This window comes from Nicotiana sylvestris, chromosome 3 (assembly GCF_000393655.2).
Source record: "Nicotiana sylvestris chromosome 3, ASM39365v2, whole genome shotgun sequence".
In the NCBI taxonomy this organism is placed as follows: Eukaryota; Viridiplantae; Streptophyta; class Magnoliopsida; order Solanales; family Solanaceae; genus Nicotiana; species Nicotiana sylvestris.
The window spans coordinates 129,791,513-129,863,601 of NC_091059.1; the positions used below are offsets into that span (position 1 = coordinate 129,791,513).

Sequence of the window (72,089 nt, forward strand, 5' to 3'; positions counted from 1 at the left end):
CTACCTTCGAAAAGTCTTTGATAAATCTCCGGTAGAACCCCGCATGCCCAAGAAAACTTCGAACTCCCTTGACAGATGTAGGGGGAGGGAGTCTTGAAATCACTTCGATCTTTGCTTTATCCACCTCAATGTCATGTTTCGAAATTTTACGCCCAAGAACAATTCCTTCTTCCACCATAAAGTGGCATTTCTCCCAATTGCGGACAAGATTGGTTTCTTCACAACGAGCTAAAACTCTATCAAGATTCTTCAAGTACCCATCAAATGAATCCCCCACAATACTAAAGTCGTCCATGAACACCTCCAAAATGTCTTCCACCATATCGGTAAAAATGGCCATCATACACCGCTGAAATGTAGCCGGTGTATTACACAACCCAAACAGCATCCTAGAGAAGGCAAAAGTGCCATATGGACAAGTGAATGTGGTCTTATCCTGATATTCCAAAGCAATCAAAATTTGGTTGTACCCAGAATACCCATCCAAGAAATAGTAGAAGGCACGCCCAGCAAGTCGATCTAACATCTAATCAAAAAGAGGCAAAGGAAAGTGATCATTACGGGTCACTTTATTCAACTTGCGGTAATCCATGCATACCCTCCAATCGGTAACAGTTCGTGTAGGAATCAACTCATTTTGTGAATTTATAACCACGGTCAGGCCACCCTTCTTCGGTACACATTGCACTGGTGAAGTCTAAGAGCTATTAGAGATAGGGTACACAACCCCGACATCCAACCACTTGATCACCTCCTTTTTCATAACTTTTTGCATTGCCTCGTTCAACCTCCTTTGATTCTCTAAGGAAAGATTTGCATAATCTTCCAAAATAATCTTGTGCATACAGAATGCGATGCTTATCCCCCGAATATGAGCTAAAGTACATCCAATTGCCTTTTTCTGCTTTTGAAGCACCGCCAATGTGGTATCAACCTGTAGGTTAGTAAGACAAGAAGAAAGAATAACTGACAAAGTAGAATTTCAGCCTAAGAACTTATACCTGAGGTGTGGAGGCAGTGGTTTCAACTTCAACGCCGGAGGCTCCTCAATTGAAGGTTTTGTTGGTGGAGTCTTTCTATTCTCGAGGTCCAAAGATAATTTCCTAGGCTCATAAGAATAAGAGCCCATTCTATGTAAAACATTCACGCACTCCACCCGGCTTGCATCCTCATTGACATAAAGATTCAATAGTACGACCTCCAATGGGTCCTCCACATTGATCATTGCACTGGTGTCATCAATTATCACTACTGTGATGAGGTCAACAAAAGAGCACACCTCGGTACTGTTGGGCTGCTTCATTGATTTGCACACATGAAAGACCACCTTTTCATCACCCACCCGGAAGGTGAGTTCCTATGCTTCCACATCAACCAATTTCTTCCCCGTAGAAAGGAAAGTTCTTTCCAATATGATAGGAACTTCGTAGTCCACCTCGCAGTCCAAGATCACAAAGTCAGCTGGCAACATAAATTTGTCCACCCGGACAAGCACATCATCAATAATACCCAATGGTCTCTTCATTGTTCTATCTGCCATTTGTAATCTCATAAAAGTCGGCCTCAGCTGCCCGATACCCAAAGTCTTGAAAATATAATAGGGCATCAAATTGATACTAGCCCCCAAATCACATAGAGCTTTAGAAAAATACGCACTCCCAATGGTGCAAGGAATGGTGAAAGCACTGGGATATTCAAGCTTCGGGGCCATTGAATGCACTAAAGCACAAACTTGGTGAGTTATCTTTATAGTTTCACAATCCATAGAACACTTCTTTGTGACCAAATCTTTCATGAATTTTGCATAGCCCGACATTTGTTCAATAGCCTCCACAAAAGGCACATTAATGGACAAGCTCTTCATCATATCAATGAACTTTTTAAACTGATTCTCACTTTTCTACTTCGCGAGGCTTTGAGGATAAGGTGGAGGTGGCCTTGGTAAAGGAGCCTTGGCTTTTGGTACAACCGGCTCCGACATGTCTATTATGTGTTCCCTAAACGGGTTCACATCATTTTGAGTTTCCACCTCGATATCTTGAATATCAATCCTCACTTCTTTGTTCACCTTTTCATCAACCGCATCTTCAACTACCAAAAGGATTTCATCTTCTTGCAACTCAACATCATCATCCAAGATTTGCTTTTGTTTGGAGGCATTCACATCACCGCCTCTCCCACTTATTGTTGTAATCGCCATAACATGGTTCTTCCCACCCTTCGGTTTCACTACCGTATCACTTGGTAGAGCACCCTTAGGGCGAGTATTTAAAGACTGTGAGATTTGGCCTAACTACACCTCCAAGTTTCTGATAGAGGTATTGTGGGAAGCCAACTGAGCATCTAATTCCGCATTCTTCTTCATCATCTGTTCGAACATCATTTCAATTATACCCATATCATTGCTAGAAGAACTAAGACCTTGGAATGGAAATGGGGGTGGATTGTTCGGTTGTTGGTACATTGGGGGCCTTTGAAAGCCTTGCCCCCGGTTTCCTTGGTTTCCGTTGTTCCATCCACCTTGATTGTTATTGCCACCCCAATTGTTGTTATTACCATTCCAATTCCCTTGGTTGCTCTGATTGTTATTCTGATTGCCCCAGTTGTTGTTCCCCCAATTACCATTATTTTGTTGTTGATTGCCTTAATTGCCTTGAGGTCTCCATTGTTGTTGGTCGGAAGAGTTGCCCCGTTGGCCTTGATAATTATTCACATATTGAACCTCTTCACTTTGTTCATCATAACCATCATTTTGAAATCCATCACAGTCATCATCAAATTGCTCAGAATTCTCTTGGTTTTGTTGCCTTCTTTGCCTTCTTTTGTTGACAAGCATATTGACACCCTTCATGGCATTCACTTGGTGAGGATTTTGGACTTGTTCAACTGTGCCTTTGCCATTTGGTTCATAGTAGTTGTTAGCTCAGCTATAGCTTGCCCGTGATCATGTAATTCCTTGTGCAAATTAGTGACCGTGGGGTCATCTTGAGACACATTGGCTCTACTTTGCCATGCAGAAGAAGTGTCAGCCATCTCGTCAAGTATATCACATGCTTTATCATATGACAGCTTCATAAAGTTATCCCCGACAAGTTGGTTCACTATGCATTGGTTTGTGGTGTTAATGCCTCGATAGAAAGTTTGTTGGATCATAGCCTCAGTCATATCATTGTTGGTGCATTCTTTCACCATTGTTCTATAACGCACCCAAATCTCATGCAAAGGTTATGTAGGCTCTTGCTTGAAGGCCAATATCTCATCTTGCAATGCCGCCATATGCCCGATGAGAAAATTTAGCAATGAACTTATCCGCCAACTCATCCCAAGTAGTGATGGAATAGTTGGGAAGTCGCTCGAGCCAATCCAATGCCTTCCCTCTAAGTGATAATGGGAAGAGTCTTAATCGGAGAGCATCCTCAGACACATTAGTTTGCTTGCTCCCCCAATATGTCTCCACGAACCCCTTGAGATGTTTGTAAGCATTTTGATTTGCAGTTCCCGTGAAGTACCCACGCTGCTCTAGTAAAGTCAACATCACATTGGTTATTTGAAAATTGCCCGCCCGAATTCGGGGTGGGATAATAGCACTTGCATTGCCTTGGTTTGGAAGCACTCTAGGAGCCACTCTTGGAAGTGGCGGAGGAGAGTCTGGAATATTGTTATTATCATTCGCATTATCCTGGCGGCCTTTACGTTGTCCTTGAGGTACAAGAGGCACCTCATCATCTCCGACATCATCTACCTCCTCCCCCGCAATCACATTTCCAAGAGGGTCATTAGCGTTGTTTGCTTCCATTTGGTACCTGAGTTATGACACAAGCAAGTTAGTAACAAAGAAGGAAAGAAGAACAATACACAAAACTTACTAAATAGATAGCCAAAATCGTTAGCTCCCCGGCAACGGCGCCAAAAAGTTTATCGAAGCCTACCCTGCACTACTATTGAGTAGCGAGAGAGGATCGAAGTAGATTTTACCCAATTTAGGGTCGGGATCGATTTTCACAAAGAGCTAGATGTTGGAGTCGAGTATCTATCTAGTTTAGAGTTGGGTATGTGTTCCAATTTACACTTCTAAACATTTCTGGATTTTTGTTTTACTTCTACTTTTATCAAACTACAATGGTAAATTAAACTTGAATAAGCTAAGAGTAAAATGTTGCAGGTTGCAAATGGTTTAAAATGCACTAGGGCAGTGACTTCCACCTAGGTGGTCAGTTAATGGGTACTTGATTCTAAGACATGATTGACATATTTGGGGAGTATGATATAACCGTTGCACGATTTTATCCACTCTACACTTCTCGGTGGTTTGAGTGATTTTGCCTGAATTGACTTTCTCAAGACCAATTGGGTATGCAAATTTGCGAAAGTAATCAAGGTTCAAGTCGGGTATTACTCTCTCGAGGTTTAACCCTTTAATTGGAGCTATCAATCTCTTGAGTACGCCCCAATTCCTTGTTGGACCAATTTCAGAGACTCAAGCTCTCTTTATCAAGAAGAGCTCAAGTCAACTAAAGACAAACTAGTGTTTGCAACCACTAATTCAACAATTAGACATGAAATTAGCCCAAATATCAAACACCCATAGTCAATCTAGCCCTAAAACACAAGACCCATCAATTACCTACACTAGGGTTGAGCTACAACCCTAGCTTATGAGTTTAGCTACTCATAATTAAAGAAGAAAAATAAGAAATAGATGAAGAACAACTCATATTAATTAATTACTAAGATAAACAATAAGATTCAATGTTGAAATGTAGATAAAATTGCCCAAAATAGTTAAAGACTTCGAACCCACGTGTGCAGCTACAACTAAAAACTATCTGAAACCCTAAAAATGGGAAAAAAAGCTATTAATACTAAGCTAAAAATCTGGAAAAAATACCCCTGTGGGTCTAGAGTGGACCGCACAAAATGGTGTGCGTCCGCACTAAGGCTCTGCACTTGAAAACACATCTCTCTGAACTCAGGAACTGCGGACCACAGAGAATGGACTGTGGCCCCGGAGGCTTCTAGTGCCGTCCGCATGAAATGGAGCGTGGACCGCATTGGCTTGAACTCGGAAGTTGGCAACACTCTGATCCTTCATATTGCGGACCGCACTAAATTGAGTGCGGCCGCATTGATCCTAGTGCGGACCGCACAAAACATAGTGCGGCCGCATTACCCTTTTTGCATGAATGCCACCTCTCTGAACCTTTTTGTGCTGACCACACAGAATGGTGTGCGGCCACATTGGGCCGGTTTTTCCTAAGCTTTGTCTTGTCGTGGTACTTGTGCAAGTTTCACTCCTTTTGAGCTGATCTTTGACATATTATCACTTTGTTGATCAAACCTGCAATCAAGCACAACTTGTGATCCTTTTGGGACTATTTTGTACGAATTTCTAATCAAAACATAAGCAAGAAGGAGTATAAAATGTATCAAATTCTATAGTTATCAGTGCACGACCCCACGCTCGTCATCTAGCGTGTGTGTCACCTAACCCTCAGGACAACATTTACAATCATTACTTACCTCTATCTGGTCCAAACTCTAGCCCGCGATGCCTTTGCCTCTTGAATCAATCTCCAATTGCTCCGAATCTAACCAAAATCAGTTCCACATCATTAATACACGCTAAAGGAACAAAGCCCTAGCAAAAATAATCAAATTAACTCAAAAATCCCAAAATTGGCCAAACCCGACCCCGGAGCCCAGGTCTCGGAATCCGATAAAAATCACTTCAATGGAATGCTCATCCTCCCACGAGTCTATACATATCAACAACGTCAAAATCGAACCTCAAATGGCCCCTTAAATCCCCACTCAAAGGTCTCCAAATCATAAGCCCTAATTCCCTAATTTTGGGTTTAAATCACACTACTGGATGTTTAATTACTTAGAAATCAACATAGAATCGAGTATTGAGTCCAAAAATCGTACCTCCAAGTGTTTCCCATTTGATTCCCTCTTTAATCTCTCTCAAAGCTTCAAATCCATCCAAAAATGGTGAAAAAATGGCTAAAAGTCGCGAAGATGGCTTTTTAAACTTTCTACCCAAATCATTAATACACTACGATCGCGGGACCACCCACGCGATCGCGAAGAACAAACTCACAGCCTCCAAATTTTACTCACTGCGCACACTTGCCCATGCGATTGAGAAGCTGCAACCCACTGACCTATGCGATCGCATACTCCCTCACGCGGTCGTGAAGAACAGCTGCTCCACCTCACGCACCCCTCTATTCTACTACGTGATCGCAAGAAGACCCACACGATTGCACTACGCAAGACTGCCCAACCTATGCGATCGAAAACCTTCTTACACGATCGCATAGAACAAATATGCCTGCCTCAATCCTTAATCTACGCGATCGCAACAATTACCCTGCGATCGCGATTAAGGGAAATTTGCTACTAAAACACCACAAAACCAGCAGCTCCCCAAAGACCAAAATTGCACGTTTAAGCATCCGAAATACACCCGAGGCCCCTGGGACCTCAACCAAACATACCAATGCATCCCATATCCTCATTCAAACTTGATCCAACCTTCGGAATGCTCAAAACAACATTAAAACAGCAAATCATCACCTAATTCAAGCCGTAGAATTCCAAAAACTTCCAAATTTCACTTTCGATCAAAAAGTCTATCAAACCTCGTCCGAATGGCCTAAAAGTTTGCACACATGTCACAAATGATACAACAGACCTACTCAATCTTCCGGAATTCCATTCCGATCTTTATATCAAAATTTTACCTATCAACCGAAAAACGTCAAAATTCCAATTTTGCCAATTCGAGCCCAAACCTTCCATGGACCTCCAAAATACATTCCAATCATGCTCCTAACTCCCAAATCACCTAACGGAGCTAAACAAATAATAAAAATTTTAATCCGAGATCATATACTAATAAGTCAAAACTTGGTCAAATCTTTCAAATTTTAAGCTTCAAACTGAGAACTATTCTTCCAAATTCATTCTGATTTCCCTGAGAACCAAAACCAATAATTTACATAAGTCATAATGCATTACGCGAGGCTAGTCATTCCCGAGAACTAGCGAGAGAAGTGCAAAAGCTCAAAACGACCAGTCGGGTCGTTACAACACTGCAAACCACGCTACATGAAATGCAACATTGATTTGCGATATATTTATTTTATTATTATTCGAAGTTATTATGGTCGGGTCACATAAAATACACACCAATTTTTGGAATTAGTTATCATAACTATGTCATGGGAACCGTACCCATAGCCACGATGATTTATTAATCATGCCTAAAGCAACTAACGCATTTGAATTATTTATCTTGCTTTGAGATTATTATTCAAGAAAGCCCATTGAGAAAACAGAAAGATCTATCAAATTTCCTTTCAAAGGGATTCAAGCAAATCAGATTTCACAGAACCAAAGAATCCATTCAAATTACGAAGACGGGTTGCAAGAACTTAATCAAAATTCATGTAAATCATATGGAGAAATGGAGATACACACATAAATGTAACTTACAAATCAATTTTACCAGAGAAATAAGAAGCTAGGAGTTTGCTAGAGGAAAGATGCAGGTAGGTTAAACTATATGCTAAGCTTAAATTTTCATAATTTGAATATCAAATAACTTGTTAAAAAAATAAAAAAATAATTATTAATCCTACTAATAGATCCAAACTTGCAGGGACCTTGAACTATATTCACAGCACAACAACATTTATTAAACTATGTTCAAAACATTCAAAGGTTCACAAATTGGTTAAATCTTCATTTTTACTAGATGTGTGGACTAACAATCTTGTCCAGATTTTCCTAAAGAAAGCAACAACACCAACATAGTTACTTATATAGGCAAGGAGATCAATCTTAATTTAATCCGAGCTAATAAACTGATCACTCATCTTTTCAAGTTCACAAACTTAGATTCACACAGAGTTATTAAGGCAAGCAAATATTAGTGAGTTTCTTTTTATTTCATAAGTAACATCAGATATTCTATATTTCAAATTCAATGATATTAATCTATCCGGATTCAATTTCCTCTTTACGAGATGATACAATTTTAAAGGGAATGGTATAACTGCTCAAACATAAGTCTCTTCACAAGAAGGGGCAAACAGGAGGTTCATGAATCAGAATACCTGTTATGACTTCAAAATCATGACTTAGCATTTTTAGCTCTTAAACACCACAACATAAATAAACAGAAATATGACGAGTTCAAGTTAAATAAGCGAGGTGTCAACGGTTGTCAATATACTACAATGACTTCAAATAGGAGATGGGAATTCATTCACTCAATAAATATGACAAAATACAAAAAAGGGATCTCTTGAATTTACCTCTTAAGCAAACAAATGATAAGGCTTAGCTAAACAATTTCCAAATAGGACAGCAACACTCGACAGTGGCAAAACCAACAAAACTCGCCCAAATAGAGCTTAAGAAACTTGAGAATGGAGCCCAACAACTTATCACGACAGAAATAGGAAAATCACAGCTTACTCAAGCTTTGAATACTGAAAAATGAGTGAGACAAATCCTTGAATCCGCAGAAATCATCTAATACTATACTTTGAGTTGATTTTTGGATCTCCACAAATCTGAAAACTCTAATTTTATAACACCTATCTAAATCTCCAAGACTTCAAACTACAGTTTCTGAAGAGCTGGTTTAAGATGAAATTAGGGATTTTAGAATGGATTTTCTATGATGATTTTTGGTGTAAAGGACTGATTGAATGTTCTAGATTCTCGTTTTGGACCAAAATGGGAGATGAGGTCTAGGCTGAATAAGCCTGAAAATGAGATATAGTCGGCGTTCTGGCTTTGCTCGATGAAATATGGATCTATAATCTCCCTTTGCTCGATGAGAACATGGTCGACATTGTGCCTTTTTCGATGGGAGGGTTTCTCTGATGCATTTTAGAAGTAGAAGGAACAGAGGAGCAAAGGGGAAAGATGCGCCATTTGGTAGCTAAAGGAGAAGGTCTGATATCCTTGTGATTAGGTCTAGGTTTGTATATAGAATTAGGGAATGGGTTGGACCAGGTCGGTTCGGGTCAAGAGGGTTTGGGGCTGATGGGTTTAAGCATTTGGGCCGTCTCTTTTGGCCCAATTTCATACAACCATTCTTCGTTTTTCTTCTTTATTATAATTTTGCAAACTCTAGCCATTTAAAACTCAAACCTTAATTAAATCTAATTTTTATATGGCTAACCTATTTATTTATTTTGCCTAATGATGGATTAATGCAACTAATTAATTAATTAACCTAAGAAAGCAATTTTTTTTGATTTTTAGTTATTTAAAAAATACATATAGCAATATAATTAATTCCTAAATGAAAAATAAATCTAAGATAACATGAAATTAAAACGTGATAAATTTTATGATTTTTCTATGATTTTAAAATATTAAAAATGCATGAAATGCAACTAAATAAAGAAAAACTCCTTAAAATCAATTAAAATTATTTTGGTCTATTTTTAGGAGTTATTTTCATGTAGGACAAAATTAGGTGCTCACAAGGACCTTTCTGAAATTTCTGAAATCTGTTGTTTGAGACGTGCTAATTGTCTGTTTATTTGTGGAGGTAAACATGAGCCCCTTAATTGTTTGTTACTTGACATCCTATTTGTTCTTTGTTGTCTCTTAGATTTTCCCTTTTAAATACCTTAGGAGAGTCTAGAACTGCCTAAAATTAGAGGCCCTAAACACCTCCGGGACCACAAGGAAGGGACGGGTAATGCACGCATAGAGTTCGTCTAATTAAAACCGCTTATATAACCGCTAAGGGGAGGGTAATTGGATAGTAAGGGGATATGATGACCTTTGTGCTAATGCCACGTGTAACCCCTCTAGTTGAGGAAGGTTTATCGGGTATTGTACAAATGTGATCCTGTAGGTTAAAAAACCTAGGACCCCTTTTACCCCTTTGTTTTAAATGTAATACCAATTTGTGTAAATTGTTTTATCTGTTTATAAGACTAATTCACATAATTTGAGTTCGGTCAGGACCCACCGTTGTGGACCGTGAAGGGTTCCTAACACCTTCTCCTCAAGGTTATTTTGAGCCCTTACCCAATCTCTGGTAATGCAAACCGGTTTATGAGTTACTTGCTTTAGGTGCCCTAATGCACCTTAATCTGTTAGATGGCAACTCTTCAAATTCAAATACCCAATTCCCGAAAGGAAATGAGTTGTTCCATAAATGTCGAAACCTGGACTCCATGAGGAAAAAGGGGGCGCGACAGTGAATATGATAGTAAACAAAAAAAAGACCAAGGGTCGACAAGTGCAAAATCGAGTGGATAATTATGTGCAATAGGATAGTGGTTTTGATCAAGATGATTCTTATAATGAACAAGAAGAGTAGGTGCAATATGTGAACAACTTTCAAGGGAAAACAAACAAATTCCAAGGCCTGAACCAACAACAATGGTGACCTCAAAACAATCAAGACAATTGAAATTCTAACAATAAAGGTAATTGAGTGGTGGAAACAATCAAGGAAATTGGAGTAGTGGAACAATCAAGGGAATTGGCCCCTGATGTATCAACCGAACAACCTGCCTCCTTATCCTTCTTATGGTTCAAGTTCTTCAAATAATAACATGGGCCATATTTAAAATATGTTCAAGAAAATGATGGAAAATAATGCCGATTCGGATGCCTAATTTTCCTCAAAAAACACATCAATCCGCAACTTAGAAGTTCAAATTGGGCGACTCTCTCAAGCTCTTAATTCTCGTCCTAAGGAGGAACTACCAAGTGACACGGTATTAATCCAAAGGGTAGAAACAACACGGGCATGCCATGGACGTTACTACAAGAAGTAGACGAGGTGGGAATGCACCCACATCAAGTCAAAGGCAACTTCTGGATGATGAGCAAGTGGTACAAGAAGAAGGGATTCCGAACAATATGGTGCAACCAAATGATAAATTTCGGATTGATATTAATGATAATGTGTAAGAGACTCAAGAGGAGGTGAACTCGCCTAGGGATCACATTATTGACATACCAGAGCCGGTAGTACCAAAGGATAAGTAACCATTGCCTAAGCCTCCACCTCCATACCCTCAAAGACTTGCCAAGAAAAATGGTGGTAATCAATTCAAAAAGTTCTTCAAATAATGAAGAATCTCTCAATCAATGTGTCATTAGTTGAAGCTTTAGAGCAAATGCCTAGTTATGTAAAGTTTATGAAGGATCTTGTGACAAAGAAGCGGTAAATGAATTTTGAAACCATCAAAGTCACTCATCAAGAAAGTGAAATTGTGTATTCAATTGTTCCTAAGTTGGATGATCCTGGTGCTTTCACGATTTCTTGTATAATTGGAAGTTCTGATGTTGCTAAAGCTCATTGTGATCTTGGGGCAAGTATCAATTTGATGCCCTATTCAGTTTTCAAGACTTTGGGAAGTAGGAAACCAAGACCTACCTCTATGAGATTGCAAATGGTCGATCGTACTATTAAAAGACCCTTGGGAGTGATTGAAGATGCCTTGATTCGTGCTGATAAATACATTTTTCCGACGGATTTTGTCATTTTACATTGTGAAATTGATTATGAGGTGTTGATTATTCTTGTGAGACGTTTCTTTTCTATAGGGAAGGCTCAGTATCATGTTGAAGCTGCAGAACTTACTTTTCGGGTTGATGATGAAAATATGGTTTTCCATGTATGTAAAATCTATGAGGCAACCAAATAGCAATGAGGTGTGCTCATTGTGGACTTGGTGATCGATGTTATTGTTGATAAAATAAGTGGTATGATCAATGTTGGTGATATGTTGGAGGCCGTCTTGCTCAACTTTGATGATGACGACATGGATGGCTTCATGGAATGTGTGAACTCTTTGCAAGGACTCGGGTCGTACACCTGTGCACCCCATAAATTCTCCTTGGATATTAAGAATAGGACAACTCCTCCTACAAAGCCTTCTATTGAAGAGCCTCCTGCCTTCAAGTTGAAGCCATTGCCTCCACATCTTCTATATGAATTTCTTGGTCCTTGTTCTACTTTACCGGTTATTCTTTCCTATTGTTTGACTAACGTGCAGGCGGATTTCACTTTGGCGGTGCTACAAAAGAGGAAGAAGGCTATTGGGTGGACCTTGGCGGATATTTGGGGGATAAGCCCCATATTTTGCATGCATAATATCAACTTGGAGGATGGCGCCAAACCATCTATTGAACATCAAAGGAGACTCAATGAGGCTAAACAAAAAGTTGTCAAAAAGGAGATTATAAAGTGGTGATGTTGGGGTTGTCTATCCCATCTCCTATAGTTCGTGGACTTCTCCAGTTCAATGTGTCCCAAAGAAGGGGGCATGACGATGGTCACCAATGACAAGAATGAGTTGATTTGTACAAGAATGGTGAGCGATTGGAGAGTGTGTTTGCACTATCGCAAGCTAAACAAAGTCACAAGGAAGATCACTTTCCACTTCCTTTCTTAGATCAAATACTCGATAGATTTGCCGGCCATGCTTTATATTGCTTTCTTGATGAGTATTCGGGCTACAACCAAATTCTTATTGCTCCGGAAGATCAAGAGAAAATAACCATTACATGTCCTTGTGGTAGTTTTGCTTTTAAGCGGATGCCATTTGGTTTGTGCAATGCATTGACGACTTTTCTAAGGTGTATGACGGCTATTTTCACGGACATGGTGGAGGACTACCTTGAAGTTTTCATGGATGACTTCTCGGTGATTGGAGATTCTTTTGATGATTGTCCTGAAAATTTGGATAAAGTGTTGACAATATGTGAAGAAACAAAATTAGTGCTCAATTGGGAGAAGTGTCATTTCATAGTTGAGGAAGACATTGTCCTTGGCCACAAAATTTCAAAGAATGGAATTGAAGTTAACAAGACAGAGATTGAGGTGATTTCTAAACTTCCATATCCAACTTTGGTTAAGGGTGTGCGGAGTTTCTTAGGCCACGCATGGTTTTACCGGTGTTTCATCAAAAAAATTTCTAAGGTGGTGAACTCGTTGTGCAATCTTTATGAGAAGGATGCTAACTTTAACTTCAGTGATGGTTGCATGAGAGCTTTTGAATTGTTAAAGTTCAAGTTAAGAACTACTCTCATCATCACCGCTCCATATTGGAGTGTCCCTTTTGAACTGATGTGCGATTTAAGTGACGTAGCGTTGGGGATGTTTTGGGGCAACGCATCTACAAAAATTTTTATCAGGTCTACTATGCTAGTAGGACCATGAATAGTGCCCAAGTACACTATACCATTACGGAGAAAGAGCTCTTTGTCATTGTGTTTGCAATTGAGAAGTTCCGCCTGTACTTTATGTGTGCAAAAGTCATTGTCCACACAAATCATGTGGCACTTTGGTATCTTATGAGCAAGAAATAGTCCAAAGCTCGGTTGACAATATTGGTGCTTTTGTTACAAGAGTTTGATATTGACATCTAAGATAGAAATGTAGTGAAAATCAAGTGGCGGACCACTTGTCTCGCATTGAGGAGGATGGGAGGCTGCATGATTACTGAGAAATCAATGACTCTTTCCCCGATGAGCAACTCTTGGCTATTTCAATGAATGAGGTTCCATGGTTCACGAATCTAGCAAATTTTCTTGTGTTTGGAAGAAGATCAAATAGGATTGCCAAGATTATTATTGGGATGAGCCATACCTCTTCTTGATTTGTATGGATGGGGTGATTAGAAGATGTGTACAGGAATAAGAGCAAAGTGAAATTCTTGGGGCTTGTAATGGTGGTTATCATGGTGGAGCGAGAATGACAACCAAAGTGGTTAGTTGTGGTTTATATAGGCCCACTATTTACAAGGATGCAGATGAGTTAGTGAAAATATGTGATGAATGTCAACAGGCTAGTGGAATCTCAAAGAAAAATGAAATGCCTCTCACTACCATTTTGGAGATTGATATTTTCGATTAGTAAGGTATTGATTTTGTCACGACCCAATTTCTCCTTTAGGCCGTGATGGGCCTAACGTTGCCGCTAGGCAAGCCAACGGTGAACTAGCTGTGTATTTATTCCTTTTATTAATTTCAAAGTAGTTCATTATTGGTTATTAAGTAAATGAGAATGGAACAATTTAATAAGGTTAAGTGTAAACTACTGAAAGTGCAAATATGGTGAAATAAATATCCAAAAGCCATAAAGTGTCTACTAGCATGTTTCCAAGACATGGTGTCACAAATGTATGAGAAATTAGTAGAATATACAAAACACTAAGCTACTGTCTGAAATAGGGTAGACAGAAAGTAAATACAAAAGAGAGAGATTACAGGTGTTGTAGAACGACCTCAGAGAGCAGCTCACCACTAAGCCTCGGGATAACGGGGTGCGCGTCAAAATGACTGCCAGATGCACCTGACTCAAATCCGGCACAATTAGTGTAGAAGTGTAGCGTGAGTACATAAAGAACATGTACCCAGTAAGTATCCAGTCTAACTTCGAAGAAGTTATGACGATGGGTCAACATCGACACTTACTATGGGACAACAAATAAAATACAGAAATTCTAAATAAGCATGGAATATGTAAGCTATAATAATAACACAATAGCAAGAAATGAATAAATGATTCTTTAACTGATAGTATTCTAAAATCTCCAACCAACACCTACTAACTACAAATCAATTTCTGTCACTAAACAAATTGTAATCTTTCAAGCCATAAAATAATATCAAGTGTAATGGGATTACCGAACGGATTGGTCCAAGAAGCTTGATAATACATTATGGGCTTATCGGACCTCTTACAAAACACCTGTCAGAATGTCACCATACGGGTCGGTGTTTGGAAAATCTTGTCACCTTCCATTGGAACTTGAGCACAAGTCCATGTGGGCTCTAAAAAAGTTGAATCATGATTGGGATGTAGCCGCTAACTTGAGGGTTGCGTATTTGAATGAATTTGATAAGTTCTGATACCATGCTTATGCAAGTTCGTCCTTGTACAAAGAAAATATGAAATATCTTCATGACAAATACATTTGGAACAAAGAGTTCAAGGTTGCCGATCTTGTATTGTTGATTAACTCAAGGTTGAGGATGTGTCACGGGAAGCTAAAGTCTAAATGGAGTGGACCTTTTGAAATTATGGTTGTGACATTTTTTGGTGCATTGGACTTGAAGAACAAAAACAATGAAGCATTCCGAGTCAATGGTCACCGGGTGAAGCACTATTTGGGAAAAGTTGGAGATAGCCACGTCGTGATAGTCATTCATTTCAATTGATAGCATTCTTCGTCATACCGCGACGTTAAATCAGGCGCTTATTGGGAGGTAACCCATGTTTCTTTTCATTATTTTTTTTCTTTCTTTTCTTTGGCAGTTAGGTATTATTTTTGTTCTAACTTAATTTTTGAAGTGTACTACAGGGCTGAGTGTGATTTACAAGAATTTTGGACAAAACTCTAGCTAAGTGTTGCAAGAATTGTGGACCGCAGTTGATTTGTGCCAACCGCACAATTATGGGTGTTGTAGCATAAGAGCAATGTGGCCGCACAACTGAGAGGTTGAAAATACCAACTCTCTGAAGTTTAGCCTATCAGAGAAGAGTTCGTTTTGCGGCTGCATGGGAAATCTGCGACCGCACATGAAATTGTGCGGACCACAGATGAGATGCTGAGTTAAGGTCACTAGGTAACAGAGTGCGGACTACATATGAAATTGTGCTGCCGCACTCGCCCTTCTTTCCCTTAGCTAACCAAGTTGTATAAATAGAGGAACAGGGGCATTGGTTATGTTGTTTTTCTTTCATTCTTTGAGCGTAAAAAATAGTCCTCCGTTAAAATTTCTTGGTGATTTCATCTATCCACATGCCCAACAACTTTGATCACTCACTGCTTACACTCATTCATCTGGTATGTTTAAAATTCCTTGTTAAATATTTTTATTTTACTTTAATTCATAGTTTGTAGTTATTTTAGGCCATTTGTCATTAGAATTTAATTGTGTATCCATGTGGGGGTAAATCTGTAATGGGTTAACTAATACATGCTTTATGGGAACTGGATTAACATATTTTCGTATTTCTACGATGTTGCCATGTCGAAATATGCCCGAATTTAAAAAACCTAGAATGAAATAACTGATATGTACGTAATTTTTGAATTTTGCGGTCGCATTTGAATTTGTGCGGTTTGCAGATGTGGAATTTAAGGCAATTTTGTTAAGAACTCATTCTACAGTCGCAAGTTAAAGTGTGCGGACCGCAGAATTCTCATCGCGGCTTCATAACAACCCATTTACTGTCATCAGAGAGTCCATACTTTTTGACTCCAATATGAGGCCGCAGGTCTAATTGCGCGGACTGCAGAAATCATGTTGCAGCCGCACATAAGACAATTCTCTGTCATTAGAGAGTTGGCATTTTTGGTCTCAAAGGTGCGACCACAAGTGAATTGTGCGAACCGCGCTTAACTTTTGCGGCTGCAGATAAAAAATGTGTGGCCTGCTAATAAGTGGGGATTCAGACTGCTTATTAGCGCCTTTTAGATTTCGTTTTAGTCTAAAAGCATTGAATTGTGTTCCTGAAACTAATCAAATTGCGCAAAATTGCAGGAATGATGGAAGTTGAGACCCTGAGATAAAATCTGACTCATAAAGGAGTTTCCAAAGCACAAGGCAATGAAAGGCACAGAAACATAAAAGTGAGGTCCGCATAAGGAATTCTGCGGCCACAGAAGAATTTGCAGACTGCAGAATACCTTCTACGGTTGCAAGACAAGAAGACAACTTTAGAAGAGAATTGTGAAAATTGCATACCGCACATGAATTGTGCGGCTGCAAAGAGGAGCTAGAAGTTGAAGATCAGAAAGTGTGCAAAAAGACCAATTCCAGAGCCTTTGAAAATTGTGGAACACACAAGAATTGTGCAGTCACAGAAGAATGCTTTGCGGCTGTAGTTCTAAATTTGCGGACGTAGAAGAAGTGCCTCGCGGCCGCAGTTCAGAATTCTATGGCCGCAGAGCTCCAAATCCTATTAGATGAAGATATCTGCGGACCGTACATGGAATTGTGTGGCCTCAAACCTCCCGAGGGGCATTTTTGCCCGAAATTTCAAGCTTTGTATAAATAGTCTGTGTTTCATGAAATTAGGTCAAATTTGGAATATTTTAAGTAATGTATCTATTTCTCTTTGCTTCTTCAGGAAACTTTAGCTTATTTTGGTGTTTTAACATTAGATTTATCTATTTTAATCTTCCAATATGAGTTTCATTATCTTTTCTTTTTTGTTTTCTTCTACACCTACTATGAGTAGCTAGATTTTAACTAGGGTTGTGACCCAACCCTAGTGTTTAAACCTTATGTGTGATTAATATTATGCTTGTTTCTGAATGAGTGTTTATTATTTAGCTTAGTTCATGCTTCAATTATACAATTAATGATTGTAAACATATATTCATGCCAATTTGACTTAGTCTCTTCTCAAGAAAGAGGGACCTAGTCTAGGTTAACTTTGCTAACAAGGAATTGGGTCAATTGAGAGATTGATTAACCCAATTAAAGGGTTCAACCTAGAGATAGTAACAACCCGACTTGAGCTCTTATCAACCATTTTGGTATATACCCATTTGGTCTTGAGAAAGCCAAATTGGGCAAAACCACTCTCTGACTGAGAGGTATTGAGTGGGCAACGTAGTGTTGTGAGCTATAATACACCACAGTCAATAAAACAAGCATAAATATCTTTATCCCATTAGGCAAACACCTAGGTTGTGGTCACAACCCTAGGCCTTCTATATATTTGGAAAACACTGAAAAATAATTAACTCTAGTTTTATATCTTTAAATTTGCAATCATTAGCTTAATTGTAGAAGTAGAAACAAATACCTATTTGTGGAAGTGCAATCTAGATACTTCACTTACTCATTCCGAATATATACTCCTAACTCCCATCTTAGCTCCATGTGGATTCGACCCCGACATTTTGTTGGGTTTTATTATTGCAAACGACCATTTTTATACCTCCTTAGAGGCGTGCATTTGGACGTGATAAATTTTTGATGCCGTTACCGGGAAGTTAAAAATGGTGTTAGCTATATATTTGGGTTTGTGTGTGGATTGTCTTCTTTTCCTTCCGTGTTACTTATTTGTGTGAATCAATTGTAGGTGCAATTATGGAGGCGAACAATAATGAAATCAGAAACATGCCCTTAGAAGCCTGGTGCCTCATGACAATGTCCCAGTTCCATACCTACCTCTACTACGAGCGGCTCCACATAGGGTGTTACCGAATGAAGGGTATGCAAGTGCAATAGTCTCTCCCCGTATCAGGGGGGAAACTTTCAAATCACCAATGTGATGCTCACTTTGCTAGAGCAACAACGTTTCTTCCCTGAGGCTCCAAGTCAAAATGCATACAAATACTTGAAGGGGTTTGTGGACACTTGTTGGGGGAGTAAACAAACAAACATCTCCGAGGATGCTTTAAGGCTAAGGCTTTTTCCCTTCTCTCTACAGGGGAAAGCCTAAGTATTGTTGGAATGATTGCCGAACCATTCCATTCGTACTTGGTATGAGTTGGCGGAGAAATTTATTCCTATGTTCTTACCACTCGGGCATATGGCTTCTCTTAGAGATGAGATATTAGCATTCAAGTAGGAGCCCAATGAACCGCTACACGAGATATGGGAGCGGTATTGAATAGTGGTCAAAGAATGTCCAACAACGATATGATGGAGAATGTGATTCAACAAACTTTCTATCATGGGATTAACACGACCAACCAATTTGTGGTGAATCAACTTTCTAGTGGAAATTTTATGACAATGCCTTATGCGGAGGCTTGTGAGATTTTGGATGAAATGGCGGATACATCATCGGCATGGCAATCCTGGGCTAATGTTCAACAAGGTGATTTAAATGTGATTCACCACCATAAAGAGTTGCATAACCATGGTCAAGCCATTGCCAAATTGACCACTACCATGAATCAACTACCAAAGGCTCAACTTCAATAAGTGAAAAGTCCTAAGCAAGTCAATGCCATGGAGGGAGTAAAAATGTTGGTGAACAGAAGAAGGACCCAGGGTTCGCAAGTGCAAAATCGAGTGGAGAATTATGTGCAAGAGGATAGTGGGTTTGATCAAGATGAATCTTAAAATGAACAAGAGGAGGAGTTGCAATATGTGAACAACTTTCAAGGGCAAAGAAACATCTTTCAAGGCCCGAACCAACAACAATGGTGACCTCAAAATAATGAAGGTAATTAGAACTCAAGCAATCAAGGTAATTGGAGTGGTAGAAACAATCAAGGTACTTGGAGTGGTGGCAATAATCAAGGGAATTGGCATAACAACAACCATCAAGGAAATTAGAGTGGTAATAATCAAGGAAATATGGGGGAGGGATAACAACCAAGGCGGTTGGAACAATAATAAAGGCAACTGGGGGTCGGGTTTTCAAAGGCCCCCAATGTATCAACAACCAAGCAACCCGCCTCCTTATCCTTCCCATAGTCCAAGTTCTTCCAATAATGAAATGGGGTGTATTGAGAATATGTTCAAGAAAATAATGTAGAAGAATGCCGATTTCGATGCCCAACTTGCCTCACACAATACCTCATTCCGCAACTTAGAAGTTCAAATGGGGAAAATCTCTCAAGCTCTAAATATTCATCCTAATGGGGCACTACCAAGTGACACAGTGGTGAACCCAAAGTGTGGTAACAACACGGGGCATGGCATGGTCATTACTACAAGAAGTGGAAAAGGTGGGAATGCACCACCTCAAGCCAAAGGCAACTTGTGGATAAAGAGTAAGTGGTGCAAGAAAAAGAGATCCCGAACAATGTTGAGCAATCTAATGATGAGGTTCGGATTAATATTGATGATATTGTGGAAAAGACTCAAGAGGAGGTGAACCCGTGTAGGGATCACATTATTAACATGCCGGAATCGCTAGCGCAAAAGGTTATGGCACCATACCTAAGCTCTACCTCTACACCCTCAAAGAATTGCAAAGCAAAATGGTGAAAACATATTTATGATGTTTATCCAAATGATGAAGAGTCTCTCAATCAATGTTCCATTAGTTAAAGCCTTGGAACAAATACCCGGTTATGCAAAGTTCATGAAGGATCTTGTAACAAAGAGGAGGTCAATGAATTTTGAAACTATCGAAGTCACTCATCAAGTGAATGCAGTTATGCATTCAATGGCTCCAAAGTTGGAGGATCCCGGTGCTTTCACAATTTCTTGTACAATTGGAAGTGCCAAGTTTGCTAAAGCTCTTTGTGATCTTGGAGAAAGTATAAATTTGATGCCCTATTTGGTTTTTAAGACATTGGGAATCGGGCAACCAAGGCCCACCTCTATGAGATTGCAAATGTCCGATCATACTATGAAAAGACTTATGAGACTGATTGAAGATGTTTTGGTTCGTGTTAATAAATTCATTCTTCCGGCGGATTTTGTCATTCTAGATTGCGAGGTTGATTATGAGGTGCCGATTATTCTTGGGAGTTCTTTCCTTGCTATGGGGAAGACTCTTTGTGATATTGAAGCCGTAGAACTTCCTTTCCGGGTTGGTGATGAAAAAGTGGATTTCCATGTGTGTAAGTCCATGAGGCAACCCATAGCAATGAGGTGTACTCTTTTGTGGACTTGGTGACCGATGTGATTGTGGATGAAACAAGTGCAATGATCAATGTTGGTGATATGTTGAAGGCCCTCTTGCTCAACTTTGATGATGACGAGCTGGATTGCTTCGTGGAATGTGTGAACTCTTTGCAAGGAATGGGGTCGTACACCTATGAACCCCAAAAATTGTCTTTGGATCTTTAAAATGGGACAACTCTACAAAGTCTTCAATTGAAGAGCCTCCTACCTTAGAGTTGAAGCCCTTGCCTCCACATCTTCAGTATGAGTTTCTTAGCCCATATTCTACTTTACTGGTTATTCTTTAATCTTGTTTGACTAACATGTAGGTAGATTCTGCATTGGCGGTGCTACAAAAGAAGAAGAAAGCTATTGGATGGACATTGGCAGATATTCGGGGGATAAGCCTCACATTTTACATTCATAAGATTAACATAGAGGAAGGTGCCAAACCATCTATTGAACATCAAAGGAGACTCAATGAGGCCATGTAAGAGGTTGTCAAAAAGGAGATCATCAAATGGTTGGATTCCGGGGTTGTCTACCCCATTTTTGATAGTTCATGGACTCTCCAGTTCAATGTGTCCTAATGAAGGGGGCATAACGGTGGTCACCAATGACAAGAATGAGTTGATTCCTACAAGAACGGTGACCAGGTGGACAGTATGTATGGACTAACGTAAGCTCAACAAAGTCACAAAGAAGGATCAATTTCCACTTCCTTTCCTAGATCAAATGCTTGATAAATTAGTCGGCTATGATTTCTATTGTTTTCTTGATGGGTATTCGGGCAACAACAAAATTCTTATTGCTCCTGAGGATCAAGAGAAAACAACCAACACATCTCCCTAAGGTACTTTTGCCTGGATGCCATTTGGTTAGGCAATGCACCGACACTTTTTGAAAGGTGTATGATGGCTACCTTCACGGACATGGTGGAGGATTACATTGAAGTGTTCATGGATGACTTCTCGATGGTTGGAAATTCTTTTAACGATTGTCTCACCAACTTGGATAAAGTATTGGTAATATGTGAAAAAATATATTTGGTGCTAGATTGGGAAAAATGTCATTTCATGGTCGAGGAAGGAGTTGTCCTTGGCCACAAGATCTCAAAGAATGGAATTGAAGTTGACAAGGAAAAAATTGAGGTGATTTCTAAACTTCCACTGCCAACTCTGGTAAAGGGCGTGTGGAGTTTCTTATGTCACGCAAAGTTTTACCGGTGCTTCTTCAACGATTTTTAGAAGGTGGCGAACCCGTTGTGAAAGCTTCTCGAGAAGGATGCTAAGTTTAACTTCAATGATGATTGCATGAGAGATTTTGAATTACTAAAGTTCAAGTTGACTACTACTCCCATCATCACAGCTCCAAATTGGAGTATCCTTTTTTAACTCATGTATGATGCTAGTGACGTAGTGGTAGGGGCTATTTTTGGGCAACGCATCAACAAGATTTTTCATCCGGTCTACTATGCTAGTAAGACCATGAATAGTGCCCAAGTCAAATACACTATTACGAAGAAAGAGATCCTTGCCATTGTGTTTGCTATTGAGAAGTGATAGGTTACAAGTACTTTGGTCATAAGTACTTCACTTTATGCTTTGATGATCTAACAAACTTACTATTCAGAACCAGATAATTAGGAACCTGTTACACATTTACAAGACCTTAAGATCACAAGGTTCCAGGTTGGGATTCAACATGGGATATGATTCAACTCTTTAGAGTGGAAGGAACAACTAAGGGAACAGGTCCCTACCAGCTCCCGAGGAGACTGTACGAAGTCAACTCTCCAATTGGAAAGTTGCTGCCTGCACAATCTATAGTACAGGAACAGTGTTGTAGACAACATTCTAGGGAAGACTTTTTACCTACCTTGCTTACATCATTGTAAGTGATGTCACATATGTATATACACAATCAAGGAAGGTAAAACACATTCACTTGAACACATAGAGATTTTAAACAAGCTCGCTCATGTGACCATCCAGCAAGCAAGTTTCTAGTGTTTCAAGAACAAAGAACAAAGCAATTATGGACCAGTTCCCATATCGAGTCATTGTATGTCCTTAGTTGAGTTGTAACTTTGCAATAGTTCTTGAATTGTAATTCCTATATAGCTTGTTTAGAAGTATTCTATAGGAAACTCTTTGTAAACCTTAAACTTGTGTGTTTGAGTCTTGGTTAGAGTTAGTCATATCTTTGTAATAGAGTTATTACAAAGTGGCTTGTAATAGAGTATTACAAGTTAGTAAGGGATTAAGAGGTTAATTGCTAGATTGTAATCTAAAAGTTGCTCAGTAGTGAAGTTGAAATCATACAAGGGTAGGTCGTGTTTTTTAATCCCCTTGAGCTGGAAATTTTCCATGTAAATTCCTCTTGTCATTTATTTACTGCCGTGTGTGTTTGTACTATTGAACCTGATAGAGAACCTGGTTCTCTATAGAGTTTGGTAGACCCTTATATTCAATCAATTAGTATCAGAGCGGGTTCTTTCTATCAGGTTAACACCTAGAAAGGATCCTCATGGCTGCTCCTCCAAACTTTGAAGAAGGCCAGTCTACTTACAGACCACCTAGGTTCAATGGACAATATTATGGATGGTGGAAAACAAGGATGCACGACTTCATCATGGCTGAAGATTCTGATCTATGGGATGTTATACGTAACAGACCCTTTGTCCTTACTAAGAACCTTGGCGAATCAGGTGTAGTCATCCCCAAGACCAGGAAGGAATTCAATTATGCTGCTAGAAAGGCCATAGAAAAGAACTTTCATGCCAAGAAAATTCTTGTTTGTGGCATTGGTCCTGATGAATATAATAGGATATCAGCATGTCAATCAGCAAAGGAGATTTGGGAGGCTCTTCAGACAACTCAAAAGGGAACAACACATGTGAAACAATCAAAAATTGATATGCTTACAACTGAATATGAGCTCTTCATAATGAAAGATGATGAATCCATCCAAGATATACATACTCGATTCACCCCCATCATCAATGAGCTTTACTCTCTTGGTGAAAGTATTTCGAAAAACAAGCTTGTCAGAAAAAAAATTAGTGTACTACCCAGTTCTTGGGAAAGCAATTTTAATGCCATTACAGAGGCTAAGGACTTACAGAAACTGACCATGGATAAACTTATTGGAAACTTGAAAACTTATGAAATGAAGAAGAAGAAGAAGGACAATGAAAGAAGAAAGCCCAAGAAGGAAAAGAATCTGGTCCCTACGACTGACAGTAATGAGTCAAGTGGTGAAGACGGGGACATGGCATACTTGACAAGAAGATTCCAGAAGATGGTTCGCAGGAATAGAGGCATTCCAAAAGGGGAAATCTAGCAAGCCAAGAAATTATAAACTTTGTCGTAAATGTGGCAAGTCAGGACACTTCATCAAGGATTGCCCCTCCAAAAGCAAGATCAGTACAATAACAACTTTTATAAAGTAGCCAAGAGGAATTAGGTTCTTGACAAACACTTCAAGAGAAAGAATGATGCTAACAATTGTGTAAAGCAAGTTCTTGATGCATGTGGAGACTCCTCCAGTGAATCAGAAGAAGAAAACGATCATAGTGGTAGTTCAATGATGGTAGTGGAAAATGAAACAACTGAGTATGATTCAATCTTTGCTTTAATGGATCAATCTGATGATGATGATGAAGATGACGATGGCGATGAAATAAACTTTCTGGACGTTCAGAGAAATCTAAAATCTTACTCTCTTAAAAAGCTCATGTCATTAGCAAATATGCTCATTGATGCATACCATAGTCCTATCAATGATAAAGATGCATTAAATATGGAACTAGGAGAAGCTGAAAAAACCAAAGATGACTTAGTAGTCATTGTATTTGATTTGAAAGAAAAAATAGAGAACCTGAAAAAAGAAAAGAATGCCTTAGAAAAGAAAATTGCTAGTGTAGAACATAAAAGAGATGATCTAATGGTGGTTGTGGTGGACTTAAAAGAAACCATCTAGTGTGCAAGTAAAGAAAAAGAAACCTTGACTGAGAGAGTTTCTATCATTGAGCAAGAAACAAATGACCTAGTAGTAGTGGTAGTAGACATAAAAGAAACAATTGAGGAATTTAAATTGGTAAATAGGTCTGGAAACTGTGAAAAGGGAAAGGAAGTTGCAAGTAAGGCACACATTATGCTTGAAAATGAGTTGAATTTGGTGAAGACTAGTCTGTGTGCTGAGCTTAAGAAAAACAAATAGCCTCAGGAAGAACTAGGGAAGGTAAAAAGTGACCTTAAAAAATCGCTTAAGTAGACCTGGTCCTCTGATGCTATCACTGCCATGTACTCCAATAGCGGGGTAAATAGGCAGGGGATTGGGTTTCAAAGGGAAAAGATTCCCTACAACCCTCATAGCAAGTACGTTACTATAACCGACAATTGGCTTTGTACCCACTATTGTAACAATGGGAACCTGAAGGAAACCTGCATGGCCAGGGTTCAGTCTGATCAAAAAAATAAAGTATTTGCTGAGAGAGTAACTACTGCTAGAGGACCTGGTCCGTAAAATAGGAAATGCATTTTTCCTGCTTTGGCTAAGAGAGCGTTCATTCGTCCCTTCTCTCTTAACAAATGACCCAAACTCATTTGGGTTCCTAAATCTAACCCTTGATTTCCTTGTGTAGTGATCAATGAAGGTGAGCAGCCAACAATAACATATGGATAGCAACTTCTCAAAGCACATGACTGAATATACGATCAATTTCCTTCACTAAAAGCCCTGCAAGGAGAGAGTGTACCCTTTTGAAAATAGCTAAAAGGGGTACACTTTAGGAGTTAGAAGATATGTGTCAAGGGAAATAAAGTGGAATTTCTATCCAGGATATGCGCAATCTCAAATCCTATGACTGGTGAGGTGATGTTGTAGCCAAAAGATATAAAAATACATATGTTGCTCGATTTGAGCCTCTGTAGAGCGGTGATATAAGTTGGTTGAGAGCTATTGAAAATAATGTTGAACTATAAGACAGAAGGCCAGGATATGTAAGTGTTTCATCACTACATAAAATGGTCCTGAAGGAACTGGTTCATGATCTGACCAAGTTGAGTATCAAGGAACACAAAGTGTGCAATACCGAAGCAAAAGGAAAGTATGTCAGATCTCCATTTAAGCTAAAAAAGGGGCAGTCAGCAACTCAAGTCCACTAGGACTCTGTTCTTCAAAATGAAGGATGAGATCTTTCAAGTAATTGTGTCTTTTGTCAAGAAGATCCAAGTATATATAGAAACAAATGTGGCTTGCATCAGATCAGATCATGAAACAGGTTTGGATAATGCCATAGTGGATGAATGTTGTATTCAAAGAAGAATTACTCAACCTTTTATCTCCAAGAACACCACAACAAATGGAGTTGTGGAAAAGAAGAGGACTCTTAAAGATTGGGCACGGTCAATATTATTTGATAGAGGGATTGCAAACATCTTGACTAAAGTTGTTGACTCATTTGAGGATATTTGGGTACAATTGTTATGCTCTCAATACTAGGAAGGATCATCTTTGAAAATCTGATGCTAAAATAGATGGAGGAATCCTCCCGATGTACTCATCTCAAGAGAGAACAGAAATACTGATCAAGGTGGAGAACGCTCAATTATTCCTGCAAGGAACCTGGTCCCACGACTATAATAACAAAAATTGAAAAAATGAGTTGTTGAAAAAGGTTTTGACATAGAAGCATAACAAGTCATCAGCACTCCCATTGCCACAACTACATGACTAGACATGGATGAACCTGGTTCTCCTCTAAATCAAACCATGCGTAGAGACATCACTGAATCACTCCTATATCTCACTTCAAGTAGACTAGACATCGTGCTCAGAGTTGGGTTCTGTCCAAGGTTTCAGTCAAATTTAAAGCAGTCTCATCTGAAGGTTGGTGTAAGAATTTTGAGATATCTTAGAGGAACACATGACCTGCTTCTCTACTATCCTTCAAGCAATGGATAGGAAAAGCTCGCCTGAAATGGGACATTCTCTAGGTTTTTGTATTATCTCATGAGGCTCAAGGAAGCAAAATTCAATGGCACTCTCAACACATGAAGTAGAATATGTGTCATCAGCCTCCTGTTGTGCTTAAATATTGTGTACCAAGTAGTAAATTGGAAGAACATGACTCCAACTCAAGAGGGCCAAATACATTGATTGATGAAGATCAAGTTGTAGACATATTCACCAAATCCTTGGAAAGAAAATATTCCGAGAAAAATCATCTTGCACCGGAGATGATAAAACCCAACTGAGGACCTGGTTCCTCATGATTGGTTATGAAAGTCATAGTCAGGTAAAAGTTAGCTAAGGTGTTTTGTGGCTAAGTCTAACTTACCTCTATACCGTTATAGGTAGATATACATGATTACTACTGAAGCAAATGCTGCAGTGCATGCTAAAAAAGGAGTTAAACTCACTTGCCAGACCTATCCGGGAACCTGGTTTTCTTGATATAGGTTAGTAGCTTCTTTGTTCTTTCATACACAATTTAAAATGAACAAAAATAATGCCACATCATCATCAGCATGACAGTCTCTTTAAGTTGTATCTTTTCATACAAAGTGTCACACCTTTTCTGAACGATACAACTCCCCAAGCAAAAGGTTGTCGCCGTTTCAAAATTGGTCCCTCATCATAAATAAATCAACATCACAACCCTTATCTTCCAAATTCAAAGCCTCCTCTTTGTCTTCTCTCTTCTAAATCCACAACCCTTCGAGTACAATCTCACCATGTCTAAAAATCAAGCAACCTCCAGTATGCCTGACAATACTGTGATTGAGTCCACATCAGTCAGCATTCCAGCAGTGAACTCCTACCCCAACACAATCACTAGTCCAAACCCTGAAGCAGCGTCTTCTCCCTACTCCACTCCCTCTCCTACCCACTCCGATTATGCTCCTTATCTGAGCAAGGTTGAAAATGTTTGTCCTCCTCCAGTCTCTCTAGTCAAACAGAGTAAACAGGGTGAACATGGTAAACAAGGGAACCTTGTTTAGAAATCATCAACTATCTCCATGATTGGGCACTCGAGTGAAAATCCAGTGATTAGTCATGAAGAGACTAATATAACCATAACAGGATGCAATTCTATAGGTATCACTCCTCTTTCTGTTGAAATTTCCATGAAACCACAAGAAAATGAGGGAATAGAAAATATGCTCTCCATTTCTTCAGAAGGAGTTGTGGTTGAGTAAGGTGGAGGAGGGTCTGAGTCTAGGGGGAAGAGCCTCAGTCCATAAAAGATTGGGGAGCAATTATTCCATTTGAACAACCAATTCAAGATGACACTACTGGGGTCCCAAGTGATGAACCTGATCCCTCCGCGAAGGATCTAGGTCAGGGGTAATCTCCCAGGTCAGTGTTGATCCTGCTCTTTATCCCACTTCTATGTTGAGCCTATGAACATGGTGGTGCCTGAGATGAATTCTGACAGTGAGGAAGACACAGATGATTTGGCATATGCTAGTTTTTTCAGGGCTATGAGTAAGCCAGTTGCAACTCCAGAGTCAACCCCTAAGCAACACATTACACGGTTGCAGCAAATGGAGGTTCTGGAATCTGCTCTCAAGAAGAGTCAAGGGAGCAAAAGAAAGAGAAGGCTGGTAAAGGATGGAAAAGTTTTGCTGAAAAGGACATCTCAGTGGTGAATGTTGATGAGGAAGCAGAAGAGGAACCTAGTTCCTTAACCCTCAAGTCCTCAAAGCATAAACACTCTCACTCTTAATCTATAAGGCACATTCTACAAATGTTGAAAGTACTTTCAAGAGTTCTGATGTTGCTTCCAGTGAAAAGTTGGTGAAGAATTTTGGTGACAAGTCAGTGAAAGAGAGTGGTGACAATCTAATGATGAAGAAGTTGAAAAATCTGGTGAACATATGTAGAAAAATTCAGTGGAGAAGGGAAAGTTTGTTTGCAATTCGGTAAAAAGAAAAATGGATGATGATGAGGAACCTGGTTCTATCAAGAAAGCAAAAGTTAGTGAGTCTCTGAGTTCTGAGAAAAGGAAGTTGAGAAATCGAAAAGTACTGTGGGGCCACACATTTTCCTCTGACATTGTAGAACTTGTTGGGATGAGACAATTGGTGGAAATTTATGATTCTCAACAATAGACAAATTTGTTTACAAATGAGGTTCCCAAAGTGTCTGAGGAGGAGGTACGGAGGTTCTATACCGACCTCTTCACAGTAGAGGGAGATCAAATTTGTGTGTTGATAAATAGGGTGGACATAGTGATGGACTCTGCCTTATTGTGGTCAATTTTGGGTGTTCCTGTCGAAGGACTATCATTTGTCTAGGGTGCCTGCACATCAAACTTCAGAATTGCCATTGTCAAGGACAAGTCAATACAACATAGGGAGCGGGTGCATAAGAAGGCACTTGTTCCAGTATATCAGTTGCTTTTTGAGATGGTTAACAAAGTATTACTTCCCTGCGCTGAGAGAAGATTTGTTGCATCCAAAGCTGACTTGTTCCTTATGGAAGCATTGGATAATTTTATCACCATCAATTTGCCTGTCATAATGATTGAGCATATGCTGAAGGTAGAAAACCTTAAGGATGGAGATCCTGGACTACCTTATGGTTTTCTTCTCATAATGGTCTTTGAGTTCTCCAAAGTACCTTCGGGACAAGCCAAAGTGGGCATTAAAAAGCAATCATTTTCAAAAACTACTATTGAGAAGTGTGAGTGTATTGACAAGGTCGGAGGAGATGGAAGAATTTCCACCATCTCTTAACTGATAAATGCTCAGAATAGTGCCATAGAGGAGATCCGAAAGTTGAAGGCTAGGAACGCAATTCTTGAGAGACAACTCAGTCACTTCCAAGAGGCACCTGGTTCTAGTAGTTCTCATAGCTCAGAAGTTGCACACCTAACAAAGGAGAATGTTGAGCTCAGGAAATAGGTGGAGGACCTGAAAGAAAGATTGTTCAATGAGAAAATGTCAGCGAATGCTCTCATGGATCTTGTCCTCCAAACCCTTGCTTCCTCTTCCAAGTCCCCTTCCTCCAGTGTCTCCTAAAGAATGTCCCCTCAGTGTCCAGTTTCCAGTGTCTATCTTATTAGTTGTTTTTTGTGATGTTTGTTTTGTTTCTAGTAATTGCTTTTGTTTGTTTTAAACTATGGATGATAATAATGATTCTACTCCCGCCTGTAAAGTCCAAATTTGGTTAGTGAAAGTGGTTTCCTTTTATTTTATGCTACTGCTCCTTTGTCTCTGTTTTCTATCACAATGTGTGCACACAAGTGGCATGAGATAACTAAGCTAGACTTATTTATGCTACTTACTTGTTCTATACTTTTTATGATTCCAAAAGGGGGAAGATTTAGTTGAATAATACAGAGTATAAATGAATAATAATATGAAGGGGGAGAAATACTGATTCGTGGGGAACTCATAGAGGTTCAAGTACTGATTAAGGGGGAATGCAACGATTCAGAGGGAAGTTTAAGGTCTTTCTGGTTCACAGTCTGGTTTTATGTGGCTCTTTCTAGGATTATCAATTATGAGTTTTCATCATCAAAAAGGAAGAAATTGATAGGTTACAAGTACTTTGGTTATAAATACTTTACTTTATATTTTGATGATCTTACAAACTTACTATCCAGAACCAGATAAGGAACCTGTTACACATCTATAAGACCTTAAGATTACAAGGTTCTAGGTTGGGATTCAGCGTGGGAATATGATTCAACTCTTCAAAGTGGAAGGAACAACTGAGGGAACAAGTCCCTACCAGCACCCGAGGAGACTGTATGAAGTTAACTCTCCAGTTGGAAAGTTGCTGCCTGTACACACTACAGTGCAGGAACAGTGTTGCAGTCAACTTTCCAGGGAAGACGTTTTACCTACCTCGCTTACATCATTGTAAGTAATGTCACACATGTATATATACATTCAAGGAAGGTAAAACATATTCACTTGAATACTTAGAGATTTTACTCAAGCTCACTCACGTGACCATCCAACAAGCAAGTTTAAAGTGCTTCAATAACAAAGAACAAAGCAAATACAGACCAGTTCCCACATCGAGTCATTGTATGTCCTTAGTTGAGTTGTAACTTTGTAATAGTTCTTCAATTGTAATTCCTACCTAGCTTGTTTAGAAGCATTCTGTAGGAAACTCTTTGTAAACCTTAAACCTGTGTGTTTGAGTCTTGGCTAGAGTTAGTCATGTTGTAAAGTCTTTGTAATAGAGTTATTACAAAGTGGCCTGTAATAGAGTATTACAAGTTAGTAAGGGATTAAGAGGTTAATTCCTAGGTTGCATAGGTTGTAATCTAAATGTTGCTCAGTAGTGAAGTTGAATTCCTATAAGGGTAAGTCGTGGTTTTTAATCCTGTTGAGCTGGAAATTTTCCACGTAAAATTCCTCTTGTCATTTATTTACTGTCGTGTGTGTGTGTGAGTACTGTTGAACCTGATAGAGAATCATGTTCTCTATAGAGTTTGGTGGACCCTTATATTTTATCAAGAAGTTCTGCCCGTACTTGATGGGTACTAATGTAATTGTCCACACGGATCATGCGACACTTCCTTATATTATGAGCAAGAAAAATTCCAAAACACGGTTGATGATACGGGTGCTTTATTTACAAGAGTTTGACATTGACCTTCAAGATAGAAAAGGAATTGAAAACCTATCGTTGGACCAGTTGTGTCGTTTGGAGGAGGACGGGAGGTAGCATGATGGCCTTGAAATCAATGACTCCTTTCCCGATAAGCAACTCTTGGCTATTTCAATGATGGAGGTGCCATGGTTCACAGATCTAGCAAATTTCCTTGTGTGTGGTATCATCCCCGATGAGTTCTCTTCAAACCAAAGGAAAAAGTTCAAATGGGATTGTCACGATTATTATTGGGATGAACCATACCTTTTCCGGATTTGTACGGATGTGTCAATTACAAGATGTCTACCAGAAGAAGAGCAAGGTGATTGTCACGACCCAAACCGAAGGGCCGCGACGGGCACCCGGTGCCTTACTCAACCGAGTACCAACGTAACATATCTTTTTTATCATATTAATAACCCTAGTCTCACCCCAAAGTACATGTTATAACATTCGAAACTTGTCGACTTTCGACAAAACTTATTTTCTTCAATTGGTTTAGCTTCTAAGATTCCTAACCCTCTTGGTACTCGTTATTCATGATCTTAAATATTTGTAACCTCCAAGGTAACATGATTAACTTACTTTATTTGCTTCCAAATATAATGTCATTTAGGAAATCAATGAAATCAAATATTTTAATGCTCATCTTTCCATCTAATCCACTGTTTTGTAAATAAATCTAAATGCTTGGGCATTCCCCCCTTTTAGGCCTCTTTGTCACGCCATGACATGTGGTTGGAATTCTTCCAACATCATAACATTTGCTATCTTATGTCATGCAGTATGTACGACTGTGTCCTTGTATGAGTGCCTAGCGAGTCGTATTCTCTTTTTCCTCCATCTTTTAGCCAATCTCTAAGCCTCACTTTATGAACATATACAGAATTATGACAAGCTGTCCCTCTAGGCATCTATAGGTGTACTGATGTCTTTCGCTTGGTACTTTATCGAACTTAAGACTATTTCTATCTCTTGTTTCATAGCCTTGTATATCTATCCTTATGGATTTACTACATCTAGGTAGGTTATACTATACCATAAAACTTACTTCGGTTTATTATTACCGAGGTTTGCTACCCAACTCCAGGTTACTCTCTCGCTGCTTATCCTATATGTATAAATCTAAGTCCTTTAGTGCTTCCTCATTATTATTCATCTAAGAATAACAAACAAATCTCATCTCGAACTTTGGAACTTGTACCCATCTATTGTTTATTCACCTTAATGTTGATCTATAATCTATCACTGATAACTTGCAACCTCTTACGTAATACACTGTCACTAGGGCTCACATCTTATCGGGGAACATATGAAGTGATTTTCCTGATCCACCTAGGGATAATACTATACTTCAATAACCGTATTTCATTGCATCCCAATTCGATTCATCTTATGGGGGTATTCTAATCCCGTGCAATTAATGAAATTCCTTTCTCGTTAAATCGTTACTCAATCAAAGACCTAAGCATCATCCTCTTATCTATCACAATTAGACCCTTATTCTACTGCCAGGGCAACATTCCATCTCTTCCAAATGCACCTAGTCTCAGACTCCTCTATGTTCATTCAGGCTGTACCGAGCTTTTTATTACATATGGAAATCATCAGCTCCCTTGTTTTGATGGGTTTAATCCAGAGGACATACATATTATCGTCACCTTCTCACTCACCTTTTCATATCCTTACTCCTATCAACCTAAAACCTTGTTGCTCTACAATACTTTACCTTAGGACCTACACCGATCTATTTATACTACTCGCAACCTTCCTTTAACTTGCTAGCACCATAAATTTCCTTTCGTGCCTTCTCAGTTGTCCTTAAATGTAAGCAATTACTTTTGCTGGTCGTTCTATCACTTGTTGCATGAATACTTGGCTTGTCTTTTTGCCCACGAATACTATAATTTCCTGTACCTCATATGATCTCAAACATCACCTTTGATGGCTTTTTTTTACCATTCATTAGCCATGATAGGTGCCACTTTCTTATGGAGTGTATACAATATTGTAGTGAGACTGTTGTTACAGGATAATTTACTCTTTAGCTCACTATGCTTAGGTGGAAACCTTCTTCCTTATTTCCTCAGCTAGTCTTTCATTGTAGTACTTAGGGAGACCTTCTGGCTCTTGTAAAGTTGCGAGCTTGATATATCGTACACCCGAAGGTAATTTTTGTTATTCTTACTCGCCTATAATAATCCTTAGTTACATAAATTTATGCCTTTGTGCTCGTAGGGTTACTTCTAAGCTCAAATTTTTATTGTCTCCTTAGTGGCACTCTCTCTTATTTTCATAAACCTTAAAAATGGTACCTTTAACTGCCTCAACTCCTATCTGAAATTTTTTTCAAATGATTGTGATCTTGTATCTGCGAGACTGAATTCACTATGCTGCGATTCACTACATTTATCTTGCATGATCTATTGATTTATCTGTGACCTCTTGTCTAACCATAACTGGGCTCTTCCTAAATCTACTACTAATTACTCGTTGGTCCATCCTCATATATATATATATATATATATATATATATATATATATATATATATATTCTGCATAATCCCTCTTGGGATATATCCTTTGTCTTAACTTATCTCTCGCCACTAGCTCCTGATGTAACAAGTGTCTATTCACACTTATTTATCAATAACATCCTGGCCGGAAACTTTTAATGCCTCTATCCGGTGTCGTGCTTGTATAATGTTCTGGAATCGCAACATATCTGCAGGGACTAAATAAATGCAACATCATCCCTTTCTCCTTTTTACAACATTCTTTCTTTACCATTCCATATTTAACTGAACCGCTTAACTCCGACTTAATATCATATCACACTATATTTTCCCCTTTAGGGGAGTACTAAGATTTAGTACTACGACGATCTACCTATAGTTGTTTTACCTTTTCATATTTGGCATCTTTTCACATTATCAATGAACCCTAATCACCTTATGGTAACCTTTTGTACTAGGGATAACTAAATTTCTTATGCACGAAGGTGACACCTACTGTAACTGGAACACTTAGTCCCTTAAGATTAACTCTGCTCAGAGTGCTTGCTTTAGGTAAGCGACTTCCTAAATGGCGTTTAAAGGTTATTCGTCTATTGTCTATTCTATTATTGTTGGAGCACGATCTTTGAAATTCTCACGATGTCGACCATTATCAAATCCTCCGGTCCCTAATTCATGTTCGGTTTTATCTTGTTCACCAGCCCATACTGATTTTTATTACTCTGGGGTCTAACCTTTCCTCCTGGTAATCACGTTGAAGTCACCAACTCATTTCTCGAAATAAAAATATGATTTTATGGCTTATACTCTTTTATTGCCTTAAGGCTTGTCACCTCTTGTATTTTCCTTCACTTTGACTATAGACTCTGTCATCGTGTCATATTTTGATTTACTGTTATCACCCCTATATCACATCTTACTCATGATGCTTCATTTATTTTCTTCTTATTCTCCGGATAATATTCTTTTTGTCTATCACTTTATTCTGAAAACTTCAACAAAAAGTTCTTTCCCTATAATCTCCCCTAGCTTCATCTCACTGGCTCTTGGGAATGCCTAACATTCTTTTTTTTTACTCGGGGCTAGAGTCATACTAAGGTAAATATTTTTCCCTTCTAGGAACCCACTGGCTATCTTCTGAAATTTCTGAATATTCTAGTATTCGTATCTGATTGTACTACTCTAAAGTTCACCATCTAGGTGTCTTAGAAGGAGATCTATTACCACATTTGCACCATTTTTCGGAAACGTTAGTTTATGATAACAACCTATCCACAATTTTTGGGTTACTCTAACTCCAACTGGATCCTGATATCCCATCTTTCTCTTAAATAATATATGTTAGCTCCCATAGAACATAACTGAGATGGGTGTGGCCAATTGTACTTACCTCTGTCATTGATGAAGGTACCAAAATGCTTATATTTCTCTGCCTGATTTGAAAATATTGATAATCTTCATTATCTGGGTGCCTTGTACCCCTCTTCACCTTACTTCTTTTACTTGTTGAAACTTGTATCTAGCTTCTGAATCCCTCATAGATTTTCACCATATTCGTGAATAGATATCCTTGCCTTAAGGCTCCTTATTAAGAAGCATACACATCTTAGTACACACACGATCTGTTGAAGACCTCATATTTACTCATCATAAGTATGATGTGAAATCGAGTTCCTCTGACTCAACTCTTTCACATCCACATGTAATCTCTTACCAACTATCTTTGTGGAAGTAGGTATCGTTGTATTATGACTAAAGTCGAATTTAGGAGTTTGAATTCTTACAACTGAGCTCTACTGCACGATCTAGAGTAAGAAGAAAGAGTGACAGACCTAAATGCCCTGTAGCCTCCTGCTTATAAGTGTGGTGCACAACACACCCATAAACAAGACTCTACTAGACACGGCTTGTAGACTCCCTAGGACAGAACTGCTCTGATACCACTTCTGTCACGACCCAAACCGAAGGGCCGCGACGGGCACCCGGTGCCTTACTCAACCGAGTACCAACGTAACATATCTTTCTTATCATGTTATCATGAGTAAATGAGCTAGAAAACTCGTCCTGAGATAACAAGAATAAAACATAAGGGAATAGTCAACATATGAAGACCCAACATGATATACAAACTAATATATGTGACATACGGGCCTATAAGGCCGACATGACCATTAGTAAACTCGAAACATAGGCCGACAAGGCCATACAATTATCCATACACCTGACATATGTCTACAAGCCTCTAAGAGTACATAAAATCATAAAGGTCGGGACAGGGCCCCGCCATATCAATCAATACATATCCAAAGCATACTGACCAAATAGGCAACTCCGGAGCAAGTGGAGTGCACCAACACCTTCGCTGAGCTGATAGCCTACTAGGAGGACTGTCAACCTATCAATCGGGACCTGCGGGCATGAAATGCAGCGTCCCCAGGCAAAAGGGACGTCAGTACGAATAAAGTACCGAGTATGTTAGGCAGGAAAGCATAACTTAAGTACAAAAAATAAATAAGCAAATAAGGGTTTCAAATATGAGGGGTTGTCACATTGTTATTGCAAATAAGTTAATGTTTGAGGAAACAAGGAAGCTGAAATTTGAGAAAAAGGAGTTTTGAAATTTTGAAAGTAATAAAATAAACAAGTAAATTGAAGGGAGTCCTAGGTTTATAAATAATATGGATCACATCAATGAAATACTCGGTAATCACTCCTCAGAAGAGGGGTTACACGTAGTATTAGCGCACCGGTCATCATATCCATATCTACGCTTTCCCACCCCGTTGAGGTATTAAACGTGGAATGGTTTCGTTTACTTATTGCATGCTAGTACCCGCCCCAATCCTATCAGTCCTGAAGGCATTTGGGACTACTAGTCATAAAGGGAAGGGAGATTTGGGATTTGTATGGTTTAAAACGATAAAATTCTAAAGCGGCAAACAAAAACACATAAGGCAGATATGGGAAACACATAACAATTTAAAAGGCTCAGACATGCCTCATCACTTAAAGACGGATTGTTTAGCATGTCTTGCAGATACTGGTTATGGTCTGAATTAAACTTAAACGTTAAGGAGACAGACTGGTCTATTACACATTTCAGATAAGAAACTGGAATCAGACCTGCCTGCTGGTTGGAATTAACAGAGTCTGATTAAATTAGCTAATTTACCTTATAGCTTGCCTAGGTGAAACCTATAGGCATGGCATCTAACAATGTAGAAGTGTACTGATTTCAGAAGCAGATTTATTAACAGCAGGAACATATGTTCTGCAAGCGTTTAAGCAATGCTATTATTGATTTTAAACTTATAAGCAAGTTGAGAGATTCAGATTAGTTGCTTATTCCTCTAGGCATGCTTTCTAAATGTGACTAATGTCTATAGGGTTGCTTATTCCTATAGGCATGGCGTCTAAAACGATGATTTTTATTATTTAAGACTATATATCGTTTGCCTAGTGATGGATATGTATGTAGTATTCAAAAACCCTATAGACATGCTTTCTATATGATAGGCAAAATGTAGAATCCTATAGTCATGTTCTCTATATGAGATGCAGAAATGCAAAAGCTATTGATGTGATATATATGCAGAACTTATGGGCAGGATTTCTAAGATGCAAAAGTGCAGAAGTTTATAGACAGGATTTCTTTATGAAAATGTAGAAGTGCAGAACCTAAAATAGGATTTCTATATGAAAATGTAGAAGTGCAGAACCTAAAATAGGATTTCAAAGATGCCGAAATGCAGAACTTGCCATGATTTGCAGAAATAAAGACCTAATGAGCATGATATCTACCCTTATGCATACATTAGTACCCCTCCCTTTTTCACTATAAGCCCTCATGAGTTATTACAAATTATTACAGCCTAGAATGAAGAAAAGAAAGTAAAAATTACATCAGAAAGCTAAAATCCCAACCAAGGAGAGCCTGATTCAGACTTCTGTCTGAAGCATGAAGTAAACTAACTACAAAGATCAAATTCCAAAGCCTTTCTCCTATTTGGGATGTGTCAGAGTTCCTTAAGAGTTTCAAGTGGACTCCGGCCAGTGCTTACACCCAAATATATTGCCGAATTGGATTATAGTGCAGTGTGGAAGGGCCAGCCCTTAAATGTCCAAATTCAGAGGGAGCTTAAAGTCCCAAAGCAAGGCTCATAGTAAGGGGGCAGAACGTAGTATCTAAGAGAGATTGCAAGTGCATAGAGGGTATTTTAGGGAAGGCCAAGACAGGCTAGTGGTCATACCCAGCAATTAGGAGTGTTGGCACACCCTTAACCAGCCTGTTAGCCACATTGTTTGGGAGTTAGGATCCATTAAAGGATCAGGTCCAGACATGAGAAGCAATTTGGATACTGCCATGCCTGAACCTTAACTCAAACACATAGAAGGGAATAAGGGTATGGGGAATTCACACAGCAATAGATGCAAAGAGAACAACATATTCAATACAAAACATAAACAACAAAGTAGACAAGATTGTTGAAACTGTAAAGCAAACACATAGGGATGAAGCCGAAAGTTAAATTAGAACATACCAATTTCAGGGAAATAAGAAGTGAAGAGCAGTAGTAAAGCCAAATTGCAAACACACAGCCAGAAGATTTCAGAAGATAGTAGAGTGTTGAATTGAGAGTGTAGGAGTATCGAAATTGAAAGTGTTCAATAAGTATTGTGTAAGTGTTGAACTCAAGGTCCTAAATAGTATTGAATTGGAAGTCCCTAAAAGTGCAGAAGGGTCGTGCCCTTTATAGTGCAGAAAGCAAGTAACAAAAGGTAAGAAAATAGTTTCGAAATCAATCACATAAGGTCTCCCTTCAATTAAGGGATTCTGATTTCAAACAAGCAAGATAATTAAGGAAATAGTTTGATCAAGATCTTTTCCAAAGTAGCACAGGAAGGGTAAATACACAGAAGTTATTTAAGGAAAGAGTTTGGTAGCAACACGGTTTGTCCAAATAAGGAAAGGCGATCAATCAACAACCAGTAAGAAAATAGAAATTGAGTTTTGGTATGAATGAATCCAACCAGAAAAGGTGAAGAAAGGTTTAATTAAAGAAAAATCAGTAACAATCAATCAATCCTTATTAAAAGGAATTCTGAATCAATCACAAATTGGAAAAACATTTTTTGAAGGAAGAATTCATCATATATAAAGTGCATAGACATGTGAATCAAGAAAGATTTGTCATGCTAATTAGAAAAGCCTAGCATAGAAAAGTTCAGAGTCAAAGAAGTTCGAGTTCAGTACAAAGACTCAAAACGAGTTTGAGAAACCTAGAGTTCCAAAATAGAACCGTAGTCTTAAACACAAGATCTAAACTCGCCAAAACCCCAAACCCTAGGGTTTTCAACTCGAGTCAGATACAGAGAAAATAAGACAAATAGCGGAAACAAGCTCAGAGGTCTTTTTTAGAGACTTATGAGAAAAAAAATAGATGTAATAGCATGTTTGAAACAATAAAGTGAGAAAGCTGATTTGAAGCATAAAGAAACGAGATAGTATAGCACTTAAGAGAACAGTAGAGGAAACATGTTTAACAAAGAACTCAAACAAAGTCCAGAAGAGGGAAACTAAAGACCTAAAAGCTTAGTAGAAAATACAGTAAAGGAACATAGGGGTAAACGAACACATAAGATAAACATATGAAAGCATGATATAGAAACCAGTAGAAGAAAGAACGGAGCACAATAGAAGAACATGCAAAATAAGGCAAACATAAAGATACAGGAGAAGAACATGATAGGTAGGAAAAGAAAACTTACAAACATAACAAAGACAGATACACACAAAGAAAAGAAGAGGAAGAGGAAAGAAAACATTTCGAAATTTTTTCAGAAACCCTAAATAGAAGAGAAACAAATTTTTGAAAGAAATTTTTTTTGGGGAAAACGTTTTAAAAATCCAATAGAGCACAAATATAGCATAGATTTAAGAAAACAACTAGATAAAAACCTCGAATGGCTAGGGTTTCAGAGAAACCCTAGAAATGAGAAAGGTTTGGAAGAAAAGTCCGATCTTGAGTCGGATGAGTTAGAACCAGGCTCAAAATGCTTTAGATGTGCCAGAGAAAGGCCGAAGAGGCTTCAAAACCATGGATATGAGAGGTCCTGAATGGACACCACTAAGGTCAGACCTCAAAGCTTCGAACCCCAGACGTTTGAGAGTGGAGGGAGGTGAGTACAGGCCATCCATGGCCTGAGAAGCCATGGATTCCAGTGAGGTTATGGTCGGATAGGATGAGAGAGGCTAGGGTTCCAGGGAACCTTCGAGAGAGTTTGAGAGAGGAGAGTATTCAAAGGCGGCTGAGAGATGGAAATGAGGGGATTAGGGTACGGTCGGTGGATTAAAAATTGTAAGGGGTGATCATGGCCGTTGATCAAAATGATCAACGGCCTGGATTGAAAGAAGGACCGAGCGGGTTAATTGGTTGGGTTGGGGGTTGGGTTAAAATTTAAATTGGACCGGTTCAATTGGGGGTCAAGATTGGGTCAATTGGAGGCTAAAATTGAAATGTAATGGGGCTACAATTGAAACGAAATGAGGCTAAAATTTACATAGCCAGTTTTCCCTTTTATTTTACAAAAATAGTAAAAAAAATTTTGAAAAAAAATTTAAAAGTACTAAATTGGTAAATAATATATAAATATTAATTTAAAAATACTGGAACCAATTTTATGATTAAAAAAAATGCTATTAAATCTTCAAGTAGGCTAGAATTGCAATTATATGCAATTTAGCTTTAACAAATACCAAATAAATTTGTAAAAATATATAAAAATTACATTAACTATATTTTGGTATAAATATGGGAATAAAATAAATTATTCACAAAAATTTATGATTTTGGGAGTAATTATTGATTTTGTGCTGCTAAAATGGACAATAAATTGGTTTTAAAAATCTTTTAAAAATTGGGAAAAATACTAAAACACTTGGGCATGCTTATATATGCGTACATATCTTATTTTAAAATTATTTTATATATATTAAAAATATACAAGGAAAAATTAGTATCAACAGCTGCCCCTCTTTACCCGGGAAAGATGAAAGAGTTGCCGGGTAAAGATATGATGGCCAATTTTGATCGAACGAAATGACTTGAAGAATTTGACCGTGCTCTGGTTCCTGAGCTGCCTACATATCCCTGGTCTTACAGGAATCAGGCCATATGTAGTTCAGCATCCATCGGTGGAATATGCTAACGGAGATTTTTTTCAAGAACGGACGAGATATTCGGTTGGGGTGGATGGTTATAGTCTAGTAGGGCTGCGGGAACTGGAGTGGGATCGCTCCTGCTGAGACGGCCATTGCTAGCCGGTTTACCTACAAATGAGCAATACAAACATATATTGTGCGTAATTTTAAACGTGATGCAAGTTCCCTTTGGACCATGAATGTTGTCTTTGGACGGTTAAGATGACGTCCTCAAACCATGGCGTCCTGGGCCATAAAGCGTATAATAAAGGATTCGCATGCCATGAAATGATGCTCTCGGGCTATGAGGATGATACCTCCGAGCTATGATGCCTTTAAATAATGATATGCAAAAGATAAAATGGGTCCTTAGTCCATGGCATGGCATTCTCGGGATATGAAAATGGTGCCTCTGCACAATGATGCTTTCGAACAATTTGGCAATCTTGCAGCCCATGAGAGAAGGAGGCGATCTTTCAGCCAATGCAAAAATGTAAATGAAGTGGCGGTATTTCAGCCGATGCAAGATGTAAATAGAAAGTGGTGATATTTCAGCAATGCAAAATGTAAACGAGGTGGCGGTATTTCAGCCGATGCAAGACGTAAATAGAAAGTGGTGATATTTTAGCCATGCGAGACATAAATAAAGTGGCGATATTTCAGCCACACGAGGAATAAATAAACTGCCGATATTTCAGCCATGAAGGTGGAGACAGGGCTTAGTCTCGAAAGGCAAAGTGGTTGCCTTATGCAATGCAAGAAATGCAGGTAGAGACAGAGCTTAGTCTCGGAAGGCAGAATGGTAGCCTTATGCAATGAAAGAAATGCAGGTGGAGATAGAGCTTAGTTTCGAAAGGCAGAATGGTAGCCTTATGCAATGCAAGAAATGCAGGTGGAGACAGAGTTTAGTCCCGGAAAGCAGAATAGTAGCCTTATGCAATGCAAGAAATGCAGATAGAGACAGAGCTTAGTGTCGGAAGACATAATGGTAGCCTTATTCAATGCAAGAAATGCAGATGGAGACAGAGCTTAGTCTCGGAAAGCAGAATGGTAGCCTTATGCAATGCAGCGAAATACTGATGGAGGTAGAGCTTAACCTCGAAAGGTAAAATGGTAGCCTTATGCAATGCAAAGAATGCAGATGGAGACAGAGCTTAGTCTCAAAAGGCAGAATGGTAGCCTTATGCAGGAAGTAGAAATGGCAAATGGCAATAGAGTTTTCTTAGTTTATAGAGGATTGCGGTATCGTGATTGCTGGGGATATTGTGCCTGCTGGGGACACTATTGTGCGGACAGCCGTTGCGAGCAAGTGCAACGGTTCGGAGAGTTGTATTCCTGAACTTTGTGAGTGAGCATATAGTACATTTGATGATTTTGCAACTCAAGTGCTTGTATACAAAGAAAAATCGTGAGTTTGTAAGGGGGAAAAGTTAGTTCGTGTCCCTGCTGGCTATGTTTGGCCTGCTTGGCTTTGATATGGTGATACTGTACGTATCATTGGGGTAGCGTTGCTAAACAAGGCAATTTTAGTAATGAACATGCATGATTTAGTAAATCATAATATAAGTGCATAATTAAGAATAATTTTTTTTAGATGAACCAACGACTGCGACGTGGTTCAAGACATTGCAACTTCGCTTGCTCCGGAATTTTGACGGTCCTCCTTAAAATTCTGCCCCAGTTTACCAGGCTGCTGCTCCTGACGGCTGTTAATGATAAATGGCTGGAATCGACATCGGAATTTTAATGGTCCTCCTCAATAGTTTCCAATAGTGGGGGAAATGGAAATTTTATTGAATTGTGACCGAACCCATAGGGCTGCCTACGCATCCCTTCTTAAACGGGAATCAGGTCAGGCATAGTTCAAATTACATCATAAAAGAAAGAATAAAGGTTACACATAGTATCTCTTGACTGCATCTGAATTGATCAGCTTTGGCCAAACTTCTCCGTCCATTTCTGCAAGTATGAGGGCTCCTCTTGTCAGAACTCGGTGAACCATGTACGGACCCTGCCAGTTGTGAGAGAATTTTCCTTTGGCTTCCTCTTGATGCGGAAAAATTTTCTTTAACACCAGCCGCCCCGGTGTGAATTGTCTCGGCTTGACTCTTTTGTTGAAGGCTTTGGACATTCTATTCTGATAGAGCTGACTGTGGAAAACTGCATTCATTCTCTTATCGTCTATAAGAGCTAGTTGCTCGTAACAACTCTTCAACCATTCTGCGTCGTCGAGCTCTGCTTCCTGTATGATCCTTAAGGAAGGAATTTCTACCTCAGCGGGTATGACTGTTTCTGTACCATATAACATATAGGGAGTTTCCCTAATTGATTTGCAGACTGTGGTGCGGTATCCCAATAAAGCAAATGAGAGCTTCTAGTGCCACTGCTTATGCTTCTCTATTATTTTCCTTAGTATCTTCTTGATATTCTTGTTGGCAGCCTCTACGGCTCCGTTCATCTGAGGTCTGTAAGTTGTAGAATTCTTGTGTTTGATTTTGAAGGTTTCACACGTGGATTTCATCAAATCACTGTTGAGGTTAGATCCATTATCAGTAATGATTGACTCTGGAATTCCCAACCGACACATAATGCGGTCGCGGACAAAGTCTGCCACAACTTTCTTAGTCACTGCTTTGTATGATGCTACGTCAACCCATTTGGTGAAATAATCAATTGCAACTAGAATGAACATGTGCTCGTTTGATGTGGTGGGCTCGATAGGTCTGATGACATCCATTCCCCAAGCGGCGAATGACCACGGCGTGCTTGTTGCATTAAGCTTCTTTGGGGGCACCTTTATCATGTCTACATGTATCTGACAGCTATGGCACTTTCGGACATACTGGATGCAGTCTGTTTCCATAGTTATCCAAAAATAATCAGCTCAAAGTATCTTCTTGGCTAAGGCAAAACCATTCATATGTGGACCGCAGGTCCCAACATGGATTTCCTCTAGTAGCCTGGATGTTTCCCTTGTGCCAACACACCTTAATAATCCCAAATCAGGAGTCCTCCTATACAGGATTACTCCACTGTGATAGGAATTGTTAGAACCTCCGAAGTGTGCGCTTTTGAGTGGGATTTGCGAGCTTTGGGTATTCTCCTTTTGCCAAGTATTCCTTGATATCATGAAACCAAGGTTTTCCGTCCGTTTCTTCCTCGACATGAGCACAGTAAGCTGGCTGATCATAAATCTTCACCGGAATAGGATCTATGAAGTTTTTATCTGGATGCTGAATCATAGATTATAGGGTAGCCAATGCATCGGCAAACTCATTCTGGACTCTGGGAACATGCCGGAACTCTATCTTTGTGAACCTCTTCCTTAACTCCTGTACATGATGCAAATACGGGAGTATTTTGGAGTTCTTAGTTGTCCATTCTTCTCGGACCTGATGTATAAGCAAGTCTGAATCCCCGATCACTAGCAATTCCTGAATGTTCATGTCAATGGCCATCTTGAGCCCTAAGATACAGGCTTCGTACTCGGCCATGTTGTTGGTGCACAGGAATCTGAGTTTGGCAGACACCAGATAATGCTGACCTGTTTCTGATACTAGAACTGCTCATATGCCAACTCCTTTGAAATTTGCTGCTTCGTCGAAAAACATTCTCCAACTATCATAGGATTCTGCAATGTCTTCTCCTATGAAGGATATCTCCTCGTTAGGAAATACGTTTCCTGGGGTTCGTATTCTCCGTCCACAGGATTTTCAGCAAGATGATCCGCCAATGCCTGCCCTTTGACTGCTTTCTGAGTCACATAGACAATGTAAAATTCACTTAACAAAATATGCCACTTGGCCAGCCTGCTAGTGGGCATGGGCTTTTGAAAGATGTACTTCAACGGATCTATTCTGGATATAAGGTATGTAGTGTAGGCACAGAAATAGTGCCTCAGCTTCTAGGCTACCCAAGTCAGAGCATAATAGGTGCGTTCCAACAGAGAATACCGGGCCTCGCATGGGGTGAACTTCTTGCTAAGATAATAGATGTCATGCTCCTTCCTTCTCGTTTCATCATGTTGCCCCAGAACACAACCGAATGCTCCATCCAATACTGCAAGGTAGAGCAATAGAGGTCTGCCCGGATCGGGCGGGACTAAGACTGGCGGTGTGGACAGGTACTCCTTGATTCTGTCGAAGGCTTTTGACAGTCATCAGTCCATTTGGCAGCGGCGTCCTTCTTCAACATCTTAAAGATTGGCTCATAGGTGACAGTAGATTGTGCTATGAACTGACTGTAGTTAAGTCTTCCCAAGAAACTCATTACGTCCTTCTTGCTCTTTGGCGGTGGCAACTCTTGAATGGATTTGACCATTGACGGATCCAGTTCTATTCCTCAACGACTCACAATGAACCCAAGTAGTTTTCTGGCAGGAACCCCGGATGCACATTTTGCGGGATTCAGCTTTAATTTGTACCTTCTTAGTCTATTGAAGAACTTCCTCAAATCTTCCATGTGATCAGTGGCTTTCTTGGACTTGATGATGACGTCATCTACATATACCTAGATCTCCTTTTGTGTATCATATCATGGAAAATGTTAGTCAAGGCCCTTATGTAGGTGTCCCCAGCATTCTTTAACCCAAATGGCATTATCTTGTAACAATACATTCCCCATGGCGTAATGAAGGCCATTTTCTCAGCATCTTTTTCATCCATCCAGATCTGATGATACCCAACAAAACAATCAACAAACGACTGCAGCTCGTGCTTGCCACAGTTGTCAATTAGAATGTGTATGTTTGGCAAGGGAAAGTCATCTTTGGGACTGGCCCAGTTGAGATCCTAGTAGTCGATACAGACTCTAGCCTTCCCGTCCTTCTTTGGTACTGGCACGATGTTGGCTAACCATGTTGGATACTCTACTACTCTGAGAACCTTAGATTTGACTTGCTTGGTGACTTCTTCCTTAATTTTCAAACTCATGTCAGGCTTGAACTTCTTGAGCTTCTGTTTTACCGGTGGTCATGTCAAATCAGTTGGCAACTTGTGTGCCACAACAGATGTACTTAAACCAGTCATGTCGTCATACGACCAGGCGAATATGTCCTCATATTCCTTCAAATTTTTTATGTATTCTTCCTTTTCTGTTGGTGACAAATAAATGTTGATCCGAATTTCTTTGACATTTTCTGCATCTCCCAGGTTAACAATGTCAGTCTCGTCTAGGTTGGACATAAGTCTGTTCTCAAAATCCTCAACCTCTTCTGGTATATCATCTTCCTTTGAGTCTGTTTGTTGCGTTGTCTCGTTCCATGTCACAGTCATTGGTTCATCAAGATATGTAATAGTAATACTGTAAATAAAGTAAATGAGAGAAAGTAATAAGAGTAAGATTCATAAGAAAAAATCGAAATGCTTTGAAAAATTCCATAACTATTTTGAACATTGAAGATCTTATTGCAAAATTAAAAGGCAAAAGAAAAGTCAACTAGTAAAAATGAAAAATAGTACATGATGCTTGTTCAACCTTGCTACCTCAAGGCTTTCTGGGCTCTGGTGGTTCTGATGGACAAATTATTGAGGCGCGCTGCTCGGCTCACGGTTTTTATGTAAGGGCCTTCCTCCTCTTCCTCCTCGAAAATGACATAGCAATCCATGTCATCCTCTTCCAAAAACAAATCCCTCATCGTTGTCAGTGCTTCCTCTTCTTTTGACCCATATATAACATCAGCTGGTCAGAAAATCTGCTCCAAGTGAGGTATAAGATGTTGTAGTGGATAATAAGGCCCGTGCCATGGCGGCGACCATTCATAGAACTCTTTCCAGGTGTACTCGTATCCCAGACCGAAGGTGGTACCATGTTTCTTCAGCTTGGCAGGCTTAGCGATCCCTTGTAGGTTTTTGCCAAGTCCCTTACCTGGCTTATATTTGCACCAGTTCAATATGCTTTCATTTTGTTGTCCCACCATTTATCCTTGTCAACAGTGTTGACTCGCTCGATGTGGTGATAGGTTTCTCCACTTGTCTTCCTTCTTCCTCCGATCGTTGGGATGGTCTGGCGACTGTATATGGGATTGCTACCATCGTCGTGGATGATCACATCTTGGTGATTCCACTCAAATTTCACTGCCAGATGTAGGGTTGATGCTACAGCTCCAGCGGCATGAATCCATGGTCGTCCCAAGAGCAAGTTGTAAGATGCCAGCACGTCTATTACTTGAAAGTCGACATCAAACCAAGTAGGCCCCATCTGTAAACATAGGCTGATTTTCCCAATAGTGGACCTTTAGGAACCGTCGAAGGCTTTGACGTTAATGGCCCCGTCTTTGATCTTATGCATCCCTTTCCCTAATGTTCTAAGTGTTACCAGCAGAAAATGTTGAGGCTGGACCTCCATCGATCAGGAACCTAGTGATAAAATAATCCTCGCATTGCACGGTGATGTGCAATGCCTTGTTGTGGCTCAGCCCTTCTGGTGGCAACTCATCTTCATGAAAAGTGATTTTGTGACTCTCCAATACCTGTCCCACCATATTTGCCATTTCTCCTCCGGTGATGTTGCTTGGTACATACACCTCACTCAGTACCTTCAATAAGGCATTCTTATGTGCGTCAGTGCTTTGTACCAGAGCTAAGATAGACGTCTGGGCTAGAGTTTTGTTCAACTGATCAATGACTGAGTACTCTTTGGCCTGTATCTTCCTCCAGAGGTTGTCAGGCCCAGCTTCAGTGATGGCTGGCCATCCAGATGCCTGCTTACTCGACTCAACCAAGTGTTCTGGAGTATAAAACCTGTCGGTCCTTGTCATACCCTGTGCCACAACTGCTTTTCCGAACTTGGTTTTCCCATTTCCTTGTTGCCTCGGCTGTGTAATCCCATGGTATGACTTTTGTGTGGAACGGTGTTATGGTTGTCATTGCTACCAGAATGTGCACACTTTCTTTGGAAGGTAACACAACAACCTCAATTGGCGCAGGTGCCTTTGGGGACCCAAACTCGACCTCAATTGGTGTTGGCATCTTTGCAGGGGGTGGTGCTTCAAACTCAAGTAGTACAGACATATTCACCTCGGCGTCCCTAGAAGGCTGAATCTGGACCACAATCAGGTTAAGGGTGATTGTTGATTTCTTTGGCTCGTCTCCTTCTACGATTAATCCGATCGATCCTTTGGGGTCCCAATCATCCTCTATCTCAATCATGTGAATGCCTCCATCCTTGTGGTCTAGTAGAGGGTTGTTGCAGACGTTCGGAGTAGGTTCTTTTTCCACGATGATCTTGTTGTCAATCAAATCTTGGATCTTATCCTTCAGAGAGTGGCACTCATCAATGGTATGCCCTTTCATGCTGGAATGGTATGCACAAGTTTTGTTTGTGTTAACCCATTGGGAGGGATTTTCGGGGGTTATTGCAGGGATAAAGGTGACATTAGCTACAGTTTTGAGCCTTTCATACAGCTGGTCAATTGGTACGGCAATGGCGGTATACTGTTTGGGAGGTCTGTAGTCGAAATTTGGTCAAGGTCTAGGAAAGTTTTGGCGAGGGGGAGGTGATTGATAGTGGGCTTGTTGGGTGTTGTAGGGTTGGTAGACGTGTGCGGGTTGGGAGTATCTGGGTGAAGTAGTGATATGTGGGTGGTGGAGGTGATTGGTAAGTAGGTGGTGGAGTTTGGTAAGAGGGCAAGGGTGCTTGGTAATTTGGGGTAGGTTGATATGTGAGTGGAGGCATCGAGTAGGCTTGGTATTTGATAGGGTATTTGGTTCTCTGTGCAACCATCATGGTTCTCACGTCCATATTCTTCGACGTGCCACCAGACTGTAGAGCCTTGGTGGTAGCCTGAAAAGCTTCAAGGTTTGGGACCATGCCACTTTTCATACCTTCCTCGATTCTCTCCCCCAACTTGATGATGTCGGAAAATTTCTGGCTTTCAATCAGCATCAACGTTTAATAGTACTGTGGGTCTTGAGCTCGGATGAAAAACCTATTCATTTGTTCTTCTTCTAAAGCCGGTCTGACCTTAACAACTTCTGATCTCCGCTGAGTGGCATACTTGCGGAAAGTCTTCGTAGGTTTCTTCTTTAGGTTCTGGATGTAGAACACATATGGCACATTCTCCGTGTGGAACCTGAACCTTTCCATGAAATCGGACACCATACTTACCCAATTCGACCACTTCTTCGAGTCTTGGCTAATGTACCAAGACAGAGCATCTCCTTTCAGACTTCTCATTAAAAGCTTCATGCGAATCTTTTTGTCCTTCCCTACTCCGACCAGCTTGTCGCAATATATCCATAAATGGACTTTGGGATCCCCTGTACCATCAAACATTTCGAACTTAGGAGGTTTGTACCCCTCGGACAGTTTGACATATGGTTGTATGCAGAGGTCTTCGTAGTTCAATCCCTCGATTCCCTTGCTTCCTTCAACACCCTAAACTCGGCTAGTCAACTTCTTGAGTTTTGTGGCAAGGTTCCTGATAAGAGAGTCTTTGTCATTAGAATTAGGTGTGCTTGAGATGGGTGGAATGGAGTGTGGTATGGTTTCCAAATAGATGGGGGTGTTATGGTGACTGTGGAGATGATCATTTGTGGAGTTCAGTTGTTCAGGGATGAGTAGCGGGGTGTTGTTGGAAGTGTGGCAAGTGTTACAGTGGTGATGGGGAATGAGATGGTTTTGTGGTTTCGGGATGTTTTGTGGAGGTGTGGGGTTTTGAGTGTTAGGAAAGTTGACATCTGGGGTGGTGAGGGAAAACGACAAGCTTGCCAAATTTCGGACTTGATCAAGTTCCTACCGAAATTTCAACAGTTTCTGCTCAAGTTGGGATGCACCTTCTTTGGATACATGAGTACCCTGAGTGATTTCTACCCGTTCAACCGAGTTTTCCTTTTCTGATGTTACTTAAATCTTCCATTTTTCCCTTGTTCCTTTTTCTGACGGGACTAGGAGGAGGAGTGATTGGAGGGCCCTTGAATCTTGTGGAGTATGATGAAGATGCCAGAGTGCACGAACTAACCTTTGGGGAGGGAAATAAAACAAAAATAAAAACAAAAAGGTAGCAAATTAGTGCGGATTATAAGGAAAAGATGTTGCGATATTTAAAAACATAGTGCAAGAATATAAACTGTGTCCTAATTTGGGAGCCTCATTGTGCCTGAGGTAGGCCTAGTGACAAGTTGATTTGGAGAACATATAATGCTAAATGCCTCATTTTATTTATAAAGATAAGACGAATCCCAAAACGACACTAAAATAGCAGAAGGTAAAATGTCACTAATGGACATTGGCCTTATTACATTTAAAGCAAAAGAAAAGGAATCCTAACTACTTGGTCCTAGAAGGACCTTCCCCAGACTCGGTATCTTTGGCTCCATCGAACAGCTTCACCAGCTCACGAAGTCCCAGTAGCAAGTAGGCTCTAGCCAGCTGTCCACCTTCGTTTCCCTCAGCATTCTGGCAGTCCTCGATCCTTTTGAGGAACTTTCTTTCCAGCTCCACTAAACCCCGATCCAAGTATCCTAATCGCTTGTTGGCACTGACAGCCATGTCTTTCCATTCTTCAATCAGTTTTTGGTTGGCTTCTTCTATCTCCCGGTGCTCGCTTTCACATTCCCGAATCCTCTTGCGCAGTTGGTTGTATTTGACCTGTGCTTCTACCCTTTCATCGATGATTCTGTGACCTTGAACAAACCCGGGTTGGCCAAGAACATTATGATTATCCTCCAACCAGCCTGAATAGTATGGTATGCAGCCAGCATGGTATCTATCGGGCTCGATAGTATCTCTCCCCATGATGATATTGCAATGCCACATATGCTGAGCTTGGCACTTATAAGGACTGTCATCAGCTTGAATGTCGGCCCAGAAGTGACTTATCATGTCGACCCTTGGTATAACCTGTTTCCTACCAGCCTGTCTCATTACTCGGAGAGGGACATAAGGGTAGGTTCCTCTCAAACTGATCAGTATCAGAAATTGAGTGTCCCTGGATCGGGCGATGAACTCTTTAGTAGGGAACCACTCGAACATCCATTGTATTTGATCCTCAGTTATATTTTCAAACAGCTCCACCCACCCCTTGGCATCTCCTGGCTGAGCAAACATGTTGGGCATATAGTTCATTCGCCTTGGTTGATGGAAGACTATATGATCGTCCCAGTCTCTACGTTAAAACTCTTGTCGATATTCACCCCTTTGAAGATGATCCATGAGCCAGAGTTGGAGTACCAAGTTGCAGCCCTCGAAGTGTGGGGCTCCTTGTTGACACTTTTCTAGGGCTCGGTACATCTCTGCAATAATCATGGGCACTATCCTGAATGGTTGCCCGCCAATTCCCTCCATTAAGTTCTTGGTGACCATGACTAGTCTGGTATGGATCCTAGCCTTCTTCATAGGAAATACTATCATCCCCAAAAAGCAGAACATAAAGACGAAGACCCTTCGATGGATATGTCCTAATGACGTAAGGGAAAACTCATCAGGATAGGTACGGTAGGATTTGCTGTGATCGTACATCTCGTACAAATAATCAAAGGGAATGTACGACTCCTTCAGGCAATTTAAATCTGGATTATTCTTTAGACCCATCATCTTGAGAAAAACTCTACCTTTGCGATTCTCAGGCATTAACAAACCCAGAGTCTCCCATTGTATACCGGCCAGTCTTCCTATTTCCTCTAGTAGGGGTGTCATCTCAATCTCCCCAAAGTGAAACACAGATCTATCGCAATCCCAGAACAGGGTGGCAGCTTCAATAATTTTGTTGTTGGGTTGGATTTCCAAAAGGGAAGGTAAATTTCCCAAGTATTTTCGGACGAGAGTCTGATCAGTAGAATGAAGGTCTTACCACCAATTTAGCAATTTCGGGTGGATGTTGGTGACCACGCCGAATCTGGGGACTTCGTGCCTCATTTCTGCAAAAGAAAAGTGTTAGGACCTTACCCCCGCCGGACTCGACTATTTAACTATAAATAATTTAGTTCTCCAAATAAATGCATAGAACGTGGTAATGTCTGTTTGGGTTCCAAGAAAACCCAGTGGACTTTGGACAAGGCTATCTTAAAGAGTCATTATGTGGACAACATAACTGACTCGGCTAGGTTTTGACAGTGATGCATGCACAATTAAATAGAGTAGGGTTTCTATGGGGTATTAGACTGGTACCCTTGGGCAGACAACTCAAGAGGGAAAGGCACGGAACCGTAAACTACACCATTGATCGACTGGTTTTACCGTAAATACGCCTTTGCCAAATTTAGGGGGTAAAAATATCGTAAGTGCGCAAACACTCATTATAAGAGTTGCTATGGTATTTTTTTGGCATGAGTGGAATATGATGTTGAATATGTAGTTACAATAATTAAACAAATTGTCATGTGTTTGCACATTCATAAGGTAATAATTATAATAATTGCTCAAAATTACAACAGTATTAAAGGAAAGCGGTAAAAGAAAGCATTAAGAGAAATGAAGTGAAGAAGCGAAGAGCCAAGTCAGTTTTCGAAGTAGGAGAGAAAATTAAATACTTAAAGACATTCAAGGAAGCATAAAGTCACAAATAGCATGAAATGGTAAAAGCCTTAAAGAAATCCCCAGCAGAGTCGCCATGCTATTGCGCCCCCTTTTTCTCGAGAAATCGAGTTTATGACATGTGGGAGGACAACTCGTTCCCTTTTGGGAATTGGGTTTTTTTGATTTGAAGAGTCGTCACCTAATGATTAAGTGCATTAGGACACTAGGAAGAATTTGTTTAGAAAAAACCAGAGTTTGGGTAAGGGCTAGAAACTATCTCGAGGGAAAGGTGTTAGGCACCCCTCAAGATCCACTAGTATGGTTCCTGGCCATGCTACAATTGTGACTTAAGTACAAACAATAAATAAGCAAATAAGGGTTTTATATATGAGGGGTCGTCACATTGTGATTGTAAATAAGTTAAAGTTTGAGGAAACAAGAAAGCTGAAATTTGAGAAAAAAGAGTTTTACAATTTTGAAAGTAATAAAATAAACAAGTAAAGGGAAGGGGTCCTAGGTTTATAAAAAATATGGATAACATCAATGCAATACCCGGTAATCACTCCTCAGAAGAGGGGTTACACGTGGTATTAGCGCACCGGAATCATATCCATATCTACGTTTTCCCACCCCGTTGATGTATTAAACACGAAATGGTTTTGTTTACTTATTGCATGCTAGTACGCGCCCCAATCCTATCCGTCCCGAAGGCATTTGGAACTTCTAGTCCTAAAGGGAAGGGAGATTTGGGCTTTGTATGGTTTAAAACGATAAAATTCTAAAACGGCAAACAAAAACACATAAGGCAGATATGGGAAACACATAACAATTTAAAAGGCTCAGACAGGCCTCCTCACTTAAAGACAAATTGTTTAGCATGTCTTGCAGATACTGGTTATGGTCTGAATTAAACTTAAACGATAAGGAGGCAAACTGTTCTATTACACATTTCAGATAAGAAACTGGAATCAGACCTGTCTGCTGGTTGGAATTAACAGAGTCTGATTCAATTAGCTAATTTACCTTATAGCTTGCCTAGGTGAAACCTATAGGCATGACATCTAATAATGCAGAAGTGTATTGATTTCAGAAGTAGATTTATTAACAGCAAGAACATAAGTTCTGCAAGCGTTTAAGCAATGCTATTACTGATTTTAAACTTATAAGCAAGTTGAGGTATTTAGATAAGTTGCTTATTCCTATAGGCATGCTTTCTAAGTGTGACTGATTTTAACCTTTACGAAAATGCATAAATCATATAGGCATGGCATCTAAAATGCTAATTTTTATTAATTAAGCATATATATATTTTGCCTAGTGATGGATATGTATGCAGTATTCAGAAACCTTATAGACATGCTTTCTATATGATAGGCAAAATGCAGAATCCTATAGTCATGTTCTCTATATGAGATGCAGAAATGCAAAAGCTATTGATGTGATATATATGCAGAACTTATAGGCAGGATTTCTAAGATGCAAAAGTGCAGAAGTTTATAGACATGATTTCTATATTAAAATGTAGAAATGCCGAACCTAAAACAGGATTTCAATGATGCCGAAATGCAGAACTTTCCATGATTGGCAGAAATAAAGACCTAATGAGCATGATATCTACCCTTATGCATATATGAGTACCCATACCCTTTTTACTATAAGCCCCCATGAGTTATTACAAATTATTACAGCCCAGAATGAAGAAAAGAGAGTAAAAATTACATTAGAAAGCTAAAATCCCAACTAAGGAGTGCCTGATTCCGACTTATGTCTGAAGCATGAAGTAAACCAACTCCAAAGATCAAATTCCAAAGCCTTTCTCCTATTTGAGATGTGTCAGAGTTCCCTAAGAGTCTCATGTGAACTTCGGAAAGTGCTTACACCCAAATATAATGCAGAATTGGATTATAGTGCAGTGTGGAAGGGCCAGCCCTCAAATGTCCAAGTTCAGAGGGAGCTCAAGGTCCCAAAGCAAGGCTTATAGGAAGAGGGAAGAACATAGAATCTAAGAGAGAGTGCAAGTGCATATAGGGTATTTTGGGGAAGGACAAGACAGGCTAGTAGTCATACCCAGCAATTAAGAGTGCTAGCACACCCCTAACCATCCTGTTAGCCACATTGTTTGGGAGTTAGGATCCATTAAAGGATCAGGTCCAGACATGAGCAGCAATTTGCATACTGCCATGCCTGAACCTTTACTCAAACACAAAGAAGGGAATAAGGGTATGGGGAATTCACACTGCAACAGATGCAAAGAGAACATCATATTCAATACAGAATATAAACAACAAAGTAGAAAACATTATTGAAATTGTAAAGCAAACACATAGGGATGAAGCCGAAAGTTAAATTAGAACATACCAAGTTCAGGGAAATAAGAAGAGAAGAGCAGTAGTAAAGCCAAATTGCAAACACACAGCCAGAAGATTTTAGAAGAAAGTAGAGTGTTGAATTGAGAGTGTAGGAATATCAAAATTGAAAGTGTTCAATAAGTGTTGTGTAAGTGTTGAACTCAAGGTCCTAAAGAGTATTGAATTGGAAGTCCATAAAAGTGCAGAAGGGCAGTGCCCTTTATAGTGCAGAAAGCAAGTAAGAAAAGGTAAGAAAATAGTTTTGAAATCAATCACATAAGGTCTCCCTTCAATTAAGGGATTCTGATTTCAAACAAGCAAGATAATTAAGGAAATAGTTTGATCAAGATCTTTTCCAAAGTAGCACAAGAAGGGTAAATACACAGAAGTTATTTAAGGAAAGAGTTTGGTAGCAACACGGTTTGTGCAAATAAGGAAAGGCGATCAATCAACAACCAGTAAGAAAATAGAAATTGAGTTTTGGTATGAATGAATCCAACCAGAAAAGGTGAAGAAAGGTTTAATTAAAGAAAAATCAGTAACAACCAATCAATCCTTATTTAAAGGAATTCTGAAACAATAACAAATTGGCAAAACCTTTTTTGAAGGAAGAATTCATCATATATAAAGTGCACAGACATGTGAATCAAGAAATAGTTGTCATGCTAATTAGAAAATCCTAGCATAGAAAAGTTCAGAGTCAAAGAAGTTCGAGTTCAGTACAAAGACTCAAAATGAGTCTAAGAAACCTAGAGTTCCAAAATAGAACCGTAGTCTCAAACACAAGATCGAAACTCGCCAAAAACCCCAAACCCTAGGGTTTTTAACTCGAGTCAGATACAGAGAAACGAAGACAAATAATGGAAATAGGCTCAGAGGTCTTTTTCAGAGACTTATGAGGAATAAAATAGATGTAATAGCAAGTTTGAAACAACAAAGTGAGAAAGCTGATTTGAAGCATAAAGAAATCGTTTTAAGAAAGCTTGGAACTTAAACAAGTTTCAGAAGAGAAACAAGATAGTATAGCACTTAAGAGAACAGTAGAGGAAACATGTTTAACAAAAAACTCAAACAAAGTCCAGAAGAAGGCAACTAAAGACCTAAAAGCTTAGTAGAAAATACAGTAAAGGAATATAGGGGTAAACGAACACATAAGATAAACATGTGAAAGCATGATATAGAAATTGGTAAAAGAAAGAACGGAGCACAATAGAAGAACATGCAAAATAAGGCAAACATAAAGATACAGGAGAAGAACATGCTAGGTAGGAAAAGAAACCATACAAACATAGCATAGACAAATACACACAAATAAAAGAAGAGGAAGAGTCAGAGAAATATTTCAAAAAAATTTCAAAAACCCTAAATCGAAGAGAAACAAATTTTAAAAGAAAAAAAATTGGGGAAAACGTTTTAAAACTCCAATAGAGCACAGATATAGCATATATTTAAGAAAACAACCAGATAAAAACCTCGAATGGCTAGGGTTTTAGAGAAACCCTAGAAATGAGAAAGGCTTTGAAGAAAAGTCTGATCTTGAGTCGAATGAGTTAAAACCAGGCTCGAAATGCTTTAGATGTGCCGGAGCAAGGCCGGAGAGGCTTCAAAACCATGGATATGAGAGGATCTTAATGGATACCACTAAGGTCAGACCTCAAAGCTTCGAACCCCAGACGTTTGAGAGTGGAGGGAGGTGAGTACAGGCCATACATGGCCTGAGAAGCCATGGATTCCAGTGAGGTTATGGTCGGAGAGGATGAGAGAGGCTAGGGTTCCAGGGAACCTTCGAGAGAGTTTGAGATAGGAGACTATTCAAAGGCGATTGGGAGATGGAAATGAGGGGATTAGGGTAGGGTCGGTGGATTAAAATGGTAAGGGGTGATCATGGCCGTTGATCAAAATGATCAACGACCTGGATTGAAAGAAGGACCAGGCGGGTTAATTGGTTGGGTCGAGGATCGGGTTAAAATTGAAATTTGACCGGCCCAATTGGGAGTCAAGATTGGGTCAATTGGACACTAAAATTTAAATAAAATGGGGCTACAATTGAAACGAAATGAGGCTAAAATTTACATAGCCAGTTTTTCCCTTTTATTTTACCAAAATAGTAAAAATAATTTTGAAAACAAATTAAAAGTATTGAATCAGTAAATAATATATAAATATTAATTTAAAAATATTGGAACCAATTTTATTATTATAAAAATGCTATTAAATCTTAAAGTAGGCTAGAATTGCAATTATATGCAATTTAGCTTTAAAAAATACCAAATAAATTTGTAAAAATATATAAAATTAACTTAACTATATTTTGGTATAAATATGGAAATAAAATAAATTATTCACCAAAAGTGATGATTTTGGGAGTAATTATTGATTTTGTGCTCCTAAAATGGATAATAAATTGGTTTTAAAAATCTTTTAAAATTTTGAAAAAATACTAAAGCACTTGGGCATGCTTATATATGTGTACATATATTATTTAGAAAGTATTTTGTATATATGAAAATATACAGGGAAAAAATGGGTATCAACACGAGATCGGAAACCAAAGTGGTTAGTTGTGGTTTCTATTTTCCACTCTATACAAAGATGCAAGCGATCTAGTGAAAAGATGTGATGTATATCAAAGGGTCGGGGGAATATCAAAGAAAAATGAAATGCCCCTCACTACAATTTTGGAAATTAATATTTTTGATGTGTCGGGTATTGACTTCATGAGTCCTTTTGTGAGTTGTTGTGGAAACACCTACATCTTGGTCGCGGTTGATTATGTGTCCAAATGGGTTGAGGTCGTTGCTCTACCCAACAATAAGGCAAAAAGTGTGGCGGCGTTCTTGAAGAAGAATATTTTCACAATGTTTGGTACTCCGCAGGCTATCATAAGCGATAGGGAGTCACATTTTTGCAACAAAGCCTTCGGCACTTTACTTACCAAGTATGGTGTCACTCATAAAGTCATGTCTACCTATCATCCACAACCAAGCGGTCAAGTGGAAGTTTCAAACCAGGAGATAAAGAGTATTTTGTCCAAAACAGTGAATGCTAGCCGGACGGATTGGTCCAAGAAACTTGATGATGCTTTATGGGATTATTGGACAACTTACAAAATACCTATCGGAATGTCTCCGTACCGGTTGGTGTTCGGGAAAGCTTGTCATATTCTGGTGGAACTTGAGCACAAAGTCATGTGGGCTCTAAAGAAGCTGAATCTTGATTGGGATGTAGCAGCTAACTTGAGGGTGGCATATTTGAATGAATTGGATGAGCTCCGGTACCATGCATAGACAAGTTCGTGCTTTTACAAAGAGTAGATGAAATATCTTTATGACAAGTACGTTTGGTACAAAGAGTTCAAAGAGGGAGATCTTGTGTTGTTATTTAACTCACGGTTGAGGATGTTTCTTGGGAAGTTAAAGTCTAAATATAGTGGCCCATTTGAAGTTGTAGGTGTGACACCCTTTGTTACATTGGACTGAAGAACAAACACAATAAGATATTTTGAGTCAATGGTCACTAGGTGAAGCACAATTTCGGAAAAGTTGGAGATAGCCACGTCGTGGCAGTGATTCATTTCAATTGATGGTATTATGCGTCGCGCCGCGACATTAAATTAGGTGCTTCTTGGGAGGGAACCCATGTTTCCTTTTCTTTTCTTTGTTTCTTTTGTAATTCGGATTTATTTTTGTGCTAACTTGATTTGAAGTGACTGCAGGAATGAGTGTACTTTACAGGAATTGTGCTCAGCAATCTGGTCAAGTGTGGAAGGAACTGTGGCCATTGCATTGTACAAACCACACAATTATAGTGTTGCAGCAAAAAGGTGCTTTGCGGCCACAAAATTAAATTGTTAAACGCACAAAATTGAAGGTGGAAAGTGATAGCTCTCTGAAGTTGGCCTGTCAGAAAAATGGCTGACTTGCGGCTGCAACACAAATTATGCGCTTTACAATAGAGATCTACGACTGCACACACAAGTATGCAGATCGCAAAATAAAAGGGCAATTAAGCCCCCAGGTAACAGAGTGTGGACCGCAATTGGAATTCTACGGCCACACTCACATCTCTTTCCTTTAGCAAAAATCGACAAGTATAAATAGATGACTTAGGGCTACTGTTACGTTTTTCCCTCTCTGAGAAGACAACTGGTACTAATTTGAAATCCATTGCTAAATCATCTGCCCAGAGTCTAGCAACTGTTGATCACTCATTTATTGCACTCACTCACTTGGTATGCTTCATAATCTTGTTAATTTCTTTTAATTGTTTTTTCTTTTTTTAGATTTTAGTCAAACTTTTAGGCCATTTGTCTATTGAATCTAATTGTGCATACTTGTGGGGTAAATCTATAGTGGTCAACTAGTATTTTCTAATTAGAGACTGGGTAACTAGATTTTCATGCTTGTATGATGTTTTCATGTCAAATTTATGCAAAAATTGCAAGCCCTAGATAAAACTACCGACTTGTTCGTAATTGTTGAAATCTGCGGCCGTGCAAGAAAATATGCGGTTCGTAGAAGTAGATTCTAGGTAAGTTTAGTCAAGCATGAGTCTGTGGCCGCAAGAAAATTGTGCGAACCATAGAATTTCTATTGTGGGTGCAAAACTGCTATTTCATTGTCTTCAGAGAGTATGCATGTGTGCTTCGATGTGCGGCCGTAAGACCAAAATGTGCGGTCTGCAGAAAATGTGTCGTGGCCGTACATCAGCCAATTCTCTATCATCAGAGAGTTGGCATAATTTTCCACCACAATAGAAAACGTGCGGACCGCAATCCTCATCTGCGGTCGCAAAAGAGAATTCTATGGTCCGCAACGGCCCCATATACAACCGTAATATGCGGACTGCAGATCCCTATCCTACAAGAATATTTCAACAGTATCCTTCACTATGTCTTCTAGTGTGTCATTACATTTCTTGTGTATCTGAACTTGAATTGCAACTAAAACCTGCTTCTGCTTGGTATAGAAAATGGTTCGATCTCGAGGCAGAGGTGATACTTCAAAGGGGAGGGGTGAACCTTCCAGGGGTCGAGGCAAGAGTGCTTTAACCCTCGCTCTACAAAATATAATCACAAAGAAAGTTAATGCTAGTAGAGGGAGAGGTGCAGAGCCCTCCGAGTCCAGTTCTTATGTCCCGTCTAGGGAAGCATTAGAGGGCCACTCAGTTCAAGAGTAGTCGGCTGTTCAATAAAACCAACCAGGAAGATGTCAACTCAAGGACGAGTTGTCCATGTCTTAAAGCACTTGTGAGGGTTCGGAAAGTGCTAGTGAGGCTTCTAAGGCATCCTCTACACCTATCCCTGAGGCATCAGATACTACAACTGATGAAATCCCCGATGATGGTAGATAGGGAGATGCTACAGTTGCCGACCTTGAAAGGTCACGGAAGAAAGAGGTATGGAAGGACCGGTTTGTTAGCTTAGCAGCCTTCTCCAGCTTCTGTGGATGGTGTCCAGTGAAGTCTCTCACTCTTGAGCGATAGTTTTGGTTGAAGGATCTGGAGAAGTATAACCCGGTAGTGCTGAGACAGTTCAAGGAATGAAAAGAGTAGATCTGGTTTACCCAGAGTGTAGTGTATGGAAATGAATACATTGTCCAGGAATTCTACGCCAATGTGGTGCATATCAAAAAGGGGACAAAAGTGAGAAACCTCAAGGTGTGATTTTTCCAGCACACATTGAACGCATACTTGGGGTTTGAGGATATCGAACCCACTGAGTTCTAAGTATGCACTTGGGGAGGCAGCCGTCCTTGGTTAGCAGAGATTCTAGCAACTCCAAGGCCACCACCACCATGGATTACAGTAGGGGTTCCTATTCAGAGGAATACTCTGAACTTTGAGGCGAAGGCACCCGATCAATGTGGGTGCCATGATGTCGGCCAACATCTCTGTGATCGATAGTCAAGCTGACTCATCTTACCCGTATCCCAACACTATTACAGAGTATCTCATGGATACGGGGGTAGAGCCGAGGGATTATGATACAAAGGTGCTGCAGAAGAAGCCTTTCTCATGGTACTCTCTAATGGATGCTAAGCACCCAAAGAAGAAGGTTCAGCCTCCTACCACTACGGGCCACTCTGACGAGACAACTATGGTAGTTGTAAAGGCAGTTGATTGTCCATCCACTTCAGTCGAGCCTTCCTCTAATGCCGCAGTGATGCCTCCACCACCTTATTCAGTTCCCACTGCATTTCTTGCCAAAGGTTCCACCTTGGCTTTGAAGCAAGTGCACATGCCTACTACTCCAATTTCTGCACTACGAGTCTCCCAGACACTGGCGAGCCTCAACAAATTGATGCAGACAGCCACTGCAAAGCTGTCCGACCTATCTAGTACTATTCTAGCATAGTAATCCATTCAGGAACCTCAGGTTTCTCGGACATTGGAAGATACTTTGAAAAAGATCTTGGAGAACCAGACTACTATCATGAACACTTTAGTACAACATAGGTCAGTGATTGAAGGGCTGGGAAAAGAAGTAAAGAAAACGAGAAAGTCCCAAGCTTCTAAAAAGTTGATTGACAAGCTCCGGAGATAGGTGACCAAGATTGCAGCAGCCGAAGATCTCCCATTTGAGATGCTGATTGATCCAAGTCTTACAGCACCATCAACTCCATTGGCACCAGTTGTCCAGTCCGAGGAGCCAGACCTGGTTACCGACACTGCCGAGGCAGTGTGCCAGATGTTCACCAACCTGTCCACTCCCAGAATTCAAGATGATGAGATCTAACTGGACAAGCCTAAGGGTGGTGATAGTGTTGGGGACAAAGAGATGTCCAAGGAGCCATATGGAGTCTTCGTTACCCTTTCCCTTCCTTTATTCTTATTTTATTAAGCGTTGGGGACAATGTTTAATTTTATTTGGGGGTGGAGTTTATTTGATGATTTTGAGACATTTGGCTTGTACTTGATACTATATTCTCTCTCTTCTCTCATTATGTATATATTCTCTCTCTTCTCTCATTATGTATATTCGTTCTGCTTTCAATAGTTTTTGCTTTGTAGCTTATTTACGTTTATTTCCTTATCAGTTAGTGTTTGATTTGTTAGCTTCTTTTTATTTAATAGCTTATTTTTATGTTTCAGTAGATAATAAGCCTTTGGTTTTTTTAATACCATGGTTCTTTCCAAAGTTAGTTATTGTGTGAACCGGGTGACTCGTCCCAATGATGGATGGCGTGACAACCTTCTTAAGGGAATGAGTTGGTTATGTGTTTAGGTGATAATAGTAGTAGCAATGAATAAAAAGACCTGATTAAGTCAAACTCAAAGAGGCAAACATGCTTCATTTGGCACCAACATATTTGACTACGTGCTTATGGTTAGATACACAAATTTCAAAAGGAAATAGATCTAGTTAGTGGCATTGTGATTCTTGTGTTGACTTTGATACCATCAGGTGGTATAATTGGACCATAGTGATCTTCAATCTTGAATGTGGTCGTTGGAGGCCCTCGACTTTATCCTCTTTCACAATCTAGTTGCATGAGGGATGAGATACTTTGTTGCTAGTCCAAGTTCCTATGTAGAAGGTCTAGAACTTTCCCCGAATGTATTTTGAGGCAAAATCTTAAGTTTTGCTTGGCTTAAGAAGTTATTGTAGGCTCTCCTTGAACCGTTTGAGTATTTTATTGCCTACCAAAGATGCCATCCCTAGTCAACCCCTACGAGCCTTTTGCCTTTCTCATTTGAAAACCATGTTACAAGCCTTTACCCGTTCTATCGTGACCCTCTCTTGGCACCAGAGCTTTCCTTAACACACATGTGAAATGAATGGCTCAAAACATAAGTTTGGGGGAGACGAGGAAATTGAAAAGAGGTATTAAGGCACAAAAAAAATGAAGAGAAGGAAAGGCAAAGAAAAAAAAAGAACAAAATGAAAAATGCAAAAAAGATGGATAAGTGGAAGACTTGAAAGGAGTCAAAGAAAGGCAATGATCCCAAAAAGGGAAGAAATATAAATGTAATGATCAAGAAAGAGTGATGTTAAGTCTCTCTAGTCCCCCAAGGAAAATAAAATGCCTCAAGGAATCGGCAAATTATGAGCTGAGAATTGAAAGATGGAGTGCTTAAAAAAGGTGTAACCACTCACCCAGATTGTATCAACCCCTAAACTAAAAGCCTTCATTACATCCCGAGAAGTCCTACTTGATCTTAAGCCGAGTAAGCTTACATTAAGTGGTGATCAACATGAGGGGAAAACTTATGGTACTTGAAGCCGTACTTGTGACATTCTCTTGATAGAGATGAGTGATCCTTTCATAAACCTTTGAACCGAGTGCTACATTCTTAAGTGAGCATGGAAAATGGAAAGTAGAGGAGTAAGAGTTTGGAGTCCTTGATGAGTAAAGTCAACCCTTGATGCTCGAATGTCACATTAGAGCTATATGTACATAAATTTTTAACTTGTTTCCTTGTCAATAATGCATGAGTGGTGTGAGTAATTGTTGGTCCCAACTGAGATGTGAATGGTTCACTCGTGGCTAGCTGTAATGTCCCTTAACTTTTGGAGGTGGGAACTATTTTATTTGCTTAAGGACAAGCAAAGACTTAGGTTTGGGGGAGTTAGTAAGTGGGGTTTTTGACTGCTTACTAACACCTTTTAGCTTTTGTTTTAGTCTAAAAGCATTGAATTGTGTTCCTAAAACTGATCAAATTGTGCAAAATTGAAGGAATGATGGAAGTTGATCTCCCGAGATGAAATCCAACTCAAAAAAAGAGTTTCCAAAGAACAAGGCATTGAAAGGCACAGAAACATAAAAGTGTGGTCCGCATAAGAAATTGTGCACCGCAAAATACCTTATGCGGATGCAAGACAAGAAGACAACTGTAGCAGAGAATTGTGCAAATTGCGGACCGCACATGAATTGTGTGGTCGCAATGATGAGCTACAATTTGAAGATCAAAGCGTGTGCAAAAAACCAAGTCTAGAACCTCTGAGAATTGTGGACCGCCCAAGAATTGTGTGGTCGCAGAAGGATGCCTTGCTGCTGCAGTTCTAAATCTACGAACCGCATAAAAAGTGCCTCATTGCGGCAATTCAGAATTGTGTGGCCACAAAGCTACAGTTCCTGTTAGATGAAGACATCTGTGGACTGCACATGGAATTATGCGGCCGTAAAACCTCCCAAGGGGCATTTTTGTCTGAGATTTGTAGCTTTGTATAAATAGACGTGTTTCAAAAGATTATGTCAAGTTTTGAATATTTTAAGTACTGTAACCATTTATTTTTCTTCTTTAGGAAACATTAGCTTATTTTGGTATTTTAACATTAGATTTCACTATTTTAATCTTCCAATATGAGTTTCATTATCTTTTCTTCTTTATTTCCTTCTACACTCACTATAAGTAGCTAGATTTTTACTATGGTTCGACTCAATCCTAGTGTGTAAACCTTATGGGTGATTAATTTTATGCTTGTTCATGAATGGGTGTTTATTATTTAGCTTAGTTCATGCTTCAATTGTATAATTAATGGTTGCAAACATTTATTCATGCCTATTTGACTTACTCTCTTCTCAGGAAAGAGGGACCTAGTCTAGGTTAACTTTGCTAAAAAGGAATTGGGTCAATTGAGAGATAGATTAAACCAATTAAAGAGTTCAACCTAGAGATAGTAACAACCTGACTTGAGATCTTATCAACCGTTTTAGAAAATACCCATTTGGTCTTGAGAAAACCAAATTAGGCAAAATCACTCTCTAACTGAGAGGTAGTGAGTGGGAAACATAGTGTTGTGAGCTATAATACACCCCAGTCGATAAAATGAGCATAAAAGTCTTTATCCCATTAGGCAAACACCTAGGTTATGGTCACAGACCTAGGCCATTTATGTATTTGGAAAATAATCAAAAAGAATTAACTCTAGTTTTATGTTATTAAATTTGCAATCATTAGCTTAATTGTAGAAGTAGAAACAAAAACCTATTTGTGGAAGTGCAATCTAGATGCTTCACTTACACATTACGAATATATACTCCTAACTTCCATCTTAGCTCCCTGTGGATTACACCCTAACTCTTTGTTGGGTTTTATTATTGCAAACAACCGTGTCATACCTCATTAGCGGCGTGCATTTGGACGTGATCATCCGCAAGGCCTCATCTACGGCCGCAAGTAAAATTGTGCGGACCGCATATCTTGTTCCCTGCAAGCATGCTTTGACTTAGTAGTCTCATTGTGTCTTCTGGATTATGTCTTACTTGCATGTCTCTTGTGTATGTTTGGACATTGAATTGCTACTAACAATCGCCTTTGCTTGATACAAACAATGGTTTGTTCTAGGGGACGAGGCGAAACTTCTAAAGTAGGGGTGAACCTTCTCGAGGACAAGGCAAGAGGGCTTTACCTCTTGACCAACAAAAAGAAATTAGAAAGAAGACAACATTGGGGAGAGGGAAAAGTGCAGACCTCTCCGTGACAAGTTCATATGTGTCGTCTAGGGAAGTATTAGAGGGAAATTAAGCCTATGTTCAGGAGCGGTCGCCCATGTAGTCAAGGCCAGAAGGGAGATTTAAACTCACAGACGAGTCGTCCTCTTCTCATAACACTTCTGAGGGATCGGAAAGTGCTAGTCAGGCTTTTAAGTCATTGGCTATACATGTTTTGAGGCACAAGATACATCAGTTTAGGATATACCTAATGATGGTAGAGGGGGAGATACTATAGTTGTCGGTCTTGAAAGATCAAAGAAGAAAGTGGTTTGGGAGGACCGTTTGATCAGCCTGGCTGCCTTCACCGGCTTTCGTACATGGTGGCCATCAATGTCGCTAACCCTTGAGTGACAGTTTTTGTGGAAAGATTTTGAGAGGTACAACCCAGTAGTGTTGAGACAATTCAGGGAATGCAAGGGTGGATGTGGTTCACTCAGAGTGTAGTGGATGCCAAAGAGTACCTTGTCCGTGAATTCTACGCCAATGTGGCACATATCAAAAAGGGTACAAAGGTAACCAAAGTGCGTAACCTCAAAATGATATTTGATCACCATACACTCAACATATACTTGGGCTTCGAAGATGATAAGTCAAAGAAATATTTGGAGAAGTATGCACTAGGAAACTTAACCCGACCTTGGTTAGCGGAGATTCCATCTTCACCAGGGCCACCACCACCATGGATTGCCTTTGGGGTTTCTTTCCACAAGAACACTCTAAGTTTTGAGGTGAAGGGGTGGCAAACCTTTGTTTGTAGCATATTGGACCCGAGCCAGAATGGGACTCACCTTCCGATTCCTCGAGCAGTTCTTGTTGCTTCTATTATGGTCGGGTATCCTATCAATGTGGGTTATGTGATTTCAGCCAACATCTTAGTGATTGCTCGACAAGATGATTCATCCTACCCATATCCCAACACTATTACAGAATATCTCACTGATGCACGAGTGGAGCTGAGGGATTATGATACAAAGCTGAGGCCGAAGAAGCCCTTCTCTTGGTACTCACTGATGAATATGAACAAACTAAAAAGGAAAGGTCATCCTTCGACCACTATAGGCCAGTCTGATGATCCAATCGTGGTAGTTACTAAGACAGTTGATGTTCCATCCACTTCGGCCGAGCCTTCCTCCAAAGCCGAAGCTATGCCTCCACCATTATCTATAGCCCCTTTTGCAGCTCCTGCCACATCTCCCACCTCGACTTTGAAGCCAGTGCTTATGCCTACTATCTCACTCTCTGAGCTGTGATCTCCCAAATATTGGCGAATCTCAACAACTGGATACAGAAAGCTACTGCAAAGCTGTCTGACTTGTCCAGTACTGATCCGCGCAGTAATCTGCTCAAGCACCTCAGCTTCCCCTGACCATTGAGGAGACACTGAAAAAGCTTCTGGCTAACTAGAAGACAATTATGATCACCTTGGTACAGCACGGGTCAGCAATTGAAGAGCTAGGAAAGGAAGTAAAGAAGATGAGGAAGTCTTAGGCTAGCAAGAAGTCAATGGATAAGCTCCAGATATAGGCGAATAGAATTGATACAACCGGAGACCTTCTATTTAACATGTTACTTGACCCGCACCAGTACACACCAAATCCTTCAGCCCCATCTGCACCAACAGCACTAGCTGGACAGTCTGAAGAGCCGGACCTTGCTACCGACACTGTTGAGGCAGTGCGTCAGATATTCACCAGCCTAGCCACACCTAGAGTTGAGGATGATGAGATCCAGTTGGTTGAGCCGGAGGGCAATGACATTGCTGGGTACACAGAGATGTCCAAGGAGCTATGGGGAGTTTTCTTCACTCTTTTCCCTCCTTTACTCTTATTTTGTTAAGCATTGGGGACAATGCTTATCTTTATTCGGGGGAGAGGGAGGGGTGGAGTTTATTTGTTACATTTGATACATTCTGAGATAATTGGCCTATAATAACTTTATGATATTCTCTCTTTTCTTATTTATATGTTATATCTTCTCTCTCTCTTATTTTCTCTTTTGTATATTCATTCTATCTTTAGTAGTTTTGCTCATTAGCTTTTTTATCTTTGTTTTTTATTATTAGCTTCTTTTTATGTTTTAGTAGTGTATTAGCTCTTGTTTTGTTTAGTAGCTTTTTTATGCTTTAGCAGATAATAAGCCTTTGATTTTCTTAATGTCACAGTTCTTTCCAAAGGTAGTTGTTGTGTGAACCGGGTGACTCGTCCCAACAATGGATGGTGTGACAATCTTCTTAAGGGAATGAGTCCATTTTTCTGTTTAGGTAATAATAGTAGAAGTAATGACTAAAAAGACCTAAATAAGTCATGCTCAAAGAGTCAACCATTCTTCAATTGGCACCAACACACTTAACTACGTGCCTATGGTTAGAGATAAGGTTTCCAAAAAAAAAATAGCTCTAGTTAGTGACTTTGTGACTCTTGTGTTGACTTTGGTAATCATCGAGCAGTTTAATTGGACCATAATGATATTTAAACTTGAATGTGGTTGCTGTGGGCCCTCGACTCTATTCTCTTTTACAATCTAGTTGCATGAGGGGTGACATGAATTGTTACTTGTCCATGTATCTGTGTGAAGGGTCTAGAACTTGCCCTAATTGTGTTTCAAGGCGAAATCCTAAGTTTTGCTTCGTTTGAGAAGTGGTACAATTGGTCATGCACTGACAAATATTTTAAAGTTAAGATAATGTGCAGAAGTCCAAATCCCGAAGCCTTTGTGAAGTGCAAACATCATAAGAATTGTGCGGCCGCAGAAGTTGTCCCACTGCCGCAGTTCAGAAATGTGCGGACGCAGAAGTCACCTTCCTTCCAGCTGAAGAAATCTACGGACCACACATGGAATTGTGCGTCCGTAGAACCTCCCAAGGGGATTTTTTGTCCCCAATTTTTGGCCTTGTATAAATAGATGAGTTTCACAAATTTAGCACAAGTTTGAACATCCAAAGCTGCTATAGCCACCTCTTCTAACTATTTTAGGAAGTTTTAGCTTATTTGAGCATTTTAACATTAGATTTTATCATTTTAACATTTCATTATGAGTTTAATTAATTTTTCTTCTTTATTTTCTATAATTTCCATTATGAGTAGCTAGAGTTTTACTAGGGTTGTGACCCAATGCTAGTATGTAAACCTTATGGGTATATAATTTACTGCATGTTTATAATTGGGTGTTTATTATTTAACTTAGTTCATGTTTGATTTTTAGAATTAATCGTTGCAAACATTGATTCATGCCTAATTGACAGTCTTTACTTGAAAAAGAGGGACCTAGTCTACGATAACTTAGCTAACAAGGAATTGGATTAATTGAGAGATTGATTAACCTAATTAAAGGGTTTAAACTAGTGATAGTAATAACTTGACTTGAGCTATTTTCAATTGTTTTGATTGATACCCATTTGGACTTGAGAAAGCCAAATTGGGCAAAATTACTCTTGGACCGAGAGGTATTGAGTAGTTAATGTAGAGTTAAGAGCTATAATAAAACCCAATCAACAAAACAAGCAATAACATCTTTATCCCATTAGGCAAACAACTAGGTTATGGTCACAGCCCTATGCCTTTTGGAAAAACCTCAAAAACATTTATCTATAATCTATTTTCTTTAGCTTGCATTCATTATAGTAACAATAGAAGTAGAAAACAAAACCTTGGTGTGGAAGAGCAATCTTAGATAACCCATTTACTTGCTTTAAATATATACTCCCAACACCTTTCATAACTCCAGTGGATTTGACCTCGACTCATAATTGGGTAATTATTATTGCATACAACTATATCATATCTCTTATTGAGGTATGTTGTGGACGTCATCAATTTTTAGTGTCGTTGTCGTGGAGTTAAAATGGTGTTAGCTGTAGATTTGGGTTTATTTTTGGAATATCTTCTTTTCCTTACGTTGTTACTAACTTGTGTGAAACTACTTTAGGTACAATTATGGCAGCAAACAATGAACTCAGAAATATGCCTTTGGGGGATATGGACGTCAATGATGAGCAAATTGAGGAACCTCAAGACAATAAAAGAGGTCAAGTGCCACATGACAATGTCCCCGCTCCACCCCCACCTCCACCACGAGCGGCTCCACACCGGGTGTTACTCAATGAAGGATATGCTAGTGCAATAGTCCCTCCCCGTATTAGGGTGGTCAACTTTCAAATCACCAATGCGATGCTCACTTTGCTTGAGCAACGGGGTTTCTTCACTAGTGATCTGACTAAAAATAAATGCAAACATTTGAAGGGGTTTGTGGATACTTGTTGGGGGAGCAAACAAACAAATGTCTACGACGATACATTGAAGTTGAGGCTTTTTCCCTTCTCTCTATTAGGGAAAGCGTTAGATTGGTTGGAACAATTACTAAACCATTCCATTCGTACTTGGGATGAGTTGGCAAAAAAATATTGCTAAATTCTTCTGTCACGGGCATATGGCTACACTTCGAGATGAGATTTTGTCCTTCAAGCAAGAGATGAATAAACCACTACACGATATATGGGATCAATATAGAACAATGGTCAAGGAATCTCCCAACAATGATATGACGGAAAATATGATTCAACAAACCTTCTATCGTAGAATTAACACAACCAAGCAATGTGTAGTGAATCAACTTGCCAGTGGGAACTTTATGACTACGCCTTATGCGGAGGAGTGTGAGATTTTGGATTAAATGGCAGAAACATCATCGGCGTGGTAATCCCGGGCTAATGTTCCACAAGGTGATCCAAACATGATCCACCTTCATAAAGAGTTGCATTACCATGGGCAAGCCATTGCCGGATTGACTACTAACATGAATCAACTAGAGAAGGCTCAATTTCATCAAGTGCAAAATCCTAAGCAAGTCAATGCCATGGAAGGGGTGAACATGATGGTAAACAAAAGAAGGACCAATGGTCCACAAGTGCAAAATTGAGTGAAGAATTATGTGCAAGAGGATAGTGGTTTTGACAAAGATGATTCATATAATGAAGAATAAGAAGAGGAGGTTCAATATGTGAACAACTTTCAAGGGCGAAGAAACAAATACCAAGGCCCGAACCAACAACAATGGAGACCTCAAAACAATCAAGGCAATTGGAATTCTAACAATCAAGGTAATTGAGTGGTGGCAACAATCAAGGAAATTGGAGTGGTGGAACAATCAAGGGAATTGGCCCCCGATGTATCAACCGAACATCTAGCCTCTTTATCCTTCCCATGGTCCAAGTTATTCAAACGATGAGATGGGGCATATTGAAAAATCTTCAAGAAAATGATGGAAAATAATGCCGATTCGGATGCCCAACTTGCCTCACACAACACATCAATTCGTAACTTAGAAGTTCAAATGGGGAAACTCTCTCAAGCTCTTAATTCTCTTCCTAAGGGGGAACTACCAAGTGACACGGTAGTAAACCCAAAGGGTAGAAAAAACACAAGCATGCCATGGACGTTACTACAAAAAGTGGAAAAGGTGGGAATGCACCCACCTTTAGTCAAAGGCAACTTGTGGATGATGAGCAAGTGGTACAAGAAGAAGAGATCCCGAACAATATGGTTCAACCAAATGAAAAAGCTTGGATTGTTGTTGATGATAGTGTGGAATAGACTCAAGAGGAGGTGAACCTGTCTAGAGATCGCATTATTGACAAATCGGAGCCGGTAGTGCAAAAGGCTAAGGAATGATTGCCTAAGCCTCCACCTTCATACCCTCAAAGACTTGACAACCAAAATGGTGAGAATCAATTCAAGAAATTCTTTCAAATGATGAAGAGTCTCTCAATCGATTTGCCATTAGTTGAAGCTTTGGAGCAAATGTCCAGTTATGCTAATTTTATGAAGGATCTCGTGACAAAGAAGCGGTCAATGAATTTTGAAACCATCAAAGTCACTCATCAAGTGAGTGAAATTGTGCATTCAATGGCTCCTAAGTTGGAGGATCCCAGTGCTTTCACGATTCCTTGTACAGTTGAAAGTGCTGAGTTTGCTAAAGCTCTTTGTGATCTTGGAGAAATTATCAATTTGATGCTCTATTCGGTTTTCAAGACTTCAGGAATTGGGCAACCAATACCTACCTCTATGAGATTGCAAATGGCCGATCGTACTATGAAGAGACCCTTGGGAGTGATTGAAGATGTCTTGGTTCGTGTTGATAAATTCATTCTTCCAGCGGATTTTGTCATTTTAGATTGTGAAGTTGATTATGAGGTGCCGATTATTCTTGAGAGATCCTTTCTTGCTATAGGGAAGGTCCTGTGAGATGTTGAAGCCGAAAAACTTACTTTTTGGGTTGGTGATGAAAAAGTGATTTTCCATGTATGTATGTCCATGAGGCAACCAAATAGCAATGAAGTGTGCTCGTTTGTGGACTTGGCGACTGATGTTATTGTTGATGAAACAAGTGCCATGATCAATGTTGATGATTTGTTGGAGGTCATCTTGCTCAACTTTGATGATGACGAGATGGATGGCTGTATGGAATGGGGTCGTACAACTATGCATCCCGAAAATTGTCCTTGGATCTTGAAAATAGGACTCCTCCTCCTACAAAACCTTCTATTTGAAGTGCCTCCTACCTTGGAGTTGAAGCCATTGCCTTCACATCTTCGGTATGAATTTCTTTGTCCTTGTTCTACTTTACCGGTTATTCTTTCCTCTTGTTTGAGTAATGTGCAGGTGGATTCTACTTTGGTGGTGCTACAAATGAGGAAGAACGCTATTGTGTAGACTTGGAGGATATTCAAAGGATAAGCCCCACATTTTGCATGCATAAGATCAACTTGGAGGATGGTGCCAAACCATCTATTGAACATCAAAGGAGACTCAATGAGGCTATGCAAGAAGTTGTCAATAAGGAGATTATCAAGTGGTTGATGTTAGGGTTGTCTATCCCATCTCTGATAGTTCATGGACTTCTCCGGTTAAATGTGTGTCAA

At 39.6% G+C, this 72,089-nt stretch overlaps 3 protein-coding genes across 3 annotated transcripts; all 3 read left to right on the forward strand.

The window, feature by feature from the left end:
- Window positions 1-11,222: 11,222 nt before the first annotated feature.
- On the forward strand, window positions 11,223-11,702 carry LOC138888024 (uncharacterized). Its single transcript, XM_070169819.1, has one exon. The coding sequence runs from the start codon at window positions 11,223-11,225 to the stop codon at window positions 11,700-11,702; it is 480 nt and encodes a 159-aa protein (XP_070025920.1).
- Window positions 11,703-23,121: 11,419 nt separating this feature from the next.
- Window positions 23,122-24,576, forward strand: LOC138888025 (uncharacterized). Its single transcript, XM_070169820.1, has 2 exons — window positions 23,122-23,898; window positions 24,082-24,576. The coding sequence occupies exons 1-2, from the start codon at window positions 23,122-23,124 to the stop codon at window positions 24,574-24,576; spliced, it is 1,272 nt and encodes a 423-aa protein (XP_070025921.1).
- A 46,344-nt stretch (window positions 24,577-70,920) lies between these two features.
- On the forward strand, window positions 70,921-71,412 carry LOC104224774 (uncharacterized). Its single transcript, XM_070169821.1, has one exon. It carries the CDS (start codon window positions 70,921-70,923, stop codon window positions 71,410-71,412), a length of 492 nt encoding a protein of 163 aa, XP_070025922.1.
- Window positions 71,413-72,089: the final 677 nt, after the last annotated feature.

Bases quoted from the DNA above. Each gene is read 5' to 3' on its own strand.
- LOC138888024 (XM_070169819.1), top strand. From the start codon at position 11,223: ATGAATTTTGAAACCATCAAAGTCACTCATCAAGAAAGTGAAATTGTG.
- LOC138888025 (XM_070169820.1), top strand. From the start codon at position 23,122: ATGGCTGCTCCTCCAAACTTTGAAGAAGGCCAGTCTACTTACAGACCA. The intron at 23,899-24,081 runs GTTCGCAGGAAT...AAACACTTCAAG, and splicing joins CAAGAAGATTCCAGAAGATG to AGAAAGAATGATGCTAACAA.
- LOC104224774 (XM_070169821.1), top strand. From the start codon at position 70,921: ATGAAGAGTCTCTCAATCGATTTGCCATTAGTTGAAGCTTTGGAGCAA.